The 71,915-nt window shown below is 46.5% G+C and overlaps 1 protein-coding gene and 1 non-coding gene across 2 annotated transcripts; one reads left to right on the forward strand and one right to left on the reverse strand.

The window, feature by feature from the left end:
- Positions 1-6,810: 6,810 nt before the first annotated feature.
- Positions 6,811-18,765, reverse strand: CHRNB4 (cholinergic receptor nicotinic beta 4 subunit). Its single transcript, XM_035112188.2, has 6 exons — positions 18,572-18,765; positions 15,523-15,668; positions 12,629-12,673; positions 11,867-11,976; positions 8,578-9,556; positions 6,811-7,006 (listed from the first exon to the last, which is right to left on the reverse strand). The coding sequence occupies exons 1-6, from the start codon at positions 18,624-18,626 to the stop codon at positions 6,866-6,868; spliced, it is 1,476 nt and encodes a 491-aa protein (XP_034968079.2). The 5' UTR covers positions 18,627-18,765; the 3' UTR covers positions 6,811-6,865.
- Positions 18,766-25,153: 6,388 nt separating this feature from the next.
- Positions 25,154-25,227, forward strand: TRNAE-CUC (transfer RNA glutamic acid (anticodon CUC)). The gene has a single exon. It is a non-coding gene; the product is annotated as a tRNA-Glu (tRNA).
- The last annotated feature ends 46,688 nt before the right edge of the window (positions 25,228-71,915 follow it).

Below are 71,915 nucleotides of genomic sequence, written 5' to 3' on the forward strand. Positions count from 1 at the left end.
AATGAGTGGCACTGCTGTGGCTCCCTCCCCTTCACCTGGCTGGTACTTAGAATGTGGGGTGTGTAAGCTTGGCAACAGAAGACACAAAGCCGGAGAGACAGAGCCATGCTTGATGACAAAGCTGGGACCGTGGGAGAAGTTTTTAAATAAATCATATATCCGAAAGACACCACAGTCTCTACTGATCCTCATTCCAAGGAACCTAAATGATTCCTAGCATGAAATTTGCCTGTTTCAAAGCAGTTATGTCCTGGGCCAGCCTCTTCAGTGTGTCCCTAAGGTCTCATTTCTGGTCGGTTGCTGCCAGCTCAGACCCCATCAGCTCATACATGGGAAGTTAAGACCTTTTTGCCCCAATTTGTATCAACTTACACTTCCTTACAGTGAACAGCACCTGCCATTTCAATGTCCAGTTAGCCTGTTTGACGATATCCTTTTTTACATTTGAATAATTGTTGTCAACAAGATTGGACAACTCACTGCTCATTCTAGAACAAATTATAAAGCACTGGCTTTTGGGTGCCAGTGTTTCTTCATATATCCCCAATCTTGAGAATTGTCCATTTTTTTCCTACTCTCTGCTTCCTGTTAAAGGTAATGGGGCCCCTGACTATTAGGTCCAGCCATGACCGACTCTGGGGTTGTGGCGCTCATCTCGCATTATTGGCCAAGGGAGCCGGTGTACAGCTTCCAGGTCATGTGGCCAGCATGACTAAGCCACTTCTGGCGAACCAGAGCAGCACACGGAAACGCCGTTTACCTTCCCGCCGGAGTGGCACCTATTTATCTACTTGCACTTTGACATGCTTTCGAACTGCTAGGTTGGCAGGAGCGGGGACCGAGCAATGGGAGCTCACCCCGTCGTGGGGATTCGAACTGCCAACCTTCTGATCAGCAAGCCCTAGGCTCTGTGGTTTAACCCACAGCGCCACCTGTGTCCCCTGCTTCCTGTTATGGATCCATAATAGGACTTTCAACCCATAAGCTTTCTCAGACGCCTTTGGTGAGATTTTATCAAAAGCTTTTTGAAAATCACTTTATGTAAACCACTTATGATTAGGTATATAAGTTTGACTGCTATACACATTTTGTGTTCATTTGTGTGTGTTTTTATCCAAATGCACAATGTCCACCAGTTCACCCTTGTCTACATGCTTGTTGCCACTTTCAAAAAGCTCTAAAACCTTAGTGAGACAGAACTTGTAGAACCCGTGCTGATTCTTACTAAGCAAGACTTCTTGTTCTATATCAGGGCTGGATAACCTACATCCCTCAGGGCCATTCAGCACTGCCAAGAGTTTGTGGAGATGGCTCCAACGGTTAGAGATGGTGGGAGTTACAGTCTAACAGCACATGGAAGGCCTCAGATTCCTCATCCCTATTGTAGATGGTTACATTTTGTTTAATAGCCAGAGATGTCTCTTTAATGGGGGTTGTCTAGAGCAGGCACCCCCAAACTGTGGCCCTCCAGATGTTTTGGCCTACAACTCCCATGATCCCTAGCTAACAGGACCAGTGGTCAGGGAAGATGGGAGCTGTAGTCCAAAACATCTGGAGGGCCGAAGTTTGGGGATGCCTGGTCTAGAGGATGTTTCAAGGGAACACTGATGGCTGGTGGCTACTAGCTAACTGCTCCGGTGGGATGCTGAGAAACAATTTGAGAGTTGGAATGTAGTCAACAAAAGAGACAGATGTCTGGATTTGCTGGCAAGAAACAGCCTTGTGAGGCTCCAAAGAGATGGTGTTGATTATGGAGGAACTGGTGCTGCTTTCAAGACCCTAACCAGTCCCCCTTCTGCACATCACCTGAGATCATCTGAGGAGCTCCTCCCATGCCCTTTTCTCTCCCATTGCGCTCGACAGGATGTTTTGTGATGTAGCTAGTAGTGCTGCCACTGAAACGTTTCTCCACGTTGATAAGTCAGAAGTGTGGAACAGGATCAGGATGATGTCTGTGTGATATCTATGTACATTGTTATTTTCACCCCACTTCTCTTTTCATAAACATCTTATTCATTTTTCTCATATTGCTGTATCCAGTATACATGGGTGGGGAATGTAAATGTAAAACACCATAACAAATAAAGGATATACCGTAATGAAACAAGATCTTAGGCCTATTTCCTTCACCAAATAATCAATTAAACCACACATACTACCTTTCTATCCAGAGTAGCTCACCCTACTTTTCTGACTGATCAGAGGCTGATTTGGTGTTTTGTAATGTCTGAACGTCAATGGAGGCATATAGCTTAAACAGCAGGCACCCAAAGTCCATTGCTCTCACTTCGGATCTGTGGAGAAAGCCAGCACCCAAGATGCTCACTGAAGCCCAACTCCGATCTCTGTCCCGCTGGCTTCATTTGCTGTTACATAGCTAACAGTTACGGTGAAGGTGCCAACTCTGGCAGCTTTGATTCTTCCCACTCTTACTGGGAGGAAACAAACCATAAGCCAATGCTTTCAGTTTGCTTTGCTCCCAATGAACCCTGTTCTGTAGCCAAGGTTTGTATGGTTTGTTGGTGTGAAACAAACCATGATCCCTCGTTGGCTAAGCCAGGAACTGTGGCTTGTTTCCTTTGGCCACAACAACTCAGAAAGGTGTGTTCATGTACTTTACCCATAGCTGTCAAGTCTCCCGTTTTCCCCAGGAAATCCCCGTTTTTCCAGCTGTTCCTAGCTGAAAAAACTGATTTTTTGTTTTCTCCTGGTTTATTCTGGCGCGACGGCCATTTTGGAACTGGGTGGAGCATGCTCAGAAGCGACTTTTGATGCTGCTCTGCCCAGTTCCAAAATAGCTGCAGTGCAACTTCTGGCGCGGCGACCATTTTGGAACTGGGCAAAGCAGCATCAAAAGTCACTTCTGAGCATGCTCCGCCCAGTTCCAAAATGGCGGCAGCGCTACTTCCAGTCTGCTATTTCCGGCCCGGTCCCTTATTTCTCTGACAGCAACTTGGCAGGTATGACTTTACCCTGACATGGAAAATAGACTGCTGTGCTTCTGATCTTTGAACAGTTTGTTTGCAGGTTGGTTATATAATGTGCACTCATATTGTATCCATCCTCATTTGCTCTTGGGGTGTTTACGAGTGTTCCCCTTAAACATTTGTTCATCTTATCCTTTTCCATGCATTTCCCCTGTCACTTTCCAAACTGCAAAATGCCAGCTGTTTTTTAAGTGAATTTGTTACACATGGGCAACAGAACTCTTCAACCCGAATCCAAGCCTAAATTTTTCACTCCTGCAAAACAGTGGCCACCTGGAGATGCCCTGTATCAGTTTCACTGCTGCTGCAATGTATTGTTCTTCTTATGTAGAGACACCTTGCTTTCCCCCAACCAATCCTGATGGGTCATCTCCACAGACAATCAACTAGCTCTTAACTCTCATAAAGGGTAGAGACATATGACTGGGACATATGTCCTCAGGAAGCCCAAACTGATAGCAATCAGTTAGGAAACCCATAACAATATGTTTGTGTATTCCTTTGTGTTAGTCCAGTGATGGCGAATCCATGACACGTGTGTCAGACGTGACACGTAGAGCCCTCACAGCTGGCACACGCCCCATCGGCCCATCTGCGCTGTTGTTGTTTTTGTTGTTGTTGTTGTGCCCCCCCATTTGTTCTCCCGCTCCTCCCCCACTAGAGCTTGTCTCTGCTGTTACAGAGATTGGTTTTTAACCCTTTCTGTGCTGTTTTTTTTCCTGGCGCTTTGGCAGATTGGGTGTAACAGCGTCCGTTTTTTAACCCGTTCTGTGCTGTTTTTTTTGTGCTTTGACAGACTATGTCGGTGCTGAGTGTTAGTTCCAGTGAAGGTATTATTCGTCATTTATTTCTGTTCTCTTCCCCCCCCCCAAAAAAGCGCAGCAGCTTTGGGGCATCCCCCCCAAAGCAAAGCAACAACTTTTGCACACACACCCCAACAACCTCTCAAAACTTTGGTCAGCAACTCCCCCCAAAAAGCTCAACAACTCTGGGCACTTTGTGATAAATAAGGAGTTTTTGGTTTGGTTAAATAATTGGTTTTTGGTTTATTAAATAGTTATATATTACAATTATACATTTTTGTTATTTAAACTATAAATATCGCAAAATTATGATTATTTTCTCGAAGTGACACACCACCCGAGTTATGCTCTGTTTTTTGACAAATTTTGGCACACCAAGCTCAAAAGGTTGCCCATCACTGTGTTAGTCTGTTGTCTTCGAACAATCACCGTTTTGGCTGAAACAGGAAAGGACTATATGTCAGGTGTGGTGCATTTTGTGGAAACAAGTATCAGAGCGACAGAGCACCCTGTGAAATAAAGAGGACTCCCACTCCGAAAGCGTTTTAAGTAAAATACTATTTTAATAGACTGTCTTTGTGCCTACAGAGAAAAATCTGCAAGTTCCAAACATACCTCCTTCCCATTTCTATAAAAGACCAAAATAAAGTATTTTGCATTCAATTCAGTTTTTTCAGACCTGGATCCCACCTTTAACCACAGACTGTTGCATGGAGTCCACTTGATATGTTTTTTAATTATTATTTTCACTACATATGCCTGCACCTGTCTGATTCTTTCTGTCCCTGCCTTCCACTTTTTCCTTATTTCCCTCCATGCTATGGACTACGCTGCCACCCCCATTGCCTTAAGACTTTGACCTAGGAGCATCCAGGCATTTCTTCTAACACCCGGGTCCCATGATGTCTGAAAGAGCCTTTGGTTCAATCTGCACATGACGTAAATCAGGGCTTGGAAATCTGGGCCTGCAACTCCCATCAACTCTGGCCATTGGCTATGCTGGCGTAGACTGACGGGCGATGGAATCCAATGACATCTTGGGGGGTGCCACTTAGCCAGCCCTGTGCTAACTGTGGTCAGTGCCAGCTCGGCATTTTGCTGTCTGAGGTGAAGGGCAAGAGTATACCCTGCCATCTGAAGACAACTGGACCAGCAGTTGAATCTTACTTCTGCACTGGTGAGTGGGCAGCATCCTCCATCACACCTGAGGGTTGCAGGGTGGCTTAGGGGGCGCAGGGCAGGCTGCATACAGCGCTCCAGCCTCTTAGCCTCAGTGTCTCATCTGCTGCCTGTGGCAAACACCCCCCTCTGCCTAATGGTATGGCTGAGTACAAGGATGATCTGCAGAGGGCTGGTCCACTGTCCCTCAGACCTTGTGGGGGGCCAGGCTATTTTTTTTGGGGGGGGGGTGAACAAGGGATGTTGAGCGGCATGCAAAAGGGCTCCGGAGAGGGGCTGATTTAAATGGCGGCCGCTCGAGGGGCGCTCAGCCAACTGCTGCTCCTGTGTATTGCAAGCGGCAGGGGCTGGTGGCGGCGGAGGGACAATGAGCAGCACATGAAAGGGCTCCGGACAGGGGCTGGCACCAACAAAGCCCAGCCCACTTCCTCCTCTAGGCAGGGCGGGGAGAAGCCAGGAGGAGGGAGGGAGGGAGGGAGGAGGCGTCACCGCCGCCGCCGAGGGAGGTAGAGGGAAAGAACATGAGTGCTGGCGATCCATGCGGTGATTCCTGGACCACCTGCGGGCTGGATTTAGAAGGCAATTGGGCCTGATCCAGCCCGTGGGCCTTAGTTTGCCGACCCATGATCTGCAGTGAGCCTTCGGTTCTCGTGCTCCCCATTCCCCACTCCTCCAGCACAGCCATAACGGGACGTCTGATCTCTAAACTGAGCTTAACTTCAGTTCATGCAAACAATATAGCTTCTTAAACTATGGTTTGAAGTATTTCTGATACCAGCAGCAGTCTGCCAGGTGCAGACAACATGGCAAGCTGTAGTGAATCTGAAACGGAAGCCAGTGCTTCCAATCGTCTCCTCTCAACCCCGAGAGGAAGGGCAGCACACGAGGCCAAGACTTGCCTAGGCTCATGTTTGCAACACTAAGCTTTGCTTTAGCATTATATGTGCACCCAGTGCACACTTCTTACTGAAGAAGGTTGCCAAACGACACAGACAAAGCCTGAGCTTGTTCCTAGGCTCCTACTGTGGGGGAGAGAAATTGTGCTGAAAAAGATATAAATGTATGTGCATAGGTTCTTTGAGATGTGGTGTCAAATACAGTTTGTGGAAGGTGGGACTAACGCCACCAAGCCCATCCATCTGTAAACTTTCAGAGTCCTGTCTGTGCTCTTCTCCTTCCCTTTAAAAACTAGTTTTAAAAGATAAAACTGTGGTTGTGCCCCTGATATAACCCACTTTTAGGCTAGCCCATGACCCAGCTTTGGATCCCAACCAACCAGCTGAAAACAAGTGTTTTTTTACAGAATTATAGAATTGTAGAGTTGAAAGGGATCCCAAAGGTCATCTAGTCCAACCCCCAACAATACAGGAATCACAGCTAAAGAGTCCTTAGCAGATGGGCACCCAATCTCTGTTTAAATGAACTTAATGAAGAGATAACACTGAAGATGGAGTATTTTGCTGAAAAGTCCAAAGAAATGAAACTGTTCCAACTTTAAAGGATGCCTAGAGGAGTGATCTCTCAATACCTGCTGACCTGGAGGCACACCGGAGCCCTAGCTGGATTGTATTTTGGAAGCCATGTAAGGGCAGGCATTTGGGGACTGGGGTTAAATGTACAATTACTGAATTTACCATTGTTTCCTAGTTGTTTTTGCCTGTTTTCATCAACACCTCACTCAGCGCAAGCACCCAGGCTAAAGTGTCACGTGGGATATAAGCCCACCTTAAAGAAGTTGATTAAATCAACTGATGATTTTATGTTATCCCCACCCTAGTAAAAATAAATAAATAAATATGATCAAATGACTGGACTTTGACATTACACTTGTGGAACTCAAAACAGAGTCCAGCCCGGTCAGTGAATAAGCAATCCTAGGTCTTGGATTCGCCCAGTTTAAGGGCTCACGCCAACTGAGTGGTTTTGAAACAGCGGCTGCAGGAATAATCCAACAGTCCCCACCACACAAACAAAGATAAATATCCAGAGAAACAGTCTGTCCACTACCATGGCAACATATTTCCAGTCTTCAACAACCTAGAAGAGAAAAACTCAATTAAATAATTTAATGACTTATCCATTGCATAAACTGCCCAAGTGCTTGTCCCACTGTGGCTCCCTTGCATGGCGTTTATGGAATTTACATCCGATCATTTCATACTGATGAATTTTAAATACCAGCTAAGAAGGAATCTGGGAATCAGTGTGAGGCTTCAGAAGATTTGAAGGTCAAAAAGGCACACTGCTTAATTCAACCTCAAGCCCAGAAGCACCTCCTTATGAGGGTGATGGGGGGCCAATGTCATGCGTGTGACATCAGGACATTGGGAGGAGCTGGGGTGGGACTGAATACAGCAGCTGCACGGCTTCAATGGCTGGTGGCTCCTCCTCCTCCTCCAGGTGGGAGGCTGTTTTGACCCTCCATCCCCCTCTCATCAAGCAGTTGTTGTTGGATTACACGCCCCATCATTCCTGGCCATTGGCTAAGAGGGCTGGGATGATGGGAGTTGTAATCCAATAACACCTGGGGATGCAACATTGAAGAAGGCTGGCCTAATCCTTATGCTACAACCAGGGGTGCCAACTTGAATAAAATATTGTGGGGGCCCAGGTAAGCCCTGCCCCACATAATCAATCACATGGCACAGTGCACCCACACCATTTGAATGGGAATACCCTATAACTTTGTGGGGGCTTGGGCACCTCAAATATTTCATTGTGGGGGCTGAAGCCCCCAGGGCTCCTAGGAGTTGGCTCCTATGGCTACAACCATCTTTGTTTAAAATGGGCAGTTCCACAAAACCAATAAAAAAGCTTTGTTGAATTAGGTCAATAAAGCCATTGGGGCCAAATTTTTACCACCTCATGGACCACTTGAGAATTGCTTGTGAGTCCAGCTCTGACTCCCAACATATATATATATTTTCTGCCTGTTGTAGCCATTGCAATGCAGTGTGCTAGATGAGGTATACTTTTTTACTGAACAAAATTAAAGTTATTAATTCTAGCTCTAGCCCACTGGGTCCCAAAGAAGAGCCTGGATGCCCCCATGTTGGAGAAAGCAACAGCCACTCCTTGATAGGAGAACGTAAGAAGAACCTGCAGGATCAGGCCCATGGCCCATCTAGTCCAGCATCCTGTTCTCACAGTAGCCAATCAGATGCTCCAATGGGAAACCCGCAAGCGGGATCCAAGCACAAGAGTCCTCTCCCTTCCTGTGCTTTCCAGCGTCTGGCACTCAAAAGCATTTACTGCCTCCAACTGTGGAAGCAGAGGATAGGCTTTGTGGCCAGTAACCCTCTACAGCCCTCTGCCCCATGAATTGGTCCAATCCTCTTTTAAAGCCATCTAAATTGGTGCCCATCACTGCCTCCTGGGGGAGGGAGTTCCATAGTTTAACTCTGTGCTGTGTCTGTCCTGAATCTGTCCAAGGGGAGTGGGATTACTTATGGGGGCACCAAGAGGCAAGAGGACCGCCATGAACACAAACCATCATGAACATACAATAAGACAGAGGGCCTCAAATTGCCTGAAATTTCTAGAGAAGAAGGTGGGAGACTGGGGGACCAAGCGTGGTGGGGAAATGAAAGGTTCCTTGTGCTACTTACAGTCTCATTGTTGTCCTCACTTCTCATGTGGTCTGCTATGAAACTGACTCCCTCAATAGCTTCCTGGACCTCAGGGGAAAACTTTGCTGATGATCGTAGCCTGACATCCTGATGGCTGCCAATGTGATCAGGGTTTTCCGCCAGTTTCAGGTCGTATTTTTTGGCAGAGGCCGTGTTCACAAAGTAAGTGGAGGAGCCCTTGTACAGGTCCGACGGGCTGCTGCAAAACAGGTCTGCTTTGCTCCTCTTGCTGCTACCGGACAGCCTTTGCCTCATGGAGTTATTCTCTGGGCGCTTCATGAACAGGAAGCTGGGCAGCCTCTTGAGGAAGACCACCTTCACCCAGGGAGGCATGGCATGGGTGCTGGGAGACCTGTGGTGCACATTCAGCACGCAGACACTGGTCACAATGGAGAAGGTCACCAGGACCATTGTGAACATCAGGTACTTCCCAATCAATGGGACATCCAGCGATGTTGGGGGGACGATTTTGGAGATCAGGAGCAAGAACACAGTCAAAGCGAGCAAGACGGAGATGCAGAGCGTCATCTTTTCTCCGCAGTCTGACGGCAGGTAGAAGACGAGGATGGCCAAGGATGTTATGAGCACACAAGGGATGATGAGGTTGATGGTGTAAAAAAGAGGCTTCCGTCTAATGATGAAGTCGTATGTGACATCCACGTAGTTTGGGTCCAAGGGGTTCTCAGTTCGCCGCCCCGGGAGTGCCACAATGTCCCATTCACCACTGGGGGTGAAGTCATCCATGCTGGCCGAGCCGGTTTTAAGGATCATGTCGATTTCAGTGTGATCGTAAGTCCATGACCGGAACTTCAAGGTGCAGTTTTGTTGGTCAAAGGGGAAATGCTTCACTTCGATTTTGCAGGCGCTCTTGTAGATGGCTGGAGGCAGCCACAACATGCTCCCATTATTTTTCACGATCACGTTGGTGTAAACAGAGACTTCATATGTTCCATCGGCACTAAAGGAGTCAAGAAAAAGGTAACTGTAGAAAAGGACTTGTGGGTTTCAAAGCACTGCAAAGGCTTTTGTGACCTGAACCAGCCTGGACAGCTCAGTTGGTTAGAGCATGGTGCTGATAAACCAATTTGCAGGTTCGATCCCAATAAGGGCCAGCTGCATATTCCTGTATCTCAGGGGGTTGGACTAGATGATCCTCAGGGTGTCTTCCAACTCTACAATTCTATGAGTCTATTATTCAAAACTAATTCTGATAATAAAATATTGGGGCTTTTTGACAATGAAAGACCATGAAAGAGTCCATAAATAGTTGGTGTTTCTGCTTATCCAGATTCAGTACCAATACATTACAATGATATCTCATCCCTACAGTCATGAGGCAAGAAGAAGAAGAGTTTGGATTTGATATCCCGCTTTATCACTACCCGAAGGAGTCTCAAAGCGGCTAACATTCTCCTTTCCCTTCATCCCCCACAACAGACACTCTGTGAGGTGAGTGGGGCTGAGAGACTGCTCAGCGCCTGGAGGCCCCAGTCCTGCCACTCACCACCTGGCCCAGGGCGGGGCCAAGGCCTATAAGAACTGCTGTTGCTGCTGCTATCAGCCAGGAGGACTCCCCTGCTCAGAGCCTGGAGGCCCCAGTCCTGCCACTTACCACCTGGCCCAGGGCGGGGTCTGATGGGCTTTATAAAGGACTGTTGCCGCCGCCGCTGCTGGGCAGAGAGGGCTCCATTTTGTTTTGTTTTTTTGTTTAAATTCCTGTTATTTTTTACCTATGTTATTTTAAACTGTATTAAGGATGTATTCTTAGTTTTAGATTTTGATTCATGTCGAAATTGGTTTCTATTCAGTTGTGTATTTTTTGATGTGGCTTATGTATTGTTTGTGACTTTTGTAATTGTGCTCTTGTTGTATTGTTTTGATATCTGACTGGAAGCCGCCCAGAGTGGCTGGGGAGACTCAGCCAGATGGGCGGGGTACAAATAAAAAATTATTATTATTATTATTATTATTATTATTATTATTATTATTATTATTAAAGAAGTGTGACTAGCCCAAGGTCACCCAGCAGCTGCATGTGGAGGAGCGGAGGCGGGAACCCGGTTCCCCAGATTAGGAGTCTACCGCTCTTAACCACTTCACCACACTGGCTCTCACACTGGCAAGGAAGATAGCCAATAATAATAATAATAATAATAATAATAATAATAATAATAAGTTGGCAATGCAAAGTGACTTACAATATTTTAAGTAGAAAACAAACACAACTGTAGATTAAAACCAGCATTAAAAGAAAAATTTAAAAGACAATTTTCTTCTTCTTTTCAAAACTAGATTGAAACATTTCACCCATCATGCAAAAAAATAATACTCCATGGATAGATGTCTTGCCTGGCACCTAAAGGTATGTAACAATGGTGCCAGGAAAGCCTCTCTGGGGAGAGCATTCTATAAGTAGGGAGCCACCATAAAGGGCCTTGTTCTCATGCTGTTGTCCCTGGTAGGCGGGGCGCTGCGCGGCAAAGCCGCACGGAAACCATGCTGTGCCCTGCGAGGGCGGGGGCGCTGGAGCGATCTCCGCCCCTCAGTGCCAGGGCGCCCGACCTGCTTGAGACTGCCCTGCTGGTCTCCTCCTGCAGGATGATTTTGAGCAGTGGGTGGGACGACCAACTCAACCAACTTCCTTCCACAGCCGTTCCAGGGCACCTGTAGTGCAAGGCTCTCCCCAAGCTGCAAGCCTGGGACTAACAAAGCTGACTTCTGCAGGGATCGGCTGCATGATCCGTGAGGATCCACAGGTTACGTATCTGATCTGACAGGATTTTACTCAACACCATTCAGCTGAGAGTGAGTGACGGGCCCACAGTCACACCCAGGGAGAGCTTCATGGAGGAGTGGGGATTCGAACCCTGGTCTCTCCCAGGTCACAGTCCAGCACTCCCAACACTACACCACACTGGCTCTCCGGCCTGCAGGCAGGAGCCTTCCCACCCCTGACTTAGCTGAACATGCAACATCGGAAGTTGCCTTATACTGTACTGAGTCAGACCAGTGGTCCATCTAGTTCAGTATTGTTGACACTGACTGGCAGCAAAGGCTCTCCAGGATTCCTGCGCCATGGCCCTCCCCCAAGCCACCAGGGTCCCACCATGGTCTCAATCAGAATTGCAGTCGGGGGGGGGGCAGGTGTCAGAGGAGGCTCATGCTTTCTCTTCACCACGACAGTCAGGAAGGCTTCTTTTTTTAAAAGGGATTGAATCTGGTCCTAAGTTAGACCTTTCATTCATAGCGCTGAGTCGTACAAACTTACTTGTTGTATAGAACAATGTCTGGTAGCCAGACTTTCTTAGCTGGTATTCTCAGCTTATTGATGCCTTCGTACTCCGAGGGTTCCCAAGCTAAGCGGTAGTCCGTCCATTCCTAGAAGCAGGGCACAACCCACACTTTGAGTCGCTGTTCCCATTGCACAACAGACTTGCACAGTTAATTGTTTGGCAGCCTTTTGTACAGAATGCAATTAGAATCACACACACACACACACACACTTCAGCTGCTGCAACAACATCATGTATTTAGTTAATTTTACAAGATTGGGAAAACTGGATTGTAATAAAACCAGTTTACAAAAGAATAAAACAATAAAATTGCCATTTTTATTTTTATTTAAAAAATTATTAAGTGCTGCCACACTAAAATACTGATTTATTACAAATGTGGGGCCAGTTCCACAGGTGTAAGTGGCTGAGTAGGCATATAAGTACATTAGACTTATAAGTGCATAAGTCACACTCTCTCACCCCCAAACGTACAAAAATACTGTGAAGGAAAAAGTGCAGGATTCGCTGTGATTCCTCAGAGCACCGTCCCATCACAACTATTCAAAGTGCACTCAGTTGAGCTGGAATAGTTACGTATGATAAATGGCTATAGGCAAATGGTTAAGGACTGCAGCCTTCAAAAATAAAGCAAGCTGGATGTCATAGCAACCTTCCAAATTCTCAGTTACCAATATAATGAGAGGATGGGTTTGTAAATTAATAGAGCAGAAATTATGTATCCACGGGATACTTACTTGATTGAGCCAGACGTTGGTAGTCATGATCTGTTCACGCTCATTCTGAAGAGAAAGAGAGAGACACAGAAAATCTATGTGGTAAAGAGCAGCAGCCTATCTTAATTGGATCCATTCATTAGGCTTGAATACCCTTCCCTCCATCCACTCTCCTGAACCTAGAAGGGCACTCAGGTAGAAAGCACCAAGGCCGGCAGTCTTCCAGTTCCTTGGAAACTTCAGAAGGCCAACAAGCTTTGATGAACCACTCTGGCCACTTCATCTGAGGCAGAATTGCATTTTTGCATCCCGTCCATGAAAGTTAATGCTAAAATAAAGGTTTCCTTTTAAGGCAGGCCTTCATAGCCTGGCGTGTTGGTCCAGATGTTTTGAACTACAACTCTGGGGTTGATGGGCATCATAGTCCAAAATATCTGTAAGGCACCAGGGTGCCCAGGCGACGCTAAATCTTCTAGAAGCAGACATGATTCTATTTGGAGTTAATTCAGATTATTACAAAATAAATGTGGCAGTAAGCCTTGGTACATCTGGAAGAGGCTAAGTGGTTGGAGGTGGAAATAAACCACAGAGGAGAAATTGGATTAGAGAGCTTTCTGATGAACCAGGCTCCAGGCTCTTTTGCTAGGCAGATTTCTTAAATGAGAACAAGGCCCATGGAAACACAGAAATGGGAAAATTAATGGACAAGTCACAACCTAAAAGGGAATGGCTTTGGCAGTTGCTGTGCTGCTACAAGCTACTCTTGTACCTCTCCTGGGACAGGAGGGGAAGGGAAATCCAGGACAAAAGGAAGGAGGATTGGGTGGATTCTGCTAGGGTGGGAGCCTAGGAGCACAAGAAGAGTCCTACAGAACAGGAACACATGAAGCTGCTTTATTCTGAATCAGACTCATGGCTCCATCGAGCTCAGTATTGCCTATGTTGAGGGCAGGGCCTCTCCAGGGTTTCAGAATCCTAGAGATGCCATTGTAGGTTGAGCCTTCTGCTCTTCCGCTGAGCTGAAGCTCTTCTGAATAAAAGAAAACCCTCAAGCACCAAAGCCCATCTAGTTCAGCAGCCTCTTTCTCGCCAGGGCCAGTCAGATGCCCCCAAGGGAAATCCACAGCAGGACCTCAACGCAGCAGAGCTCTCCCCACTTGTGATGTGCAGCAGAAGGAAAACATAGCCATGGGGGTTAGCAGCCATTAATAGCCCGGTCTGCCATGAATTTGTCCAATCCATCTTTTAAAGCCACCCAACTTGATGTCCACCACTGCATCTTGTGGGAGCAAAAGCCATCATTTTCCTACAATGCTGCAGGAAGACGTTTGTCTGTCCTGAACCTTCTAATATTTATTTAGGGAGTATTCAGGGTCCTAGATGCTGCAGGACTTGGCGTTCAAGCAGATTAGTCATTTCACTAAAGTTGATTAAAGTCTCTCTCCTTTCTGTCACTCACTTCCAATAAAATGTTTTCAAGATGAATTTATACAAGCACATATACATGTACACCACACATGAATTATGTTATTTAATACACAGAGGAACTGATCTTTTTCCACGCAGCACTGCCATTCAACTGGTCAAGAGCTGGGGCCCTCCCAGAACCCCAATTTGCAACATGAGGCCCATTCCAAAAGCCCAGGCGGCCATAAAGCACAGAGGGGGTGGGACCCAGCACTAAAGCAGGTGGCTAAAGAGAGGGTAAAAAAAAAAGGAAAACTGCATAGCTTTACTCCGTAAAGTAGGATGTGCTCTTGTCACTCCAAGTCATTGTACCAAGGAAAAGAGAGATCAGCTGCAAAGTTAGCATGCATGGCCTGCCTTCATATGTAGACAATATGACAGGACTGCAGGAAGCTTCCTGAGAATTCAATGAGATTCACTCCTGGCAGTGCTGTAGCTAGTGACTCCCAGGTTGCTGTGTTCAGGATGGCATAGTCTTCTCTGGTTCACAGCAGCTCTCCAGGGACTCAACTTCTTTTCACATGGCTGCTCAACCGCAAGAAGGCTTAAGACAGGACACATAAAAGGATGTTCTTCTTTGCACAGCACATGGTTAAACTACAGAATGAGGATGGTCACCATCTTAGATGGCTTTAAAAGGGGAATAAAAATGTTCCCTTTTAACCAGGCCTTTAGTTCAGATCCTATGCCCTTTTAAAACTGGGGTGTGTGTGTTGTTTTTGTTTTTATTATGTGTTTTTTTGTTTTGTTTTTATAACTTGATTTTATTCTGTGAACCGCCCTGAGACTCCCTTGTATAGGGTGGTATATAAATTCAATAAATAAGAATAAGAATTAGATGAGAGCTGCTAATCAGGATGCCTCTGTGTCTGCGTCCACAACTGGAGGCAGCCCTGCTTCTGAAGACCAGGAAGGGAGAGGGCTCTTGTGCTTGGATCCTGCTGGCTGGTTCCCCACAGGCAACTGTTCAGACACTGTGAGAACAGGATGCTGGGCTAGATGGGCCATGGGCTGGATCCAGCAAGCTCTCCTGATGTTGTCCCCAACCTTTTGGGGTCACTGGTGTCACGAATCCCATGGAGACGCCATGGAGAAGATAGTCCAGTGTGGAAGGCGAGTGAGAGGGACTCACAGAAGAGGCTGACCCAAGGGATTGTGCTAGTGGGACAGGGAATGAGACCCAAGTGGAGTCGAAGAACTCTCTTCTTCAGACAGGTCTCTGAGAATAAGTCCAGCCGTGGCCCGACTTCACTAAACCCCCTACCCTACCCCCACCCCACCCCGTCTCCAGGGTTGTGGAGGCAACAGTGTCCGTGTCTGCAAACCCTGCATGGCCAGCCTTCGTGGAAGAGTTCCCATGCGCTTGCCCAGTCCCAAAGCTCATGATGTGACCTACACAGTTGTAGATTTTGCTAGGAAGGAGCGATGGAAGGGATGCTCAGACTCACCACATTGATAAGCTGGGCCAGGATAACCTGCAATTCTATAACAACCAGCTGCGAGGAGTTGAAGGCAGGGCGGATTAAGTTGTTGTAGCGAGATGTGTTCAGGAGGTGGTTCATCAGCCTCTCCTCAGCATCGGCTGTGTCACTTCCTATAAAAGAGGAAATGGCAACCGGGTCACAAAATGGCAGCACTCTGCCACCATTCCTCTTGCTTGACTTCAGAGAGGATTGGATTGAAAACACATTGGGCAAGAGATTAATGTGACGTTTCTACATCCCGTAGTAACTAGGTTTCTTCCCCAGCACGCTCCATAGGATTCAGTTTCTCAGTTGACTCATTATAGGTCTATTCTATGACTTCTTGAACCCTCTAGGAAGAACAGCCTCAAAAGCAGAATGACTCTAAACAGAAAGCAACCATTTTAAAATTAAGAGCAAGCACATCAAATGGCTGGGCGGTTTCATTCCTTCACAGCCTCTGAGTAGAAAATTTAACCATGGGGGAAGAAACTATAAAATATGCCCCCATCACAGACACACACACCAGCAACATAACCTTGAGGTGGTGGGACAACATTTTGCATGGAAATTCATGTAATGAAAGCTTGATGGGAATAGCAGGCTTGGGAGAGAGCTTTAGAGTCCTGAAGCAGCAAGGGAACTTCCATTCCAAATCCTTCCCCACCTGCTTAGCCCTCTTCCTGCCTACTTCTTTGCTGTTAAAATACCCCCAACCACTGAACCCTCTCCCTGCCTGCCCCGCCAACTGCTTTACCCTTTCCCTGCCTATTTCTTCTCTTTTAAACGTACCAGCCCCTGCTCAGCCCTCTTCCCCACTCCAACTGCACTAATCCAGACAAGGTCCATGTGAGAAAATAATCTAAGAGCCAGACACTTTATAAACTACCAATCCTATTCCACCGCCAAATGCTATTTTCTCCTCCTTTTGTGGCAAATAGGGACATGCCACTAGATGTCAGCAGCATCTTTGGAATACCAGTATATATATTTTATATTGGAGCCTCAGTGGTGCCCAAAATTCATGTTGTTCCTTAAATCAGTGTTAAGGTCCTGCCCCTTACTACTACTACTACTACTACTACTACTACTACTATTAAATTAAGTCCTGGGCACATTATATTCTGAAAGCAAAATAACCCAGTTTATAGACTATTATCGCCATCCCTGTGTCAGATTACAAATTATGGCTAAACCTCTGGTTATTCCCAACACCACAACAGGCTAGCAACTTTTCATTCAACCCATCAACATTGTCACAAGGGGGACCAACTCTGTTCAAGTGGCCTATGAAAATTATTTTAAAAAACACAGCAATCATTTAAAAATCTGAATTAAAACCACTAACTGATACTTAACTGATATGTTTCCCCTACAGCTGGTTTAATTATGCAGCACTTTCAGTTCCACAGAATACATTCTTAGGTATCTAAGGATTCAAAGTGAGTCACTAGGCCTCAGTCAATACAGCAACCACATGCCCACTTTGGAAACAGAATCAATTTCTTTGTTGTGAAGTTGGCAAATGCATTTACAGGCTGTGCAACACAGCAAAAACTACATGCAACTTATTTTCTCTGTCTTCTACTTTGTTGTTGTTGTTGTTTAGTCGTTTAGTCGTGTCCGACTCTTCGTGACCCCATGGATCAATGCCTTGTCGTGGCGAAGGGGCTTGAATAACTCAGAGAAGCTATGAGCTATGCCATGCAGGGCCACCCAAGATGGACAGGTCATAGTGGAGAGTTTTGACTAAACGTGATCCACCTGGAGAAGGAACTGGCAAGCCACTCCAGTATCCCTGCCAAGAAAACTCCATGGACAAAGACAACAGGCATATAAAAGTCTTCTACTTTAGACTGCCTAATGTCACGCTCCCTCACATAATCCAAATGTTTACATGATCAGAATTCCTATTTGCAAAAAGATTTTGCTAGATGTTATGTGATTCCAGATTTTCTTTCTCCTCTTTGTCAGCAAAGTACAGGGAGGAAATGTAAATTTTAAGATGCCTCAATGTCTTTATTGAATGCCATTGTTATTGCTTCTCAGGATGCTCTATTAGAACATGATTTATTCATGTTGCCTAAATGTTGCCTACTGCACTCTAGCAAAATCATGTCAGCATCATGTCCGAGGCAAGATATCTAATGGATCCTCACTTTAAAAACCTAAGTCATTTTTTAAAAAACAAAAACAGAACACACAGAGAAAGATTTGTTTAGGACCTAGGTCAAAAGTCAGCGTTCTTTTTCTCTTTTTGTTTCAGCCTTAACTCTCCCCTCCAGACACACGCCTATGATGTTTTATCGACAAAAAGTGTTTCTGAGTCCCTGTGCATACATTCAGTAAACGAAGCACAACTTGGGTAACGAAACGCCTTCCTTTTTTGGAAGGACAACCAGATCCATCGCCTTGTTAAGTCAGAGTGTGTGAATTCGAGCCAGTTTGCTCCCTTAGAATCCAGAAGAACAAAGAGGGAGGCTGAGGTTATCAAACAACATGGCTAAAGTAATACCATATTGAACGCTCCTCATTGAGATGCTAGGAAGACAAGAGGGATGCAGGAGGGAACACCTAGGCTTGGATTTTCAGCTGGGGGCTTGTTTTTACCACTTTCTCAACGATCAATTGCTTCTTACTTGCTCCAATAAAAGGGTTGCAAGACCTCGAGCGTTTTGCTCCTGTATTTCCCATAAAGTGACAGGAAACTCCCTCCTGACATCTCCCCTCTACTAATAATGCCCAGCAGCCGATGCACATTTATTTGCCGTTCTGCTTTAGCACCGCTTCAGTTAAGCAGGTCTGTACGCACACGCCGGTCTGCCTGATCCAATCGAAATCCTATTCCACGTAAATTGTGCTTCAACTTCCATGCATTTCCCCCCTCCCTTCAAAGAAACAATCCTGCTTGAAAGTTAGAGAAGAACCTTCATTTCCCCAAGAACCGCTTTCCTCCCCCCCCCCTCCCCGCCTTAGAGAAGAGCTCCAAAGGCTCCCTTTGCAGGAACTGCATTGGAAAGAAATTGCAACTCACCGTTGATATAAAAAGAAAGCCCGGCCAGGAGAGAGAGCCAGTTGATCTTCCTCATGGCAGTTACTGTACAGTATAGGAAAGGAGGGGAACAACTGTCCTTAGGGGTGGGGGAAGGTGGACGGAGGTGGGCTCGGCTGTCAGGGCAGCAGGACAGGCAGGGGTGGAAATCCAAGCACAACGGCGGCGCTCCAGAGGCACCCAGAGGAGGGAGGCTGTAGGACCCAGCAGGGCAGGACAGGTCTTCTTCTTCTGCACAGAGGGAGCTGTGATCCCTCCCTCTCCGCAGCTGCTTAAAGAGCAGCAGGAGAGGCGAAAGAGGCAGCATGATGGGCGAATGTGTGGGAGAAGAAAGGGGGGACGCCACGTCGATGGGCCACTGAGCGCACACTTGCCCTGCTGGACAAGCAAATGGTCCATGTGACTCGGTTGCATTACAGGGATGCAATAGAGCAGGGATGAGGGGGTGGGGAGAGGGGACTGGAAACAGAACTATGGGCCAAAGCAGTGCGTGTCCAGGCAGCACTTGCTCTAGCAGACTCCTTAGGACGCCCCCAGCCATAGCTGCCAAGTTATCCCTTTTTTACAGGGATTTCCCCTTATGCTGAATAGGCTTCCTCGCGAGAAAAGTGAAAACTTGGCAGCTATGCCCCCAGCACCACTGCAGGATAAGTGTGGGCATCAGGCCTTCCTCCAGTTCACCCATGTAGCTCACCCACACCATCTCTCAGCTGAAAGGAAAGCAGAGAGAGCGACCTCATGGTTCAGGGATAGGGGGGCACATGCTTGGCACCCAGAAGGTGCCAGGTTCAATCCCTGGCACCTCTAAGTAGGGATGACTACTAGCCATGATGGCTATGCCGTGCCTCTCCAGCTGAAGACCAGTTGTTGGAGGGGAGAGCGCTGCTTTTGTGCAGGATGCCTGACTAGCTGGGTCCTTGGCCTGATCCAGCAGCCTTCTCTTATCTTTTTGTAAGAACCCCCTGCCTGAAACCCTGGATAGTTTGCTGCCAGTCAGTGCAGACCAGGAATGGGACATATGTGACCCTGCAGATGCCTTTGGACTCCTGGCTGCCATCAGCTAGGGCCAGTAGAGTTGTAATCCAGCAACAACTGGAGGGCCAGAGATTCCCCAACCTTGGGGCCAGTGGTCTGAACCAGTAGGCTTCCTGTGCTCCACCAACTTCAGTCTGTAAGCTGGACAGAAGGGTGCCTTTGACCATGTGCAGAGGGCTTCTCCCCTTCTCATATTGCCATCATCTGTTTGCCAGTGGAACTGTTGAGCAAGGACCAATAAATGAGGTTCGTAGATGAGCATTCAGGGAAATATATATCAGAGGGGTGGGTTTCAAAAAAGAGCTGTGTTTTGGTTTGCATATTGTTTTGGAAAGTGTGAATTTGGTAGATTTGGCTTTAAATTCCAAATCTTTAAATGACTTGAATTTCTTCTCCATCCCTTGCTCTGCTACCCTTCTGGACCCTTTTTATGGTCCATATTTTCTCCTGCTTACCCTTCTCTCTGAATCTTATGCTACTTTGCACTTTCTCTCACTGTGTGTCTTTGTTAAGTTCCTTTGTGCATTGTCTGACTCAGGCTTACTGCAAGCATCTGGCTTACAAATCAAAGTTTCTCATCGCAGGAGGAGCTAACTCAGCCTTGTGTCCCTGGGACAGGATCTTATTCTTCCCTCTGTCAGCAGCAGACTGCAAACACTTTGGAGAGCCAGGCGCCATCCAAAGCCAGGGGAGGGCCATTTTCCCTGCAAGAGTCCTCACCACCACCCAGCAAGCGAACTCCAGTATTATCCTACCACAAATCTGGGCAATTTGCAAGACGATTGAAAATTCTCTCTCTCTCTCTCTCTGTGTGTGTGTGTGTGTGTGTGTGTGTGTGTGTGTGTGTGTGCGCGCTGTTGCTGCTCAGCTGTTGGTAGCCCTTGTTTTGTTTCGCTTTTTAAAAGGACTTTATTAATTTATTTAGATTTAGACAGATTTATAAGCTTTCTAAGAGGAGAGCTTATAATAAAATGATCAATAAAATAAAATAAACTCATATCGTAAAGTATTGTATATGTTACCTTTGTTAACCAAAGACTAAGTTATTTACAAAAACCAAGGACTAAGTTATTTACAAAAATAAACAGACAAAAAACACAGCTAAAACCCACCAAACCATTAGAAAGCGAAAATACCCAAGGGAACCATATCCCCCCCCCAAAAAAAACTGTTAAAATATGCAGATAGGTTAGAACAAACATTGATGACTAAGGTGATCAGTCCTGCATTCAGGCTCAGTGTTGTCTAATGCTGGCTGTGAGTCTGGGATCCAGTGGATTTCAGGCTGGATCAGCCTCCTTCCTGCCCTTAGAACGCCCCAATTTGGGGGGGGGGTTGCACTGAACTCCACTGGTGGGGATACCACCAGCAGCCCCCCCCCAGGCAGAAGGAGCAGGCCAGCACCCATGGAGTGATGCTTATTCGCTTCCACCAGCAGAGGCCAGTGGGAGGCTAGCTCAGCCAGGAGCGGGGAGGGGAGGGACACCTGGCGTAACATTCACCCTAGAGCCATCTTCCCGTTTGCGGGAGTGAGCATTTATATACTGAGCATTTATATAAGTGGTGGTGAACCTCAGGCCCTGTGGACCTCTCTGTCTGGCCCTTGGAATGCTCCCCAAGGCACACCTTTGTACTAGAGTGTTTTTGCCTGGCTGGAATTTGTCCTTGGACTCTGATAATGTCCCTTGCTTGCCTTTCTGGAGGATTCTGCTATTGCATTCTGCACCATAGATCCTGCATTGCGGAGGTGGTGGGCTGGATGACCTCCAAAGTCCATCAAATTCATCAATTCCAATTCTCTCACAGTCTAGAAGTGGAGCCCTGATCAGAATTCTGGAGCTGGCTGGGGGTACAGATGTAAGGAGGCAGCAATCCCCATCCCCATCTTGTGTTCATCGCAATCAGGACTGTTTCTGTTCTGCTGCAGTTTGGCTTCTGCTAAAACCTTTGTTCATCTCACTATCTGATGCCCAAGACGAACATAATTTATTGCATGGTTTATTTTGACATATTTCAATATAAGGGAAACAACAAAAAATGCAAAAGAAGAAATAATTTTATTTACCGTATGTATTGTGCACTAAAATTTATTTACATTTGTGGTCTTTAAAAACCCTACTCATACTGCAGACAAACATGTGAATTGCAGCAATTTTTACTTTCATTTGCATTTCCAGTGGAATTTGCGGATATTAGTCCAACAGTATCTGCAGGTTCTCCATCCCTGATTAAAGTGTTGCTGGACCACTTGAGAGACGCTACCTCCCTCTCTTTGTTATTCAACATAGACACTTGCCTAGGAAGCCTTGCATGGTTACATTTCATTTCAAAAGGGTAAAATTTCTATTTTTCTAAAATAATGCAAGGATTTGATAAAAAGAAGATGAAGGGGAAGATCAAGTGGGATGAATCCCTCAGGAAGCCTGGATGGTATTTAGAAGCACCCTGAGTTGCAGAAACAATCTGACAGGTTTACCATCCAGAATCTGTGAAAATCGGGAACAAAAAGAAATGGAATTTGTATATTGGTTTAGATGCTAAATGAGGCAGTAAACATAACTTGTTTCTTTATTTCATAAAATTTATACACCACTTGGTAGTAAAAAAAACCACCAACCCTCAAATGATAAAACAGTAAAATCAAGCAAAACTCACAACCTTACTTTAAAACATATAAAAATTAAAATGCTAAAACAGATTAAAATTACCCCAACTTTCAAAGCATCTGGGTAGGCTTGTCTAAACAAGGATGTGTTTTAGCAGGCATGTAAGAGAGTGAACTCAACAGTCAGGGGAAAAGTAAGTAAACTCGTGGGACTTTTGCATAAGAGAAGAAAATGGGAAAGTGCAGAAACTCAGCAAAACAAGAACACCTTGATGACAAAGCCCTCAATCTGCATTTTCCAGCTCTTTTACTCAATGCAGATCAGAGAGGCCTTGTCTGCTGTTAAAACCGCACGTCTGTGGCTCTTTTTCACCTATCTCAATAATACTTCCATTTGGGAATGAGTACTCTCTACCTAGGGGACACGGGTGGCGCTGTGGGTTAAACCACAGAGCCTAGGGCTTGCCGATCAAGGTTGACGGTTTGAATCCCTGCGATGGGGTGAGCTCCCGTTGCTTGGTCCCAGCTCCTGCCAACCTAGCAGTTCGAAAGCACGTCAGAGTGCAAGTAGATAAATAGGTACTGCTACAGCGGGAAGGTAAATGGAGTTTCCGTGTGCTGCTCTGGTTCGCCAGAAGTGGCTTTGTCATGCTGGCCACATGACCTGGAAGGTGTATCCCGGCTCCATCGGCCAATAGAATGAGATGAGCGCCGCAACCCCAGAGTCGGTCACGACTGGACCTGATGGTCAGGGGCCTTTTTACCTTTACCTTTACTCTCTAGCTGCCAAAGACTTTCCAGGAAAGGAGAATAAGGCACATGTCACTCTTATTTTTCCTCTTTCCCAAGTGTCCTTTAAAACCTCTACTTGGCTACCTAGTTTTGCAAATCGGCTGAAATTTCCAACTTCCTTTGGGCATTAAAGGTAATTTTCAGACTTTTGATTAGGGTTGGAACATAAATATTTCTGGATGTGGGAGTTAATTTCAGTTCACGTTTTAAAGGCAAACTTACATAAGCCACACTTTCTAAAATAACCTGTGAACTGAAACACATCTATGCTTCAAAATCTAGACTTCAGTGAATTTTACAATGCAGTTTTCCAACTAAAATGCATATACAGTACCAAGGGAAATTGTGCACATAAGTACCTTTGTTACTGAAAATAATTTTAAGAAATCCCCCCCTAAAAAATTGTGTTATATTGTGACTCCAGCCAGCGGTAGTATAGTAACATCTTTATTCATGGCAGCAAGCAAGTAAAAAGACACACAGAAACCCCGGCCCTGCTGCTAAATATATAGGCACTTGGGCTAGTCTACCCAACCCAGGTGAAGCTAATTAAAAGCAGTCACTACCTCCCTTAACTAGTTCCTGGCTGCTCTGCTACTGTGCTGTGCCTACAAATTCAATACACAACAATTTGGGTGAATTTGCTTTGCAAAAAATGTGTATTATAGCAGGTATTTGCACTAAAATGCTGATGAATTTGCACAAGGACATTGTAAGTAAAATATGCAAGCTGATGTGGAAATTGAACTTACAACTGGAAAAACGAGAAATTGAGAGACAGCAAAATTGCCAGATTTGCAAACTGACCCAGAAAAGTGGCAAACATAACATTGGGGATGTAATGGTCGGTGGCTCTCACTTGCCTGACCCAGCCAATCTCCTGGCTCTTGCAACGTGTGGGAAACACACAACTCGGCACTTCTCTTGTGAGCCGTAGTCAAAACAATTTCCCGGTAGTTCGCTGCCACCACCCTTTCTCACTTGCACCTGGCCAGAGAGCCCAAAAGGGAAAGCTTCTCCGCCTTGTTCAAGGTTGCAAGCCTCTGACTACTCTTAATAAAGCAGGCAGAAATTCAACTGGTTTGGTTTCTTTACTCAAACCCAGGCACACTCACTTGTGCAGCCCAACACTCAGTATGCGACCAAAGGGTCAAGGGACCGGACTAGTTGCCCCACCCTGAACAATACTCAAGGTCCAAACCAAAATATACCTTTTCAAGGCTTTATTAAAAAGTGTAAAACATACAACTTAAAAATAGCAGTGCACATTTCTTGTGAGGTTACAGAGATCGCAAATAATAAACATAAGCATTCAAGTTGCTCTAACTAAAGGATACATACGGTTATGAAGATATAACTTGTTGCAAAGCTTTCAGAAGGCGCAGCCCGCAGGCCCCCCTTCTCCTCTCACAGCTTCATACTCGCAGAAGCTCTGGCAAAATTGCAAGTGGCAAAATGCAAAGTTCTAATGCTAGAACTCCCAAGTTATGGGGAAAGGGTCAGGTGGGGTTCCGTTTTCCCACCAATGGAAATGAGGCTCCAATTAGCAGTTTACCAATGATTTCAGGTGTTGCCCATTTGTCTTCACCTGTCTTACTTCACACTCTGATGTAATACTAGCAGATAGTAAGGCAGTTCTCTCATTCCCTCCCAACTCATCAGGGTCAAGCCGACCCCAGGTGGACAGGATAGAGTGATTAAACCCCCTCCCATCCGTACCATAAGGAAATAGGGAACACTGATGTTTCTTCTCCAGCCAAAGGCAATTACCACATTCCTTCGCAGGCAGCTAATTGGGGCTAGCAGAGAGGGACTTAGCAAGTTTTGTTAAAGGCCCAGCCTGCTCTTGCTGTCTCTCCCAGCATCCATTGCTCTTGACCAAGGATTCAGAGTTGTGCATACTATAACTCCCATGCCATATCCATGACAGGGGAAATAGGTGATTTGGTTTCCTGGTTTGGGCAAACTTACCTGATGGACACTCAATACCCTGGATCAGGATGCAGTGATGCTTCAGATCTCACACTTCTCTAAATACAATTCTTGGCTCCCAAAACACAAAACTGCAGGGTTGAAATGTCTATTTGGTGGTCAAACGTGCAGACTGATGCAAAGATGGGACAGAATAATAGACCTGGGATAGCTCAGTTGGTAAAGCATGAGACTCTCAATCTCAGGGTCGTTGTTTCGAGCCCCACTTTGGGCAAAAGATTCCTGTATTGCAGGGAGTTGGACAAGATGACTGTGGCCGTCCCTTCCAAATCTACAGTTCTATGGTTCTAATATATGTAGTACTGAAATTGGTTGATCCTTCCATTTCCTAATTTGTGGAAGGGCTACATTAAGAGGGTGTTACCAAAAACCCAGTTCTGTTAGGCACATAAAATCAACACAATATTTCAGGAAAAACAAGCTACAATAGATACAAATATGTCCTTTGATCACATTTCACGCCCAACCCTTCAATAATTTTTATAACATTTACATGCTGCCTTTTCTCCAAGCAGCCACTTCAGCATGTAGTGAGATCGGTGACATGAGAGGTAGTGAGTCACCCACTGAGCTTCATGGCTGAGTGTGGATTTGAACCTGAGTTCTCCTCAGAGCTTGTTCCTATGCTTGCAGAGTCCCACTGTTACACTGCAATGGCTCTCATTCACAAGCCAACCATCCTATTCCCTATAAGGAAGGATGCAAAAATCCAGGGAGTGTTTAGCCACCAAAATAGCAGAAACACAAATATCAAAATAGCTTTCCTCACCTTATTCCCCAAAAAGTAGGAAAGAGAAGAAGAAGCAAGGAGAAGCAGCAGCATCACACCCTCAACCTTACAAACACAAAACCACCTGTGGAAAGCTTTCTTTGCAAACTAATGGCATTATTAATCTCAAAATAGCTGGAGGAATCTCTGCCAATCTTGCTGAAATGCAGAGTCCTCTGTCGCAAATCCTGCCTATGCAATGGACAGCTGCTCTTGGCGCCGGCGAGGTCCTCCGGGTTGGATCTCGGCCTGCATCTGATTTGGCAAGAGATTCTGCTTAGGGTGCACTGGAGCCCAGCCCATTCCTGGCATGTTGAGGCTGGCTCAGTTGGACGGATGTTGGAGTTGTGGTTCAGGGGGAGGAGGGGGCTTCTTTCATCTCCTCCAGAGCCAGGGTCAGTCCTGTCTTTCTGGAACAATGTGTTGGGGCAGAATTGCATGGCCGTAAAAATATGTGCTTTGTTCCGCATCCTCCTCCTGTACTTGTAACACACAGAATGGTGCAGCTCTGGAACTCCTTGCAGGCTGTCTCTCACACGGCTCTTGTTCTGGAGGCAATTAAAGACCTATTTATTTCTGCAGGTCAGAATGTAGGAAAGGTGACATCGCTGGTTAATTTTTATCAACGGCCGTGTTATAATTGAAGTAGCTTCAATAGAGGGTGGTGACACAAAGAACAGGCCTTTTTAGTGGTGGCTCCCCAGCTGCCAGAATGCTCTCTCCACCAGGCTGTTGCCCCTTGTGCCATCAACATTAAGGATTGAAGCTGGGCCCTTCTGCATACAAAGCTGAAGCTACGCCCTTCTCCTGTTTCCTCTTTCGTCCTGCTGTGCCAGAAGTCTAGTTCAGGTCCAGAAACTGAAGTGCACCCAAGATTTAATTGCTTGGCTGCGCAAGAGAAAATAATACAGTACTCTAATATCTTAAATTAGAGGTATTTTAAAAACCCTGAACAGCTTGGCTTAGGTAAACTAAATATTTTGAAATTTAAAAGGGGTCGTGTTTTTTCCTGCCTTTTTGACTTGGCATACCCTTTTGAAAGTATAGGTTTTTAAAATTGCAGCTTAGCTTTTGCATGTAGAAGCTTCCAAGTTTGATCCCTGCTACCTCCTTTTATTTTATTTCATTTTAAATTTTTATATCTCATCTTTTCAAAACCCTCAAGGCAACTAACACAAAAAAAAGTTTAACAGGATTAGAAAAATACTGTATATCACATACCACAGATCTATGGTGCAGCCGCATTTGGAATATTGTGTACAATTCTGATGACCTCACCTCCAAAAGGGTTTTGTAGAACTGGAAAAGGTTCAGTAAAGGGCAGCCAAAATGATCATGGAGATGGAGTGACTCCCTTATTCAGAAAGGTTGCTCTACCTATCTATCTTATGATGAAGGGGGGTATATAAGTAAAAATAACTGTGGCTAAGTGGGGTTTCGATGCCACCTTGAGAACTGTAGAACTGAAGGCATTTCATTTTTGTAACTTTTGTCAAACAGCTCCCCTTTTGCAGGAAGATGTGGATTCTCCTGTCCCGTGAAGACAGAAACAAATTAACTCGGTGACTCTACAGGCCTTGCCGTTTGTCGGGGAACAACCTCATCAGACATACTGTCTGTGGCTTCAGCCTGCCTCAGAGAACTTGCGCTCAAGGCAATGGCCTGTCAACTTGGTAAATCTTCAGCGACTCACAGAACAGCCAGGCAAAACCCTTGTGTTGACTTCTGGGGAAAGCATGGAGAGGAAGACACATTTCTACCGTCTCTCCCCCAAAGGAACGATCTCCATCTGCCATCTGATCATAGCTTAGGGCTGCGACAGCAGTCAGAAGGGAACAGGATTTGGGCCCTTAGAACTATTCTCCTCACCTTCCATGCCCCCTGACAGAAGAATGCAATGTGGCGCTTGCTTGGCAGAATGTATTAGCATTTACAGTGACAGGCGAGAGATATAGGCCTGTGATTCCCAAATCCAAGGTGCTCCTCGGAAGCCCCCTCTAGTATGAGGCCTGGTGGGGGCAGGGAATCACCCAGAAGAATCCAGTGCCGCACATTTGCAGGTGAAGCAAGTGAAAAGAAGCCAAAGAGCAGCCTGGGGGTGAGAAATCAGCCCAGCCTTTTCCATGTCTCCCGGCAAAGCAGGAGCCAGCTGCCAATCGCAAAGAGAATGAGGGATGCACAGCTGAGCTGCAAGATGTCTTCTCCATTAAATGCCTCCTGGGCTTCAGGAAGAAATTGCCAAAGATCCGGAAAGTTGAAAGCTCCAAAAGCAAACCCCTCTCTCACACACACCTGGGATATACGGTAGTATGAAGAGACCTGGGAGACTGCAGTGCAAAGGTCAAGACCAAGACTCGCTCTGGGTGCTTTATTTTATGGGTTGTTGTGCAAATCCTTCATACCAGCCATAGAAATGGGGGAGAAATTCGGTTCAGTTTGAATGGTGAATCTACCTAACTGCACTTTCTGAAAGATTAGGCAAACTGAAACAGATCATTTGGAGAAATTCACAGGAAAACACCGATTAATTTTTATGGGAAAAATTTAAAACTGACGTGGAAATAATAGAATCAAAGAACAGTAGAGTTGGAAGGGACACCTAAAGGTCATCCAGCCCAACCCCCTGCAATGCAGGAATCATGGCTAAATAATCCCTGGTGGATCCAACTTCTGCTTAAAAGCCTCCAAGGAAGGAGAGTCCACCACCTTCTGAAGGAGTCCACTCCACTGTTGAACAGCTCTTACCATCAGAAAATTCTTCCTAATGTTTAGTCAGAATCTCCTTTACCTATTGATTTCAATCCATGGGTCTGGGTCCTCCCCTCTTGAGCAAAGCTCCAAGTGCCAACTGTTGTGTATTGAGTCAAAGGATTTTATCTCTGTATTATTATTGTCTGTATTTGCATTAGGATAAAGTAACTGCCTTTTGGTTCCAGAGGGTACAGCTACTATTGGTTCATTTAAGCTGCTGTATTTGGATCCTCTGTCTTATTGGTTCCCTCCAAAAGGCAGCACTGTGATTGCTTGATATTGTTCCCTCCAAAATGTATCCCTTCCTAGCTAGTCCCCTGTCCCTATAAATGTAGCTTTCCTCTCCTCAGTCTTCAGTCTTGTTCACTTTAATAAAGAGCTGTTACTAGAGAACTGTCTCCAGCATGTTTTGTCAAGAGAGCTGAAATCACAAACCCCACGTCACAACAACTGGCGACGAAGGTGGGATCCGGAATGCTGAGGAGCGGTTAAACACAACCCTGCCTCAGAGTCCGGATTGCAGCTGAGAACAAGACTCACTGGCCAGCTGAGAAGACGACCCTGCCCGCTAGGACAATGGAGAGTCCAAGGGTATTGGAGCCCTTCCAGCCATCAGAGCCCCACACGTGGGAAGACTACGTCGAACGCTTCGAGTTCTTTGCAGTGGCTCAAGGGATCACCGATGCCAGCAAAAGAAGGGCCACATTCCTGAGCTACTGTGGGCCCGAGACCTTCAAGCTGGCCAAGGCATTACTTGCTCCAGCGAAGCTGAGTGAGACATCTCTCAAAGATATTCTTGCCTGCCTAACAAGCCACTTGGCGCCTACTGAGACCAAGATGGCCCGGCGGATGGAGTTCCATAAGAGGCAGCAGCGTGCTGGGGAGTCTGTATCCGCATTTCTGGCTGAACTCCGGAAGCTCGCTCAGCACTGCGGCTTCCAAAATCTGGAAGAGACTCTCCTGGATTGATTTATTGGTGGTCTGAGCAGCAAGAAAGCCAGAAGACGCATCGTGGCTAAAGAAGAGGTTACCCTTGCTTCAGCCTTGAAGGAGGCCACCGCCACAGAGAATTATGAAAGAGAGGAGCTTGATGCCAGTCGCAAGGCCACTAAGCCACATATAGAAGTTGCGCATGCCATGGACGAGCTAGAGGCTACTCCGAGCCAGAGCCCAGTCCGTGGGGTCGAGTCGGTGCGTCAGGCCTGCACAGTGCACAAAGATCGCCGAGGCAGTTGCCCAGGTTGTGGCGGAAACCATGAGCGGAAGAGTTGTCGTTTTAGGGATGCTATGTGCCGGACGTGCGGAAAGACGGGTCACATCGCCAGGGTCTGTAGATCGGCGGTGTCGGGAGCGACAGGAGCACCTAGACTGGAGCATCGCAGACCGCCCACAGCACCTCGTTTTCTAAAGGACTGCCACTACGTAACGGAGATCAACGGGAGGGCCGTGCAGTTTCCAGCGCAAGGCAAGGCACACGTCAAGGTGAAGATTGAGGGTCAGCAGTGCGACATGGAGGTGGACTCCGGATCTGCATTCACCATCGTGTCGGACCAGACCGCGAAGACATTCTTCCCCAGGGGTAAGTTGCCCCCTCTGGAGCCCTTCCCGGCAACCTTGCAGTCGTACTCAGCAGGCCGCATCCATGTTATGGGAATGTGTGCCGTGAGAGTACAGTCCCGGGAAAAACAGGCTGTACTCAAACTGGTGATTGCGAAGGGCAGTCGCCCCAGTTTCCTGGGCACTGACTGGTTCCCCGCCCTGGGACTGAGTATCTCAGGGCTTAATTCAATCCAAACCTGCCCTGAGATGAGCGAGGCATTATGCAAGGAATTTGCTGGTCTCTTTAATGGAAAACTGGGTTGTTATAAAGGGCCCCCAGTTGACTTCGAGTTGGATCCCGGGGTGGCCCCAATCCGACTCAAACCAAGGCGAGTGCCATTTGCACTGCAACCCAAGATCGAGGCAGAGCTGGATAAATTGGTCAAGCAGGGAGTTCTCTCACCCGTGGACTCTGCTAAGTGGGAGACTCCAATCGTCACGCCCCTGAAAGCAAATGGGGAAGTCAGGATATGTGCAGATTACAAATGTACTATCAATAAGGCACTCAGGGGAAACTCGTACCCCATTCCAGTCATATCACATCTGTTGGCTAAACTGGCTGGGGGCAAGGTGTCGCCAAAATTGACCTGGCACAAGCTTACCAACAGCTGCCAGTAACCCCACAATCAGTGGAAGCACAGACTATTGTCACACATAAAGGGGCGTTCAGAGTTAACAGATTACAGTTCGGAGTTTGTGTGGCCCCAGGGATTTTTCAAGGGCTCATGGAACGCCTGTTAAGAGGTCTGCCGGGGGTCTTGCCATTTTTTGATGACGTTTTGATTGCTGGAAAAGACCCACAGGAACTGGTTGCGCGTGTCCGTGCAGTGTTGCTCAAGTTCAAGGAGGTGGGGTTGCAACTGAAAAAAGAAAAATGCAGTTTTGGGGTGCCAACTGTGGATTTCTTGGGGTTTAAAATTGATGCATCAGGCATCCACCCCACAGATGCTAAGATTAAGGCCATCATCGAGGCACCACGACCACAGAACAAGACGGAGTTGCAGTCATTCCTGGGACTTATTAACTTTTATCATTCGTTCTTACCCCAGAAAGCTTCGGTAACTGAACCATTACATAGACTTTTGCAGAAAAAGAATGTGTGGCGATGGGGGCGGGAGCAGCAGAAGGCTTTTGACTCCTTGCGAGAAATGCTGAGTAGCAGGAGCGTCCTTGCTCATTATGATGAGTCGAAGCCGCTGGTCCTGGCATGTGATGCCTCTCAATACGGCCTGGGGGCTGTGCTGAGTCATAGGGAACCGGATGGGTCGGAAAAGCCCATCTCTTTCTATTCCCGTACGTTGTCACCCACGGAGCGCAACTATGCTCAAATTGATAAAGAGGCACTAGCAATTGTGTCAGGAATCAAAAGGTTCTATGATTATTTGTACGGTCGCCATTTCTCCATTGAAACGGACCATAAACCACTGTTAGGGTTGTTCAACCCAAACAAACAAACGCCACAAATTCTCTCCCCCAGAATGTTGCGTTGGTCAATATTCCTGAATGGGTTCCAGTACACCTTGACCCATGTGCCGGGGAAACAGTTGTGCCATGCTGATGCGCTGAGTCGATTGCCCCTTCCTGGCGGGAGCAATGAGGATCCTGCTCCGGCGGAGCACATTATGATGCTAGAAACACTTCCGGGGGCTCCTGTAACAGCTACGGATATAGCTGAGAAAACGAGGAAAGATGCTGTTCTCTCCCGTGTGCTCACTTGGGTGGGGAGGGGGTGGCCAGGTGGTCCGCATGAAGAAAAATTCAGGCCTTATGCGACAAGGCAGCACGAATTGTCCATGCATAAGGGTTGTCTCCTATGGGGAGATAGGGTGATCATCCCAGCACCACTGAGAAACAGGGTTCTTGAGACGCTTCACATGGGACACCCGGGAATGGTCAGGATGAAGTCGCTAGCCCGATGTTATGTGTGGTGGCCTGGAATGGACCAGAACATAGAACAATGGGTACGAACATGCAAGGCATGCCAAGAGGTGCGGCCAGAAGTGGCCAGAGCACCAGTCCACTGGTGGGAGCAGTCCAGGACTCCCTGGAGCCGGCTGCACATAGATTTTGCTGGGCCATTCCAAGGAAAGGTCTTTTTGGTTATCGTTGATGCATATTCCAAATGGTTAGAAGTGGCGATGGTCCCTAGCATGGCATCAGCTGCCGTAATCAAGGTGTTGAGGCAGCTGTTTGCAACCCACGGGTTACCTGAGACCATTGTATCAGATAATGGGGCAGCTTTTGCATCCCAAGAATTCAGGGCATTCTTGGCTGATAACTTCATAAGAGGGTCACATCTGCGCCCTTTCACCCATCCTCCAATGGGCAGGCTGAGCGCATGGTAAGAACAGCCAAAGAATCCATTGCGCGCTTAATGGAGGGTAACTGGTCGGCTCGCATTGCGCGAATGTTATTTTTGCAGCATGCGACGCCGTGTACTGCGACGGGCAAGTCGCCAGCCGAGCTGCTCTTAGGTAGAAGACTGGTAACGGTGCTGGATTATGTCCACCCAGATAAAATGCCAAACCGTAATTCAAGAGCAACCCCCCAGGCTGAGACTGACACAACAAGGTATCTCGCCCCTGAAGATCTGGTCTGGGTGAGGAACTATTCACGAGGTCCGCGGTGGGTGGCCGGTGTGATCACCCGGGCTAGTGGACCTGTGTCCTATTATGTGACCTTGGAAAATGGGCAAGTTTGGAAGAGACATATAGATCAGCTGAGGCGCCGGGCGCTCAGCAGGGAGGAGTCAGATAATTCATCCCTGGCTAATGACGCACAGCTGCAAGACCAGAGTGAAGATGGCCCAGAGGTGCAGTCACCAGGGGCTTCAGCAAATGAACCAGGGTCTGCTAGTCCTCAGGATGACGAGGTACAGGTAGGGGACCCTGAGATGTCTGGGACTCCATCTGTTCCTGACGAAACCCCTATAGCAGCCCCTCCACCACAGGTAACACCCAATCCAGAACCTGCAACACCTGTTGTCAGGAGATCAAGTAGAAGTTGTAGGACCCCACAGTACCTGAGGGATTACGTCTGCTGTGCTCACTAGGGGGGGAGGGGTGTTGTGTATTGAGTCAAAGGATTTTATATCTGTATTATTATTGTCTGTATTTGCATTAGGATAAAGTAACTGCCTTTTGGTTCCAGAGGGTACAGCTACTATTGGTTCATTTAAGCTGCTGTATTTGGATCCTCTGTCTTATTGGTTCCCTCCAAAAGGCAGCACTGTGATTGCTTGATATTGTTCCCTCCAAAATGTATCCCTTTCTAGCTAGTTCCCTGTCCCTATAAATGTAGCCTTCCTGCCCTCACAGTCAGTCTTGTTCACTTTAATAAAGAGCTGTTACTAGAGAACTGTCTCCAGCATATTATGTCAAGAGAGCTGAAATCACAAACCCCACGTCACAACACCAACCCTTCAGTTATTTGGCTATCCTATCTCATCTCCTCTTCGACAGGCTAAACATACCCAGTTTCCTCACCGGAAATATGAAGAACTGAATTTAAGACAGCAAAAAAATGAGAAACAGAGAGAAATAAAAACAGACAGATTCTCCAGTATTTGCTGACTGAGGATGGCAGTTTGTTACGCTTGCCACTGTTCTGAGGTTCTAATTGTTTCCACGGCATGTTTTACTCTGCAGGCAGCACAGTGATCAGGCCACAGAATGATGTCACAAAATACAATCTGAATCAAATCCCTTATGAATACACAGTGGAAGTGAGGAACAGGTTTAAGGATTTAGATTTGGTGGACAGAGTGCCTGAAGAACTATGGATGGAGGCTCGTAACATTATACAGGAGGCAGCAACGAAAACCATCCCAAGGAAAAGGAAATGCAAGAAAGCAAAATGGCTGTCCAACGAGGCCTTACAAATAGCGGAGGAGAGGAGGGAAGCAAAATGCAAGGGAGATAGCGAAAGATACAGGAAACTGAATGCAGATTTCCAAAAAACAGCAAGGAGAGACAAGAGGGTCTTCTTAAATGAGCAATGCAAAGAAACAGAGGAAAACAATAGAATGGGGAAAACCAGAGATCTGTTCAAGAAAATTGGAGATATGAAAGGAACATTTCGTACAAAGATTACCATAATCAAGGACAAAAGTGGTAAGGACCTAACAGAAGCAGATGACATCAAGAAGAGGTGGCAAGAATACACAGAGGAATTATACCAGAAAGATATGGAGGTCTCGTACACCCCAGGTAGTGTGGTTGCTGACCTTGAGCCAGACATCTTGGAGAGTGAAGTCAAATGGGCCTTAGAAAGCACTGCTAATAACAAGGCCAGTGGAAGTGATGATATTCCAGCTGAACTGTTTAAAATTTTAAAAGATGATGCTGTTAAGGTGCTACACCCAATATGCCAGCAAGTTTGGAAAACTCAGCAATGGCCAGAGGATTGGAGAAGATCAGTCTACATCCCAATTCCAAAGAAGGGCAGTGCCAAAGAATGCTCCAACTACCGCACAATTGCGCTCATTTCACACACTAGCAAGGTTATGCTTAAAATTCTACAAGGCAGGCTTAGGCAGTATGTGGACCGAGAACTCCCAGAAGTGCAAGCTGGATTTCGAAAGGGCAGAGGAACCAGAGACCAAATAGCAAACATGCGCTGGATTATGGAGAAAGATAGAGAGTTCCAGAAAAATGTCTACTTCTGCTTCATTGACTATGCAAAAGCCTTTGACTGTGTCGACCACAGCAAACTATGGCAAGTTCTTAAAGAAATGGGAGTGCCTGATCACCTCATCTGTCTCCTGAGAAATCTCTATGTGGGACAAGAAGCTACAGTTAGAACTGGATATGGAACAAGTGATTGGTTCAAAATTGGGAAAGGAGTACGACAAGGTTGTATATTGTCTCCCTGCTTATTTAACTTATATGCAGAATTCATCATGTGAAAGGCTGGACTAGATGAATCCCAAGCCGGAATTAAGATTGCCGGAAGAAATATCAACAACCTCAGATTTGCAGATGACACAACCTTGATGGCAGAAAGCGAGGAGGAATTAAAGAACCTTTTAATGAGGGTGAAAGAGGAGAGCGCAAAATATGGTCTGAAGCTCAACATCAAAAAAACCAAGATCATGGCCACTGGTCCCATCATCTCCTGGCAAATAGAAGGGGAAGAAATGGAGGCAGTGAGAGATTTTACTTTCTTGGGCTCCTTGATCACTGCAGATGGTGACAGCAGTCACGAAATTAAAAGACGCCTGCTTCTTGGGAGAAAAGCAATGACAAACCTAGACAGCATCTTAAAAAGCAGAGACATCACCTTGCCGACAAAGGTCCGTATAGTTAAAGCTATGGTTTTCCCAGTAGTGATGTATGGAAGTGAGAGCTGGACCATAAAGAAGGCTGATCGCCGAAGAATTGATGCTTTTGAATTATGGTGCTGGAGGAGACTCTTGAGAGTCCCATGGACTGCTAGAAGATCAAACCTATCCATTCTGAAGGAAATCAGCCCTGAGTGCTCACTGGAAGGACAGATCGTGAAGCTGAGGCTCCAATACTTTGGCCACCTCATGAGAAGAGAAGAATCCTTGGGAAAGACCCTGATGTTGGGAAAGATTGAGGGCACTAGGAGAAGGGGACGACAGAGGACAAGATGGTTGGACAGTGTTCTCGAAGCTACGAACATGAGTTTGACCAAACTGCGGGAGGCAGTGCAAGACAGGAGTGCCTGGCGTGCTATGGTCCATGGGGTCACGAAGAGTCGGACACGACTAAACGACTAAACAACAACAACATTCCAATACAGTGGTGCCTCGCTTAACGAATGCCCTACTTAACAAAATTTCCACTTAACGAAAGGATTTTTCGAGCGGAGGTTGCCTCGATAGACGAATTCGTTTTACGAAAAATTCGTCTAGCGAATCGCGGTTTCCCATAGGAATGCATTGAAATTCAATTAATGCGTTCCTATGGGCAAAAAAAATTTCTATGCATTCCTATGGGATTCGCTAGACGAATTTTTCATTATAAGAAAAGACCCGTGGAACGAATTAAATTCGTCTAGCGAAGCACCACTGTAAATAAACTGCCACAGGAGCTGGATAAAACCAGCCAGGGGGGTGGATTAGGCCCCCATAATGGACTTTGGCCATGCCTGGTTTACAGGCTTTTTAGATGGTGTTCCACACTATACACAATTTCACGTATACACACGGTAGCTGGAATGTATCCCCTGTGCAAGATGGGAGACACTTGCTTAGAAGAAGAACAATGACATATTTTTATTTTTTCCTAGAAAGAGTAATTTTAGTTGGTCCAACTGGTCAGATGATCTGAACACAGAAAAGAATTAGTGTTTCACCGGGATATTAAAAGTTCATATTAAATGACACTTGTTCATATGCCTAAAAACAACTAGCTATGTGAACACTGATGCTACATTTGCATAATCTAATATTATGTTCCAAGTTTATGGAGAATCTTTAGATGAAATGACACTCCATTCTTAACATAGCTGAGAATGATTTGTATTCCAAGGCAGGCAATTACAGCTTTATGATGGGGAGGCAGAATAGAAAAGTGTTAAATCAAGAGATACACTGGCCTTGTTCCATGTTTGTCGGCCATGTTTGCAGGCCCACACCCTGAAACTTGAAAGTAGGATAAACCCTGATACTTGAAAGTAGCCCCACCGGTAACTGTGGAATGCCTTAGTGAATGTGCTGAATTTAACTGTTTCTGTTCTCTTTCCTGCACTTTCTACTGTTCTTTCCTTGGCATACCACTCAGATCTCAGTTGTGTTTTAGTGGTGGCAATAGTGACTGACGAAGAACCTAAGGAAAGCCTGCAGAATGAGGCCAGTGGGTCATCTAGTCCAGCAACCAGCCAGCAGTGGTGCACCTTGGGTCTCAAATCTCAGGGGTGCCCTGTGTGACACCAAAATTTGGAGGGCTTCCATTCTACATCATAGTTGCAGCACCCCCTTGGGTGCCCCCAATCTCCATGCCCAGTGTGACTGAACCAGTTATACTTCCTTGAATCCGCCTGTGCAGCCAGAAACCTTTTGGAAGCCTCTTAGCAGGACGTGGGTGCAACTCTCCCCTCTTGCAGTATCCATGGTTAGCACTAACCATGGTTTATTGCCTTAAGCCTGGTTAAGACTGCAAATGTACAGTAGTCATTGATAGCTTTACTTCCAGGAATTCAGCTAATCCACCTTGAAAGACAAACTGAATTTGGATGTCTATATGAAATAATTGCCCATCTTGCCATTTAAATGGCGGCTAACAGATTGAGGTTGAATCCTGACAAGACAGAAGTACTGTTTGTGGGGGACAGGAGGCGGGCAGGTGTGGAGGACTCCCTGGTCCTGAATGGGGTAACTGTGCCCCTGAAGGACCAGGTGCGCAGCCTAGGAGTCATTTTGGACTCACAGCTGTCCATGAAGGCGCAGGTTAATTCTGTATCCAGGGCAGCTGTTTATCAGCTCCATCTGGTACGCAGGCTGAGACCCTACCTGCCTGCAGACTGTCTCGCCAGAGTGCTGCATGCTCTGGTTATCTCCCGCTTGGGCTACTGCAATGCGCTCTATGTGGGGCTACCTTTGAAGGTGACCCGGAAACTACAACTAATCCAGAATGCGGCAGCTAGACTGGTGACTGGGAGCGGCCGCCGAGACCACATAACACCGGTCCTGAGAGATCTACATTGGCTCCCAGTATGTTTCCGAGCACAGTTCAAAGTGTTGGTGCTGACCTTCAAAGCCCTAAATGGCCTCGGTCTAGTATACCTGAAGGAGCATCTCCACCCCTATCATTCTGCCCGGACACTGAGGTCCAACATCGAGGGCCTTCTGGCGGTTCCCTCGTTGCGAGAAGCCAAGTTGCAGGGAACCAGGCAGAGGGCCTTCTCGGTGGTGGCGCCCACCCTGTGGAACGCCCTCCCATCAGATGTCAAAGAGAAAAACAGCTACCAGATTTTTAGAAGACATCTGAAGGCAGCCCTGTTTAGGGAGGTTTATAATGTTTAATAGATTATTTTATTTCATTTTTGTGTTGTAAGCCGCCCAGAGTGGCTGGGGAAACCCAGCCAGATGGGCGGGATATAAATAAATTATTATTATTATTATTATTATTATTATTATTATTATTATTATTAAATGCTAATATGGTTTGAAACGTTCGGCCTGACACCTTGTTGTTGCCGAGCTTTTTGCAGACACTTTATAATTATGGAAGTAGACTTACCAATCATGCTCAGCCTTAGCAAGGCTAGAATGTGCTTCTTGTTGGCCAACCTCCAAAGTGGACCAATCATCAGAAACATTGGACAGAGGAAAGCAAGAGCAAAAACCTCTAAGCCAGTAAGTTCCAATGTTTGTGAAGGGGAAAAAATAGATCATTGGTGGAGGGGCATGATAAAGAGACCAGGAAGCATAACCTGAAAGAAAGAAAGGGGAAATTTGCTGAGTGAAATTTATCTGATTTTCTAAATGCCATTATGAGCTTCTTGTGTTGAGGTGAGAGCTATGTTTCTTGCAATAATTGGCTGAAAGTGGGTAAGGGAGTAGTTGTGCCATGTGCTTCCCAAGGATCAGCTGTAGGCAAGCCTGCTGTTTGCTTCCCTTAATGCTCCATTTGCATGTTTGTAAATAAAGCAAATATGACAAAGACGCTGTAAGTCTCTGGTGCTCTCATCCGAAGAAAACGAAACACTTTAGTGCTGTCCCTGCAATTTCCCTTTGCTTAAGGTAACAGGGAGAATATAATAAGACAAAGAAAGCCAATGCTTTGATCAGGGGCATAGCAAGGGGGCAACGGGGGTGGTCTGCCCCGGCTGCCACCCGGGGGGGGTGACACTCGGCGCGCCCCTCCCTGGCCCACCCCTTGCCCCCACCCACACATGCGCAGTCTGTACAGGCTGCCGCTGGTGTGCGGCGATCTTGCGGGCACAGGCGCCGCCCCCGCTACCAGCTGGGCTAGGAATGCCACTGGCTTTGATTACACCAACGTAAATAAAGACAGTTTCAGGGTGCTACCACATTGTAACCTAACCATGGCTACTTAGATATCAGTCCCATTTAATTCAGTGCTAAGTGAGGTTAGAATTGCAACCACTCTCAGTACCTTGATTTCATATTTCTGTATAAACTTGTCATCCTAAATTGTCTTCAGGAAGGGACAGTTTAGTTATAAGTCAAGAGGGGAGGAAAATTAATTTTAAAATGAAGATTTTGGGTGGTCAACAACTGACAGTCAAATGCAGATGGTTACCTCCACTTTGGCCAAAAGGGTAGGACTTTACAAGATGAGCACAGATAAAACTATTTCTTCCAAGTAAAAAGAACAACAATGACCAATAATGGCATTCCATCATATATATATATATATATATATATATATATATATATATATATATATATATATAATCACAATAGGAAACATATTAAGGCTGAAATCCTAACCTCACTTACCTCACTGAATTCAATGGGATTTACTTCTCATCCTAGACATCGTTACAATTTCAGTTTTTGTACGTATAAGATGCTTTGGGCAACAAAAAGACACTGTTTTTAATATTTGGTTGGAAGCCGCCCAGAGTGGCTGGGGAAACCCAGCCAGATGGGCAGGTATAAATAATATATTATTATTATTATTATTATTATTATTATTATTATTATTATTTTCAAAATAAGAAAAGCAAAGAGATACCTGAGAACATCACCTCAGAGGGCTGGTCTAGATGATCTTTGGGTCCCTTCCAACTTCCAAGTTCTATGACTTTCTCACACCTTGGCAGCCAAAAGCAATCACCTTGTGTCCTTCACTTACCTGTCTGCTCTGTTTCAAAGTAAATGGAGCAGATAATAAGGGCCCACCAACTATCCCTCTCCCTGCAGGAGGCCAAACCTTTCTTGAGTTTCATGAGAACAGCGTCAGGAAATGTCAAAGAAAACAAAATGTAAAAAATACAGTAATTACATATACCGTAATCTGTAGGCTTCTAGAGCCCTCTGTGATAATTGGATAGAACTAGCTTCAAGAACAGATAAAAAGAAGTCCGTGGTAACACATATTTAAACGATGGAACTCACTCCCACAGAAGGCAGTGACGGCCACTGGATGGCTTTAAGAGAGGGCTGGAGAGGGCTATGAATGGCTAGGACCCATGATGTATACCAGGCATGGCCAAACGTGGCCCTCCAGCTGTATTGGGACTACAATTCCCATCATCCCTGATCACTGGTCCTGTTAGCTAGCGATGATGGGAGGTGTAGTCCCAAAACAGCTGGAGGGCCAAGTTTGGCCATGCCTGATGTATATGATCTACCACAGCTGGAAACAGCAATGCTTCTGAGTGCCAGTTGCTGGAAAGCAGAGGAAGGGAGAGGACTCTTGTGCTTGGATCCTGCATGCGGGTCTCCTATCTAGTTGGCCACTATGAGAACAGGATGCTGGACTAGATGGGCCACTGGCCGGATCCAGCAAGCTCTTCTTATGTTCTTAAGGATTTCTGTTCCTGGACACAGTGGTGGAGCTTCAAGCTCTGGGGTGGGGGTGGAAAGCAGGCATGAGTGTGGCTGGTGTGCGTGCCAGGCAGGGCCGTCCTTCCCTGGAGGTGCTCGCGCCGGAAGGCCTTGGGGCTTCCCGGAGCCCTCCCGCCGGCAGCGGAGGCCAGATGGGCACGCCATGGAGCCAGCGGGGAGAGCCTCCCTGGCACAGCATTAGGGCCTGGTGTGCCAGGCAGTGGCGGGAGCCTCACGGCGGCACCCGCACCTCACAGTGGGGCCGCGCTGTGCCGGAGGCCGCCCGGCGGCTTCTCACGGCCCTGTCTGTCTCCCGTGGGGCCGGAGATGCCGGATTGAGTGGGGGAGGGGGCGCCGCTGCCCCGTGCGGCCTTCATCCCTTCTCCCAGCGGGCTGGGGTGCCTGGGCGGGCACGGGCCTTCCCAGCCATCTCCCGTGACTCCGGCGCTTGCTGAGTCCACGTGGCCTCCCCCCTTCCGTGGGTGGGCCGCAGGGCCCAGGTGGGTCCGGGCAGTGCCAGGAGGCCTCCTGTCTCTTTCCTTGCACCAACAGGTGACACCATGTGGCGTCACCTCTACCAATGAAATGCAGCACCGGGGTGAGGGATGACCCTGGCGCTGCAGAGCGGAACAGGGTCCTAGTGCCCCTGTTCCCTGCTCTCCCCTGAGCGGCGCGGCTGGCGGGCGTGCAAGACTCAGAGGAGGGAAAAGGAAGGCCGCTGCGCAGCTCCTCCACTTGCTAGGGCGCCCCTCAGCGCCCAGGTGCCCCGCGCCACTAGAGCCAATGGGCGAGCCGGCCCTGGTTCCAGGGGCATGGCATGCTGCCCGCAGGGGCATGATGCACGTCCCGGGGGCATGACGTGCCACTGGCAGGGGCGTGATGCACATCCTGGGAGCGTGGTGCGCCGCCTGCTGGGGTGTGGTGCCCAGCACGGGGGGGGGGGCAGCCACGATGGCACCCCACTGGGATTGTGCCACTGGGGGCGGTGCGCTCCCCCCAACCCCTGTTGCTCCGCCAGTGCCTGGACATATGAATGGAGGGAATTTCCATAGCTATGTCTGATGATAGCAGAACTCTCAGACATTTTTATTGCTAGTGCAAGCACATTGAATAGATTATATGTTCTCTTCTTTAAAAGGTAAGGATTTCCATTATGATTTTTAATATAATTTTTATTGGGTTTTTGATAATTTTATACATATAAAACATTACCATTTCAAACATTAAAATACAAGGTTCTTTTGAACCTTCGGACCTCCTTTCCTCCTTCCATAGGTTCCATGTTTGAGTTTACCGTAAATTTGCTGCATCTTTTACCATTATCCATCTAACAAATCCTGCGGGATTTGTCATCTTTCCGCAGGGCCTGCAAGACAGAGCTGTTCCACCTGGCCTTTGGGCTGGACTTATTCTGTCCCCTGTGTTTTTCCTCCCTCATGGTTTGGATTTATGGACTACTTAAAATGAGGCTGCATTTTAAATTTTAATATTGTATTTTAATCTGTATCTGAAGAAGTGTGCATGCACACGAAAGCTCATACCAAAATATAAACTTAGTTGGTCTTTAAGGTGCTACTGAAGGAATTTTTGTATTTTAATTAATTGCTTTTTATGTTTTATTGTAATTTTATTGGTGTTAGCCGCCCTGAGCCCGGTTTTGACTGGGGAGGGTGGGGTATAAATAAAAATTTATTATTATTATTATTATTATTATTATTATTATTACTACTACCATAATTATCATAAATGATTCCACATTACAAGTGTCATTGCATTCCTGCCAAAGATTTTAACTTTTTACAGTAGTCTTTCAAATAAATTACAAATTTGCTCCAGTCTTTAGAAAATACTTTATATTTATGGTTTTGGATCTCCGCACAATCCATCAGTTTTATCTACCATTCTTCTTTTGTTCATCTACCTTCCTTCCATCTCTGGGCTACCGGTAGTAACATTCTCGCTGCCATTGTTGCATACATGATTTTCTTCTGAGATGTGTTTAAACAGCACTTGTAAAAGATCCTTGAATGACCTAAATATTTATACCGGTAGTTGCTTTGCCTTCCCCATGACATTATTATGAACATTTGTTATTTACAAGTCAAGGAAAGTGGCTTCCTTGATCTTCTGATCTTGTTTTCTCCATTTGTGTTCCTTCAATGCCTCTGGTCTTATCATCTGCGCTGTGTGGGAAACAGTAATTTGTGGTGACATTATCTAAGTGCCCTGCAGGCAAAAAGGGAGAAGAAAAGTTTCACATCAGCAACTTGAAAGAATAAAAAACAAAACAAGGAAAAGAAAAGAGTAATAGTTTAGGACAATGATGGAGTTTAATTCCTGAAGCATCACAGCATCTGAGAATGGAGACATAATCTGCCTCCATTAGAAATGGCAAATGTTGTTTGTTTGTGGGGCTGTAATAAGTTGTGACAGGAAGGGAATTATTATGCAGGTTATTTCAATGTTCATACCCACCCGGCCACATTGTCCTTCACAGCCTCTCTGCCTTGTTGGAAAGAGAAAGGCAAATAGTCACCTGACATTCCATAAACCAGGTGCTCTTGAGTGCCACCTCCCCTTCTGATGTGCAAACCCAAGTTAATGAATTTGAATGGACAAATAATATAGATGAACACAAGTCAAATGGGAGACAGCCCTGCCTGAAACCCCGTCTGCCATGTTCCCTGTCCACAAAGAGCATGGGAACTGTAGTTTATCTAGTGCAGAGCTACAGTTCCCAGCACTCTTAACAACCCACAGTTCCCACTGGATTCTTTGGAGGGAAGCCATGACTGTTAAAGTGATACAAAGGTGTTTGAAATGTATGGTGCAGCAGCAGGTGTGACCTACTCAGGAGTTCTGTTGAACCTGGAGTGACTTACATTTGGTCATGGCCAACAGCTGACCGGCTCCTGGGTTCTGTGTCGAAGTACTCTTATGGCCCACATGGTCTGAGAGGTTGGACCACCCTGACCTAGAAGTGTTAACTCAGGCATCCCCAAATTTCGGCCCTCCAGATGTTTTGGACTACAATTCCCATGTTTCCTGACCACTGGTCCTGTTAGCTAGGGATCATGGGAGTTGTAGGCCAAAACATCTGGAGGGCCGCAGATTGGGGATGCCTGTGTTAACACCTGCATGAACCGGGGGCCTTGGCCCAGTAGACCTGAAGGAGCGTCTCCACCCCCATCGTTCAGCCCAGACACTGAGGTCCAGCTCTGAGGTCCTGGCAGTTCCCTCACTGTGAGAAGTAAGGTTACAGAGAACCAGGCAGAGGGCCTTGGGCCTTCTTGGTAGTGCCGCCCGCCCTGTGGACACCCTCCCACCAGACGTCAAGGAAATTAACAACTATCTGAAGGCAGCCCTGTTTAGGGAAGCTTTTAATGTTTGATCTTTTATGGTGTTTTTAATATCCTGTTGGAAGCTGCCCAGAGTGGCTGGAGAGGCCCAGCCAGATGGGCAGGGTATAAGTAACAAATTATTATTATTATTATTATTATTATTATTATTATTATTATTATTATTATTGCAATTTATGACAAGATGCAATTTATTGCAATTTATTGATGCTTTTGAATTATGGTGCTGGAGGAGACTCTTGAGAGTCCCATGGACTGCAAGAAGATCAAACCTCTCCATTCTGAAGGAAATCAGCCCTGAGTGCTCTCTGGAAGGACAGATCGTGAAGCTGAGGCTCCAATACTTTGGCCACCTCATGAGAAGAGAAGACTCCCTGGAAAAGACCCTGACGTTGGGAAAGATTGAGGGCACTAGGAGAAGGGGACGGCAGAGGACGAGATGGTTGGACAGTGTTCTCGAAGCTATGAACATGAGTTTGACCAAACTGCGGGAGGCAGTGCAAGACAGGAGTGCCTGGCGTGCTATGGTCCATGGGGTCACGAAGAGTCAGACACGACTAAACGACTAAACAACAACAACATGACAAGCTGCAATTGAATGTTCTACACAGTTGTTCCCAATTACTGTAGCTAAGTAATGCAGCCCCGTTTTTCCAAAGCCAAGCCGAGGACCCCCTACTTTTGAAAACTGTGATATCTCTGTGGTAGCTTTTGTTCTGTGAAGAGTGCAACAGACCCCCTGGGTGGGTTATGTGCACCCCCTGGAGTCTGTGGATCACCAGTAGGCAGCCACTGTTCTACACAATGTGATTGCCTTAATGTTAGACTCTCCCAGATAAGCCACTTTGGAAGATGTAGGGAAGTGACCTGGAAGCAAATCACATTGAACACACCTCTGTAATGCACCTAGAGCATTTTAAAAGGTGGACTCAGGGCTGCCCATCACAATACAGAACGTTGCAAGACACTCTGGATAAGTGCTTGCCAGAAGTCGATGGGTGAAAGGAAGCAGAAATCATGTCAGTTTTGAGATTCAGACATGACTTATTCAGGAGCAAAGCGGACATTTGATCTGCAATTTGAAGCTGTGCTGAAAAGGTGCAGTGGGGCACAGAGATGGGGTGGGATGGGAAGGGCCCCAGCACTTCAAGCAAAGACTGCCAACTCTTACCTTGCCACCTTTGGGTCCCAGAAGGATTCACAACTTTCTGGGGATTGCGAGTTGTCTCCTGGGTAGATTTGTCAGGTTGGCCCACTGTACACCTGGTTGTCTATTCAAATGGGGCACTGCTCCCTGCCCCTCCCACAAGTTTTGTCTGCTTTCACCACCCCCCACCTGCCTGCCTTCTTACCTACAACCAATTCAGGGGGCAGCCCTGCCTCTCAGTCTCCTTCTCCTTAGTCTTAGCGTTGGCCCAATACAACCCAGCATGGAAGAGGACCTAGAATGGTTGGTTCTGCCTGTCTTGGCTCCTGCACAACCAGTCACTGGCTCTGGCGCCACCTACTGGTGGCCTCCCTGCCTTTGGCCCACTGCTACTGTACCTCCATTATATAGTGCATGGGTTGTCAACCTTCTTAGGCTTGTGGGCATATTAGGATATTTGAGTGAAGATGTTGGGTGACATCCCTTCCGGTGACTTCTCTTTCGCTCCCTGGATCAGCCCCCGCCCTGGAAAAGGAGAGAATACATGCATACATATTTCCCTTTCCCAAGGAATCAGAGTACTGTACATGTTAGATCCAACAGAATGAACCTGAGCCTTGAAAAGCACATGGAGCTGAAAGAGGAAGTGGGAAGGAGGCCACTCTTCCAACTTCCTCCTTCAGTTTCCAAGGAGGCAGAAGGTAGCCACCCTCACAACCTTATGAGCTAGGAGGCAATGAGTGGGGAGGTTTAACAGCTTTGTGGGTGCTGAGTGAAGGCCTCTAGGACCATGTTCCCCACATCTGCTCCCCTTGGGCAAATGACTAAGATTATGCCCACTTTGCAAATGCAGTACAGTGGTAACTTGGGTTAATTGGTTCCAGATGTCTGTTCTTAACCTGAAGCACCACTTTAGCTAATGGGGTCTCCTGCTGCTGCTGCCGCCGCCACGCAATTTCTGTTCTCATCCTGAAGCAAAGTTCTTAACCCGAGGTACTATTTCTGGGTTAGTGGAGTCTGTAATCCGAAGAGTCTGTAACCTGAAGCGTCTATAACCTGAAGTACCACTGTTAATGCATTCTCTGCTACATTTCAGCTCTCATTGCTGCTGCTCTCTGCAATGGGTTCAGAAGCGTCTTAGCATCTAGTTATCATTATTATTGATTATCTATCCCTCCATCATAAATACTAATAATTCTAATCTCCATGCAGTCAGCTCTGTTGCTTTCATTCAGCCAAACTCACAGAAGAGTAGGAACAGCAGTCTTGGGAAATTTCATGATTTGCAGAACTCCAAGAACTCTTTAGGAGAGGAAACCCTCAAGTGGGGGGGGGGGCTGCCAAATGCAGCCAAATGTGCACTGAACAAGCTTAGCGGCCACAGAATGTTGACGGAGGGAGAAGGAATGGAATGGAGTTTCCTGGAGGAGGATTGTGACCAATCCATGCTGCAACATTATGTTGAAGGTCCCTCTGGTCAGTCTACACACACACACACACACACACACACACACACACACACACACACACACCATTTATTGCTTTGACTCCAGCTTAGCTTTTCCAGAAACTAGAATCTAATTAATGCAATGTAATTAAGTAACTCCAGCTCCTTTCCATTTCTATTGTGGCTCTGCAGAGCTGGCTGGTGAAAGACCACGCAGCAAAGCTGAGCCAACATCAATTCCCTCTACCTCACAGCCTTGTGTGATTCCAATGTTCATTTTCAGCATTTTAAACATCCATTTCTATACATACAGATATGCTCTCACTTGTTCCATGATCCAGCATTCTTGCACGTGAGTGATTGGAATTTGGAGGGCCTTAACAGTGCAATGCATCTTTCTGCATTAACAAATTACGTAAGACCTGCTCTCTTGATTACTTCCAAATAAGAGCGCTTTCCAGATTCCCTAGCTGGAGAATATTCCCAGTGCTGAGCTGACCAGAGACTTTGGGCTGCCACCTGCTGGTCCAGCTGGAGAATTTCTCACAATTTTCTGAGAACTTCTCCGGTAATGTTCTTCTTTTGCCGGAGATGGATATATGGGGCCCCTCTCCAAACCAGTTTCAGGTCAAGGATTGGGTGGTCCTCTGGGCGAGACACCCTCCATGGGGGCCCCTCCCTCCATCACTTTGCTGCCTACACTAAGTCCAGGCTGGAGGACCCAAATGCCCTTTTCCGTGCTGGAATTAAGAGGGAGAAGGGGTCTTTTGCACCTGCCCCCTTAGCTTAGGGTTGCCATATGTCCTCTTTTTCACTAGGTATGTAAAATGAGAGCCATCATAGTGATCCACAGTTAAAAGTAGAAGTCAACAAATGTGTCCTCTTTTTTGCTCTTCAAAGTATGGCAACCCTACCTCAGCTACTTGTTTTCAGAAGATTACAGGAGGAGGCATGATCTAGTTAAAATTGAGGCAAATCAGTAACACACACACACACAAGAAAATTAGAAGAGCTTGCTAAACCATGCATGCCAAAGGGGGCCCTTCCTTCAGAGGTTTTTTTTTTTTTACAAAAGGCTATTTTAAACATTTTTTCAACTCTTTATATATCATTTCCCAAAATTCTGCTACTACTACTAGTACCTTACATTTCCACCACATATGATAAAAGGGCCTTCTTTTTCCTTACATTTCCAGCATACATTTGACCCTGTTTTATACATTTTTGCTAATTTGCTTGGAGTTAAATACCAATGTAACACATTTACATATAGTTTTCTTTCAATGTGTAACATGCTGTGAATTTTAAATCCCAATTCCATAACTTCTCCCATGCTGTAAGTTGTATATTATACCCAAAATCTCTCGCCCAGTGTATCATGATTTGAGAAATTCTTATATATTTTAGCTTTATCATGCAGCAAGATTCTCCTGAGGAGGGGGAGGGGGAGATTTTCCTATTTTGTGTTCCCAGCTCCTGCCCTGAAGTATCATCTGAATGGTTGATAGGTTTGTATTTACTGTCTGCACAGAGAAGGATGGAGCCACTGCTGAACCCTAGAGAAAGTCATCCACTGCTTTCTCAGATTTTTCTAGTCCTAAGCACCTGCTGCTGTGCTTTTTATTGATTTCTCTCTTCCCTGTTTGATTGTCTTCTTCTGGGTGCATTCTGCCATGCTGGATTCATCAAACTAAACCTAAAATCTAGTGTTCCTCCTCCTCCTCCTCCTCCTCCTCCTCCTCCTCCTCCTCCTCCTCTTAAAAGCCTTCCTGGCTTTGCAGGGGGTTGGACTAGATGACCCTTGGAATCCCTTCCAACTCTACAATTCTATTATTCCTTTCTGGGGTAGCATCCACACTAGCTGTTGTTTCCTGGAAACACAAACTTTTGTTCTTTCACTTTTTCTGCAGAAGAATCCAGATCTGCTCATAAAACAACCTATCAATCCGGATCCAGCCTTGACCCTCTTGGCTATTTAAAGAGGAGGCTGGAATGCCTAGATACAGAAAAGCTTTGGGCACCAAATGCCTTGCGGCTGCACTGCACATATTGAAATCACTAAAAAAATGGGAAAGGGGCAACAGTGTTTATTCTGGCAAAACCGGTACAAAGATTATGGCAACTAGCTTTGGAAGACAAACTTCCTCTGGCACTTAATATGTTAATATTGTATGTGGCATCCCTTCATTTGCTATGCAACTGAAAGTCACCAAGATTGCAGGCCTTTGTCTTCATCATTTTGGAGGGATGTATTTTCTTACAAGTCTGATCTGGATCGCTCTCTCTCTCTCTCTCTCTCTCTCTCTCTCTCTCTCTCTCTCTCTCTCTCTCTCTCTCTCTCCTATCCAAGTGGTGAGAAACACCAGTGGTTCTAGGCTTTCCCAGAGTTCAGTTTTCTTGGAATGACGCTCAGCAGACACTGTGGTTCCTTTAGGATAGATAGTTTTACTTAAGCACATATGCACAGCCTGAACATAATATGCAGGAGCCCCAACAGATCTTCCTCCTCCATTCATCACAAGTTTGGATCCAGCACAGAGGAAGCAGGTCTCTGTGTCTCCAGCTTTCCATTCCGCTTTTCAGCTCACTCTCACACACAGCTCCTACCTAGCAGCTGGGTGAAGGGGCTGGAGGAAAGGCCCACCCATTAGCCTGGAGGGCCTCGTCCCATAGTTGTAGCTCTTGCAGTTGGCTCCTTCTTTTGGAGGAGGACACTTACAGTAAGCGGCCAACTCAGCTCACTGTCTTATGAATAAATTTGTCTGACAAGCTCAGCAATAGAATCCTTTATGAGATCCTAACTCTCACGGGGTATAAAACCCCAAGAATGAGAAAAGAGACTCGGGGCATCATCCCAACTGCCCCCCCAAACATACAACAGTATAGAGTATGAAATACTTAATAATAGTAGTAGTAACAAATAATATAACACCATAAAACATATTATAGGGCAGATGAGATGAAAATGCCTGGGAAGCCCCCTGACTCATGTATAATAGAGGGAGACATCAATATCCTTCTGGCTTTTAGGTGCATAATAACACTGAGCTGAAAATTGGTGGTGGGGTCAGTTCTCTGGAGTGGGCTGAGAAAGCAAAGCTTCCTAATGTGAGGAATTATCAATTTTTAAATACTGATGGCTTTCCTCTCTCAGCATAGCTGAAAGACATGCTGTTAGAGATTCCATTGTCCCAAAGGCCTCCAAATAAAAACTCCTGCTCCATTCATCTGATTTGATCAGGTTTTTATTACACCTTTGCCGTTTGGTTTCCCTGTCTGTCTTGCCTATCTGTCCCTGGGTGCTTCCAGGCTGCCACACATGGGCGTAGCCAGAATTTATGTTGGGGGGAGGCAGAGCCCCTGTTAGTTATCTATTTCTATTGATTTACTTGATGGGAAGCAGCTGCTCCCCTGGCTACATCGATGTTGCCACAAAGAAGAGCATTTCAGGTCACACAATTGTCGTTGGTTGGGGAAGTCTTGCACGACAAACCTAGTTTGTCTCCCCCACCCCCCAAAAAATCAGGCTTTTTTGGGATAAGGAAAGGGAAGGGGAAAGTAAAGTCATCTGACCCTTCTGCAAACCATTCAAAATGAATGCATCATCTCAGCGGCAGAGCTTCATGCTTCGCCCCCAGTGACGTGGCACATGTTCTGGGGGCGGGGCGTGTGCAATGATGTGGCGCATGTTTTGGGATGGGGGCGCTGTGCACAGTGACGTGGCGTGCATTTTGGGGCAGGGTGTGCTACATTTTGGGGCGGGGCATGCCTTTTGGGCGGGGTGGGCCACGTTTTGGGGGTGGGTGCGCCTTTTGGGGGTGGGGTGGGCAGCGGTGATGGCGCCCTGGGATCGCGTCACTCGGGGCGATCTGCCCCCCTATTTTCCTACGCCCCTGCACCATCTAATCTCCCTGCAAACAAATCAGGATGAATGCTGAAAGAACCCTCTGTGAAAAGCATGAGGGGATGGGGGTCCCCCCCTCCCAAAAACCCTCCCTTTGGTGATCCACATGGCTCTCTAGCAGCTTGCCTTTAGGAAGGTAGTAGTTGCTCTTAATAAATGTATTTATATCCCAGCTTTCTCCCAAGCTGGGATTCGAGGCGGCTTCCAATATTTAAAAACACAATTGTAAAGTAAAAAGGTAAAGGACCCCTGACAGTTACCCTAAGTCCAGTCGTGAACGACTCTGGGGTTGCGGTGCTCATCTCGCTTTACTGGCTGAGGGAGCTGATGTTTGTCTGCAGACAGTTTTTCCGGGTCGTGTAGCCAGCATGACAAAGCTACTTCTGGCGAACCAGAGCAGCACATGGAAACACTGTTTACCTTCCGCCAGAGTGGTACCTATTCATCTACTTCCACTTTTGATGTGCTTTCAAACTGCTAGGTTGGCAGGAGCAGGGACAGAGCAACGGGAGCTCACCCTGTGCGGGGATTCGAACAGCCGACCTTCTTATCGGCAAGCCCTAGGCTCTGTGGTTTAGACCACAGCGCCACCCGCGTCCCAAATTGTAAAGTACAAAGCAATAAAAACAATAATTGAAATATACCAAAAGAAAAATGAGAACCAGCCCTTAATATCCCATGAATGCCCTGATGGCAACCCGCTAGTCAGCACTGCCTGCGCCTTCATTGCCATAATCCTGCCAGATACTGTATAGGATAACAAAGAAGGAGCCAATCTAACCTCTCTTGGGGGGGAAATTCCACAATATAGGAGAAGACACAGAAAAGTCTCCCTCTCGGGTCACCACAAACTGTGCTTCTGGTTTTTGATGGGACATGGGACAGTTAAAGCACAGTTGGAGTGTGTTCTTCAAGCACTGCATTTAGTCTTAATGTAACTCTCTTTGAAGCTTGGCTGTCACAGATATGAAACTCTATCCTTATAGACAAACTGAAAGCTTTGCAACGAGAGCACCCTACTGGAAAATACCCCACAAACCTTTATGAACATGGTGTCCTTGAATACACACAAACTATTGAGCCTGGCTTCCATCCACCAGCATCACATGGGACAGGGTGGAATGGCATTTTCATCTGACTGCTGTACATCCAATGAACCATATTTTTCTTGCGATGGCTCTGTACACCAACTTGCTGTGGCTAATATTGTTCTCTCTTTTTCTTTTTCTTTTGTTGGTTTTTTAATATCTATTTCAGCTATAACTGAAGAATTACGGTAAATATAAATGAGAAAAAAGAGAAAAGCTACACTTGTCAAATTTCACACTGCTGTGATGCAGCCAATTTAAAAGCACAGGAGGCTCTACAGGAAGCTATTGGTTCTAATATTATGAAAGACATCATTTTTAAAATGCATCCCTTCTCCGGCAATTCTCCCCACCCATAATTACTTTCTAAATGCTATTAGGCTGCTTAATTCGATGCTCCCATTAGGAAGCAGAGACGTGATCCACTTTGCAGTTAGGCCAGGGTGAGCACCTGCAGAAGCTGATGGCCAATAATGGCCAGATAACAGCTGTCAAATTTCCTTTGCTGCATTTCCTCCTTATCTGGTTATTTCTTTCTCTTGGCTGCCCCAGCCCACACATTGTGGTAGAACACAATGCCCCGGGAGGAAGAAACCCAAGCTTCCTTAAAATCTGAGAAAATTGTCTCCTTTTCAGCAAGGGGAAAGGATGCCAGATCTCTAGCCTTGAATCCTGGGAGAATCAGGGTCTGGGTCTGCTAAGGAGAAAAGGAACTTTGTGGCCTCAGCCTCTTTTCCACACCACAAGAGCAAGTCCAGATGGCAGTGTTTTTATCAATGGGTTTTTTTGATCCCATTTGCTGGAGGAAGAGGAGAAAACACTGCTTCCATTTGTGGCCCTCTGTCAGGTGTAGGAAGCCTGACATTCTAGGCTTTGCAACAAGCCTGCATGGTCCAATGGCATTGCCATGCTAGCCAGTTGATAGGCTCCCAGCTGATCAACGTGCTGAATTATCCTAACCATTTTAAATTGTGACTGTAAACTTAGCTGGGACAAATTGCTAATAGCAACTTCCTCACCAAAGATTCGGTCTTTCTGATGCCCCTGTTCATTTCTCTCACATGTGCTCGACTGGATACAAAAGTTACACCTGCTCGATGCAGTCACTTATTGGGCTGATAAACCAACGTGTAGGTTCCATGGCTGCCACTGAAGGCTGACTAGCCACTAGCAAATACAAACAGAGCCTTCTTTGTGTTGACACTGTGAAATGGCTTCCCCAAAGACAGCGGGTGGATCCTATCTTTCAGACAGTAAAGTAAAGCACTTTCATTTGCCTGGGCCTTTGGTGAGCAGCAATTAACTAATCAAGCACTTAGAATCATAGAATCTTAGAACTATTGAGTTGGAATGAACCCCAAAGGTCATTTAGTCCAACCCCCTGCAATGCAGGAATATCTGATAAAGCATCCAACCTCTGCCTAAGAACCTCCAAGGAAGGAGAGTCCACAACCTCCCGAGGGAGACCATTCCACTGAATAGCTCTTACTGTCAAAACATTTTCCCTGATATTTAGTCAGAATCTCCTTTCTTGTAACTTAAAGCCATTGATTCAAGTCCTAGCCATAGCTGCCAAGTTTTCCCTTTTCTCACGAGGTAGCCTATTCAGCATAAGGGAATTTCCCTTAAAAAAAGGGATAACTTGGCAGCTATGGTCCTAGCCTCCAGAGCAGCAGAAAGCAAGCTTGCTCCATTTTCCATGGGGCAGCCCTTGAGATACTTGACAATGGCTATCATATTTCCTCCCAGCCTTCTCTTTTCAGGTTAAACATACCCAGCTCCATCAACCGTTCCTCAGAAGGCTTGGTTTCCAGACCCTTGATCACCTCGGTCGCTCTCCTCTACACATCTTCCAGCTTGTCAACATCCTTCATAAATTGTGCTGCCCAGAACTGGACACAGTATTCCAGGTGTGGTCTGATCAAGGCAAAATTGTGGGACTATGACCTCCCTTGATCTGGACACTATATGTCTGTTGATGTAGCCTTCACTTTCTGACAGTTTGGGGATGCCCGATCTAGATGCTATACTCCTATTGATGCAGCCCAGAATTGCATTGGCTTTTTTAGCTCCTACATCACACTGTTGACTCATGTTAAGCTTGTGGTCCACCAAGACCCCAAGATCCTTTTCACGTGTATTGCTCTCAAGCCAGGTGTCACCCATCTTATATTTTCATGCTTAACCTTGCTAAGTTTTGATGCAAACTCATCTAGTCTCCCTGCAAATTAATCGGGATGAATCTACAATATACTGTATTTTGGAAAGTGGTTCGTCTGTTTCTCCATTTGTTCGCAATGCATTCAGGTACCTCTCAAGATATCATTGCCAAACTTGGCCCAAGCGTCCCTGAGGTCGGAGCAGTGGTTGTCATTGGCATTTGGATGCAGACACCATTTTGATTCACAATGGCAGACCAAAATGTGAATTTAGCATGACTTCACCCATTTTTTGGCAATAGGTTCATCCGCCTCTTGAGATATTGTCCCAAAACTTGGCACGAACTTCCAAAGCTTTATTACTGTTTGGTCACTGCATCAAGACCAAAACATGACTTTGCCCATTTTATAGCATAAGTTCATCTGTTTCTCAAGATACTGTTACCAAATTTGACACGAGGGTTCACAAGGTGAAGGCAGTGGACACAAATGCCAACAGTGCCCTTCAGCTCTCTACATTGGACAAACAGGCCAAACCCTACACCAAAGGATAAATGGACATAAATCTGACATCAGGAACCACAAGACAGAGAAACCAGTAGGAGAACACTTCAATCTCCCACGACATTCTATACAAGATCTCAAAGCAGCTGTTTTATTACAGAAAAAATTCAGGAACAGACTGGAAAGAGAAGTTGTTGAATTGGAACTCATTACCAAGCTTAAAACCATGGAGCCACCTGGGATGAACAAAGACATAGGATTCTTATCTCATTATGCATGATCAAGCTTTCTTTAGCGCCTCAGCCCTTGCTTTTTCCCCACAGGACCAATTGCAGTCATCAGCAGTCGTTAACAGCCATCTACAGGTTTACCACTCCCATCAGCCCATCACCCATTCCCACCACCACCACCACCCTCTGTATATACATAAGGGTCTGACTCTTCTGTTTCAAGTGTATCTGAAGAAGTGTGCATGCAGACGAAAGCTCATACCAAAATATAAACTTAGTTGGTCTTTAAGGTGCTACTGAAGGAATTTTTTTATTTGGCAGTAGACTCTGTCACCATTTGGACTCTGGGCACCATTTTGAAAAAAGATGTAGACTAAATATGACTTTGGCATGATTTCACCCAATTTTTGTTGTGACATTACACTGTCCATTCAAAAATCACTTTTTTTTTCAAAAAATTCCTGGCTTGCTTCTGGAATTCCTGATGCTCTAAGAACTGGGGTGAGCATAACAGCACCTGTCCATTTGTGGACACTCATTTGTGGACACTTGCTGACAAGTTGCTGGAGCCAGTTTAACTCTGTGCAGTGCCAGTAATAAGAGCTGACAACGTGTGAAGTGTCAGAATTTGTGCCAGGCTAAGTGCTGGGCAGGAGGCAGAGGGCCAAGTATTAAAGCCCAGAGGTAAGAGGAAAAGCACCATTGTCAGGAATATGGAATGCCAAAATGCCATTTAAGCACAGGGTTGTGACTAACTAAGAGGAAGAACTCAGATTTGTATTTCAGAACCAAGTACTGATTTAGGAAGGTGGAGAGAGAGAAAAGGGATGCTGTGGACCTAGCTAAGCATGTTCCTCTGCAGTTGTTTCTTCTCCAGGCTGAACCTACCTAGCATCTTGAACATTTTCTCATAGATTTTGTTTTCCATAGCGCTGACCATCTTTGTTGTCCTCCTCAAAATTCATTCCAATTTGCCCTTGTGGTTTTTAGAACTGTGACACTCTCAACTGGACATAAGTAACTCCAGCTCCTTTCCAGAGGGTCAGAGTGTCCTGGATTACGAGACGGGGGATGCGTTGGTGCGAATTCCTGCCAGCAGTGAAGGCAGGGGCTGCATCACAGGGCCCTCCTGATATTTTGGTGGTGCAGCTTGGTGAAAACGATTTGGCTTATCGTAATGGCCAGGATCTGAAGTGGACTATTTTTATGGACTGTGATGAACTGTTGGCTGCCTTCCCCAAAGTGACCATCTTTTGGTCTTCGCTGCTTGAAAGGCGTGTTTGGTGTGATTGCTTTTCACCTGCTGCTATAAACAAAGCAAGGAAGTTTCTGGATATTTCTGTGGCCAAAAGGGTCTTGGATTTGAATGGACATGCTATACCGCACCCTGCTATTAAGTTCAATGAGGCGTCTTTATACCGTGCTGATGGCGTGCATCTTTCAAACGATGGGAACAACGTGTGGCTTGCTGACATTCTAGGCGCTATTAGGTATTGGTTGCGGCTGTAGAGGTATTGGCGGCGAGCCCCTCTCTGAAGGGCTCGATTGGATTATCTCGTGAAGGTACAGGTGCGGGGGGGGGGGTTAGCATAGCTGCCAAGTTTTCCCTTTTCTCGCGAGGAAGCCTATTCAGCATAAGGGAAAATCCCTTTAAAAAAGGGATAACTTGGCAGCTATGGGGGGGAGGTTGCTGCCATCACCTCCCCCGAAATGCGGAAGGGTACTCCCTTAAGGAGGCCGGGGCGTTGCCAAGTCCGAAGACGTGGTAGGTGAGGGCCCGAGGGCACGCCCCAATGGTGGCCCCAGGATGAGTTCCTAGTTGATGTGCATCGCAGGACTCATCCAACAGTGGTTAACCCTCACGGACTGCCAGCAGAGTGGGCTGGAGTCAGATATAGTCGGTTAGATCCAATGCCTAAGCCAATACCTCTCTACATTCGTAATCAATAAAGTTGTGGCCTTTTATGCCCATTAACCTTATGCAATGTGTGCTGTGTCTTGATATTGCTGCGGACATTGTTGGTTGTCGTTAAGGGACCTGGTAGGAATTTTCCCACTTGGCAAATTGGCTCTGGCTTGGTGGTTTTCGCCTACCGTGTAGCAAATTGTCACAACTTGGGGTTTGGCGGTAGGCATTGGATTATCTCGTGAAGCCAATACCTCTCTACATCCGTAATCAATAAAGTTGTGGTCTTTTATGCCCATTAACCTTATGCAATGTGTGCTGTGTCTTTATTTCTACCAGGGAGGGCTCGGGGTATCGCCACACAACTGATTTTTATGTGGTATATTTAGCTTAACACTAAATTGTCCAGATCAATAAATAATGCAGAAATGTGGATAGACAGCTTTGCTGCTATTCATTTATCTTTACAATCCCCCTCAACCCAGCTTCTACCTGGGCTCCCATTAGTTGTAAGGTCTCTTTTGCATTTTCCTCCTTGCAGCTACCCAAAGGTTTGCACCAACAGCAATTCCACTCTCTCTCTCTCTCTCTCTCTCTCTCTCTCTCTCTCTCTCTCTCTCTCTCTCTCTCTCTCTCTCTCTCTCTGCTCAAGGGCAGCCCCAGCAACCTGGCACATAATAAATGAAGGCTGTCGTTCCTCATCAGTGCAGCAAGCCTGGAAAGTGCATTTTGGGGGAAATCTTTGCAGGCTTTCTGCATCTGGGCTGCAGAGCTGTACTATTTTGGAGCTGCAGCCCTGCGTGAGCTGTAGAAGTAAAGGAACTCTTCATGCTTGTGATTGCATGGGAAGTGGGGAGAAGGCTTTAAAAACAGGAATGAATTCAATCCAGCTTGCATTTAAAGGGAAACCTACACAATTCATGGTGTTGTGTATTGAGTCAAAGGATTTTATATCTGTATTATTATTGTCTGTATTTGCATTAGGATAAAGTAACTGCCTTTTGGTTCCAGAGGGTACAGCTACTATTGGTTCATTTAAGCTGCTGTATTTGGATCCTCTGTCTTATTGGTTTCCTCCAAAAGGCAGCACTGGGATTGCTTGATATTGTTCCCTCCAAAATGTATCCCTTCCTAGCTAGTCCCCTGTCCCTATAAATGTAGCTTTCCTCTCCTCAGTCTTCAGTCTTGTTCACTTTAATAAAGAGCTGTTACTAGAGAACTGTCTCCAGCATGTTTTGTCAAGAGAGCTGAAATCACAAACCCCACGTCACAACAACTGGCGACGAAGGTGGGATCCGGAATGCTGAGGAGCGGTTAAACACAACCCTGCCTCAGAGTCCGGATTGCAGCTGAGAACAAGACTCACTGGCCAGCTGAGAAGACGACCCTGCCCGCTAGGACAATGGAGAGTCCAAGGGTATTGGAGCCCTTCCAGCCATCAGAGCCCCACACATGGGAAGACTACGTCGAACGCTTCGAGTTCTTTGCAGTGGCTCAAGGGATCACCGATGCCAGCAAAAGAAGGGCCACATTCCTGAGCTACTGTGGGCCCGAGACCTTCAAGCTGGCCAAGGCATTGCTTGCTCCAGCGAAGCTGAGTGAAACATCTCTCAAAGATATTCTTGCCTGCCTAACGAGCCACTTGGCGCCTACTGAGACCAAGATGGCCCGGCGGATGGAGTTCCATAAGAGGCAGCAGCGTGCTGGGGAGTCTGTATCCACATTTCTGGCTGAGCTCCGGAAGCTCGCTCAGCACTGCGGCTTCCAAAATCTGGAAGAGACTCTCCTGGATCGGTTTATTGGGGGTCTGAGCAGCAAGAAAGCCAGAAGACGCATAGTGGCTAAAGAAGATGTTACCCTTGCTTCAGCCTTGAAGGAGGCCACCGCCACGGAGAATTATGAAAGAGAGGAGCTTGATGCCAGTCGCAAGGCCACTAAGCCACAGATAGAAGTTGCGCATGCCATGGACGAGCTAGAGGCTACTCCGAGCCAGAGCCCAGTCCGTGGGGTCGAGTCGGTGCGTCAGGCCTGCACAGTGCACAAAGATCGCCGAGGCAGTTGCCCAGGTTGTGGCGGAAACCATGAGCGGAAGAGTTGTCGTTTCAGGGATGCTATGTGTCGGATGTGCGGGAAGACTGGTCACATCGCCAGGGTCTGTAGATCGGTGGCGTCGGGAGCAACAGGAGCACCTAGACTGGAGCACCGCAGACCGCCCACAGCAACTTGTTTTCTAAAGGACTGCCACTACGTAACGGAGATCAACGGGAGGGCCGTGCAGTTTCCAGCGCAAGGCAAGGCACACGTCAAGGTGAAGATTGAGGGTCAGCAGTGCGACATGGAGGTGGACTCCGGATCTGCATTCACCATCGTGTCGGACCAGACCGCGAAGACATTCTTCCCCAGGGGTAAGTTGCCCCCTCTGGAGCCCTTCCCGGCAACCTTGCAGTCATACTCAGCGGGCCGCATCCATGTTATGGGAATGTGTGCCGTGAGAGTACAGTTCCGGGACAAACAGGCTGTACTCAAACTGGTGATTGCGAAGGGCGAAGGACAGTCGCCCCAGTCTCCTGGGCACTGACTGGTTCCCCGCCCTGGGACTGAGTATCTCAGGGCTTAATTCAATCCAAACCTGCCCTGAGATGAGCGAGGCATTATGCAAGGAATTTGCTGGTCTCTTTAATGGAAAACTGGGTTGTTATAAAGGGCCCCCAGTTGACTTCGAGTTGGACCCCGGGGTGGCCCCAATCCGACTCAAACCAAGGCGAGTGCCATTTGCACTGCAACCCAAGATCGAGGCAGAGCTGGATAAATTGGTCAAGCAGGGAGTTCTCTCACCCGTGGACTCTGCTAAGTGGGAGACTCCAATCGTCACGCCCCTTAAAGCAAATGGGGAAGTCAGGATCTGTGCAGATTACAAATGTACTATCAATAAGGCACTCAGGGGAAACTCATACCCCATTCCGGTCGTATCACATCTTGGCTAAACTGGCTGGGGGCAAGGTGTTTGCCAAAATTGACCTGGCACAAGCTTACCAACAGCTGCCAGTAACCCCACAATCAGCGGAAGCACAGACTATTGTCACACATAAAGGGGCGTTCAGAGTTAACAGATTACAGTTCGGAGTTTGTGTGGCCCCAGGGATTTTTCAAGGGCTCATGGAACGCCTGTTAAGAGGTCTGCCGGGGGTCTTGCCATTTTTTGATGACGTTTTGATTACTGGAAAAGACCCACAGGAACTGGTTGCGCGTGTCCGTGCAGTGTTGCTCAAGTTCAAGGAGGTGGGGTTGCAACTGAAAAAGGAAAAATGCAGTTTTGGGGTGCCAACGGTGGATTTCTTGGGGTTTAAAATTGATGCATCAGGCATCCACCCCACAGATGCTAAGATTAAGGCCATCATCGAGGCACCACGACCACAGAACAAGACGGAGTTGCAGTCATTCCTGGGACTTATTAACTTTTATCATTCGTTCTTACCCCAGAAAGCTTCGGTAGCTGAACCATTACATAGACTATTGCAGAAAAAGAATGTGTGGCGATGGGGGCGGGAGCAGCAGAAGGCTTTTGACTCCTTGCGAGGAATGCTGAGTAGCAGGAGCGTCCTTGCTCATTATGATGAGTCGAAGCCGCTGGTCCTGGCATGTGATGCCTCTCAATACGGCCTGGGGGCTGTGCTGAGTCATAGGGAACCGGATGGGTCGGAAAAGCCCATCTCTTTCTATTCCCGTACGTTGTCGCCCACGGAGCGCAACTATGCTCAAATTGATAAAGAGGCACTGGCTATTGTGTCCGGAATCAAAAGGTTCTATGATTATTTGTACGGTCGCCATTTCTCCATTGAAACGGACCACAAACCACTGTTAGGGTTGTTCAACCCAAACAAACAAACACCACAAATTCTCTCCCCCAGAATGTTGTGTTGGTCAATATTCCTGAATGGGTTCCAGTACACCTTGACCCATGTGCCGGGGAAACAGTTGTGCCATGCTGATGCGCTGAGTCGATTGCCCCTTCCTGGCGGGAGCAATGAGGATCCTGCTCCGGCGGAGCACATTATGATGCTAGAAACACTTCCGGGGGCTCCTGTAACAGCTACGGATATAGCTGAGAAAACGAGGAAAGATGCTGTTCTCTCCCGTGTGCTCACTTGGGTGGGGAGGGGGTGGCCAGGTGGTCCGCATGAAGAAAAATTCAGGCCTTATGCGACAAGGCAGCACGAATTGTCCATGCATAAGGGTTGTCTCCTATGGGGAGATAGGGTGATCATCCCAGCACCACTGAGAAACAGGGTTCTTGAGACGCTTCACATGGGACACCCGGGAATGGTCAAGATGAAGTCACTAGCCCGATGTTATGTGTGGTGGCCTGGAATGGACCAGAACATAGAACAATGGGTACGAACATGCAAGGCATGCCAAGAGGTGCGGCCAGAAGTGGCCAGAGCACCAGTCCACTGGTGGGAGCAGTCCAGGACTCCCTGGAGCCGGCTGCACATAGATTTTGCTGGGCCATTCCAAGGGAAGGTTTTTTTGGTTATCGTTGATGCATATTCCAAATGGTTAGAAGTGGCGATGGTCCCTAGCATGGCATCAGCTGCCGTAATCAAGGTGTTGAGGCAGCTGTTTGCTACCCACGGGTTACCTGAGACCATTGTATCAGATAATGGGGCAGCTTTTGTATCCCAAGAATTCAGGGCATTCTTGGCTGATAACTTCATAAGAGGGGTCACATCCGCGCCCTTTCACCCATCCTCCAATGGGCAGGCTGAGCGCATGGTAAGAACAGCCAAAGAATCCATTGCGCGCTTAATGGAGGGTAACTGGTCGGCTCGCATTGCGCGAATGTTATTTTTGCAGCATGCGACGCCGTGTACTGCGACGGGCAAGTCGCCAGCCGAGCTGCTCTTAGGTAGAAGACTGGTAACGGTGTTGGATTATGTCCACCCAGATAAAATGCCAAACCGTAATTCAAGAGCAACCCCCCAGGCTGAGACTGACACAACAAGGTATCTCGCCCCTGAAGATCTGGTCTGGGTGAGGAACTATTCACGAGGTCCGCGGTGGGTGGCCGGTGTGATCACCCGGGCTAGTGGACCTGTGTCCTATTATGTGACCTTGGAAAATGGGCAAGTTTGGAAGAGACATATAGATCAGCTGAGGCGCCGGGCGCTCAGCAGGGAGGAGTCAGATAATTCATCCCTGGCTAATGACGCACAGCTGCGAGACCAGAGTGAAAATGGTCCAGAGGTGCAGTCACCAGGGGCTTCAGCAAATGAACCAGGGTCTGCTAGTCCTCATGATGACGAGGTACAGGTCGGGGACCCTGAGATGTCTGGGACTCCATCTGTTCCTGATGAAACCCCTATAGCAGCCCCTCCACCACAGGTAACACCCAATCCAGAACCTGCAACACCTGTTGTCAGGAGATCAGGTAGAAGTTGTAGGACCCCACAGTACCTGAGGGATTACGTCTGCTGTGCTCACTAGGGGGGGAGGGGTGTTGTGTATTGAGTCAAAGGATTTTATATCTGTATTATTATTGTCTGTATTTGCATTAGGATAAAGTAACTGCCTTTTGGTTCCAGAGGGTACAGCTACTATTGGTTCATTTAAGCTGCTGTATTTGGATCCTCTGTCTTATTGGTTTCCTCCAAAAGGCAGCACTGGGATTGCTTGATATTGTTCCCTCCAAAATGTATCCCTTCCTAGCTAGTCCCCTGTCCCTATAAATGTAGCCTTCCTGCCCTCACAGTCAGTCTTGTTCACTTTAATAAAGAGCTGTTACTAGAGAACTGTCTCCAGCATGTTTTGTCAAGAGAGCTGAAATCACAAACCCCACGTCACAACACATACCTTTCAAAACAATGACAGAAATGAAAGGCACCCATCTTTCAAAATGTGATATAGTTCTCCAAGTGGGTAATGTGTGCAAAAATGCATTTAAAAACTGACATTAAAATGTGGGAAATTGTGTTTAAGAATTCTGTCTCTTTTTCTGCTTTTTTCAATTAAAACATTTTTCAATAAAAACATAAGAACACCACCTGGATCAGGTCATTGGCCCATGTAGGCCAGTTTTCACAGTGGCCAGATGCCCCAGGACCAGGGGTTGGCAAGGTTTACCTCACCTGGGCCGGTTCACTCCAGTGGCGATCCCTCTGTGGGCCGGATCGTGCACATGCGTGAGTGCACACCCCCGCGATTTCCGGTGTCTGCGTCTGCACAGATGTGATTTCCGGCGTCTGCGAAGACGCGGTGTTCAGTGCCACGGAAGCGAGTCCCCACACCGCACTGCGCCAATTTAGCACAGCGCGTGGGGACTTGCCAAGTGGGCAGCTTGGTTGCGGAGGCAACTCATGGGCCAGTTAAACAACCCCTGTGGGCCACTTGGTTGCCAACCCCTGCCCAGGACTTCCGCCTTCCGTAGTTCCCAGCGTTTCTGAAAGCATTTCTGCCTCCAACTGTGGAGGCAGAGTAGAGCCCCTGTGGCCAGTAGAGAGGCAGCACTTCTGAAATGTGGGGAACGTGATCCTCCATGTGGTCAGAGCCCCGATGCTTCCAGTAATTGTGTACGTTTTGATCAAGAAACAAGCCGCAACAAAGAGAAGCTGCCTATTTTAGTTCAAAGGAAATAACTTAAAGGGCCGAAACGTGTTTTTAGGCAGGGGAGGGAGCAGTATCAGAAAGAATTTCTGCTCCACAGAAGCTGCTACCGGTAAGTAGAAGCCTTGTTGTGCAGTGACCCCAAGAGGCAGCAGGCTTTGCGCTAGAAGCTGCTTTTAACCTCCCTGGCCCAGAGTCGATGGCTTCAGAGAGCTCAGGCGTCAAAAGGAATTTAAGCAACCCAGAAATCCAGGCAGGTTTGAAACAAACCCTTAAAATGTAACAAACCTGCCTTTTGTTTTTATTCTGCAAATGAAAAATGACATCCTCCCTCTCCTCCCTCTGGTGTCCTAGATGACCAGCTGGTTAATCACATGGGATTAATGAAAACCAAGGATTTCTTAACATGCTCAGCTATTGACACCAAATCCTCAGAACTTCTGCTTGAAATATTTAGAATACATGAGTTGTTGACAATGGAAATTAATGAACCTAAGCTGGTCATGTTCAATTACAGTGGACTCTCGGGTTGCAAATGTGATCCATGCAGGAGGCACATTTGCAACCCGCAGCGCCGCCTCTGCACATGCACAGTTTGCGATTCGGTGTTTCTGCACATGCGCAAAGTGCGATTTATCACTTCTGCACATGCACGAGCACCGAAACCCAGAAGTAACCCATTCCGGTACTTCCGGGTTTTGCGCGGTGCACAACCCGAAAACACGCAACCTGAAGGGCTTAGATTTGTGTGACTCCCCAGGCTTGTGTGTGTGTTTGTTTCTGGCCGGTGACTTTGCAGGTGACCTTGGAAGTGTGCTCTCCCTGAGCACATGGTCTGAGGGGGTGGGGCTTCTGTGGAGTCAGGTGACTAGCTGTGGGTGGAGCTAGTCAGTGCCTGGAGTTCAGCAGTTTGACCCATCTTTTAGATTTAGGGGAGCTAGTTTTAAACGTTTATTGGGGGAGACCTAGGCGGCTTCTTCTTCTTCTTCTTCTTCTTCTTCTTCTTCTTCTTCTTCTTCTTCTTCTTCTTCTTCTTCTTCTTCTTCTTCTTCCCTGACTTCAAGCTTTTCAAGATGGAGGATAAGGGAACAACTGCAGTCATCTGCAATTCCTGCGCAATGTTTGTATTCTTGCCAAAGGATGTAGGCAGCTACACCTGCAGCAATTGCAAGTTGATTGCCCTACTAGAAGACAAGGTCCAGCAACTTCAGGCCCGTGTATCTACGCTCCAGAGAATTAAAGAGCTGGAGCTTTTCTTGGATCCAGCAGAGCACACTGTCCGCACCAAGGAGGAGACAGGGGACATCCCTGAGGAGGAGGTCAGTTCCCCAGCACAGGAGCCAGATGTATGGAGGAACGTGACTCATAGAAGTAGAAGGCCCAGGGATCGCTCTGAGGGTTTAGAACTACACAATCGATTTGAAGTACTCTCCCTTAACATGGAAAACGAAGAACAGACTCCATCTGAAAATCTCTCCTTCATCATAGTTGATCAGAAATAGGAGTCTACCAAGTGCTGAAGATGATCATCCAAATGTCATAGCATCATAGAATCATAGAATTGGAAGAGACCACAAGGGCCATCCAGTCCAACCCCCTGCTAAGCGGGAAACACCATTAAGCATTCCTGATAGATGGCTGTCAAGCCTCTGCTTAAAGACCTCCAAAGAAGAAGACTCCACCACACTCCTTGGCAGCAAATTCCACTGTCAAACAGCTCTTACTGTCAGGAAGTTCTTCCTAATGTTTAGGTGAAATATTCGTTCTTGCAGTTAGAATCCATTGCTCTGTGTCTGCTTCTCTGGAACAGCAGAAAAGAACCTTTCTCCCTCCTCTATATGAAATCCTTTAATATATTTGAACATGGCTATCATATCTCCCCTTAACCTTCTCTTCTCCAGGCTAAACATGCCCAGCTCCCTAAGCTGTTCCAAAAAAAGCATCGTTTCCAGGCCTTTGACCATTTTGGTTGCCCTCCTCTGGACACGTTCCAGCTTGTCAGTATCCTTCTTGAACTGTGGTGCCCAGAACTAGACACAGTATTCCAGGTGAGGTCTGACCAGATACCATATACAGCGGTACTATTACTTCCCTTGATCTAGATACTATACTCAATGCAGCCCAGAATTGCATTGGCTTTTTTAGCTGCTGCATCACACTGTTGACTCATGTCAAGTTTGTGGTCTACCAAGACTCCTAGATCCTTTTCACATATACTGCTCCCAAGCCAGGTGTCACCCATCCTGTATTCGTGCCTTTCATTTTTTTTTTGCCCAAGTGTAGTACTTTACATTTCTCCCTGTTAAAATTCATCTTGTTTGCTTTGGCCCAGTTGTCTAATCTGTTAAGGTCATTTTGAAGTGTGTTCCTGTTCTCTGGGGTATTAGCCACCCCTCCCAATTTGGTGTCATCTGCAAACTTGAGCAGGATACACTCAAGCCCATCATCCAAGTCATTGATAAAGATATTGAATAAGACTGGGCCCAAGACAGAACCCTGTAGCACCCCACTAGTCACTTCTCTCCAGGATGAAGAGGAGCCATTGATGAGCACCCTTTGGGTTCGGTCAGTCAGCCAGTTACAAATCCACTGAATGGTACCATTGTCTAGCCCGTATTTTACCAGCTTCTTTACAAGAATATCATGGGCACCTTGTCAAAGGCCTTGCTGAAATCAAGATATGCTACAGTCACAGCATTCCCTTCATCTACCAGGCTTGTAATTCTGTCAAAAAATGAGATCAGATTAGTCTGACATGACTTATTTTTCAGAAACCCATGCTGACTTTTAGTGATCACAGTGTTTCTTTCTAGGTGCTCACAGACCGTTTGCTTAATGATCTGCTCTAGTATCTTTCCTGGTATTGATGTCAGGCTGACTGGGCGGTAATTGTTTGGGTCTTCTCTTTCCCCCTTTTTGAAAATAGGGACAACATTTGCCCTCCTCCAGTCTGCTTCGCCTGTTCTCCAGGAATTCTCAAAGATTATTGCCAGTGGTTCTGAAATCACCTCTGCCAGTTCTTTTAATACTCTTGGATGTAGTTCATCTGGCCCTGGAGACTTGAATACATCTAAATTAGCCAAGTATTCTTGTACTACCTCCTTACTTATTCTGGGCTGTGTTTCCCCTGCTGAATCATCTGCTCCATATTCTTCAGGTCGGGCGTTGTTTTCTTTCTTGGAGAAGACTGAGGCAAAGAAGGCATTGAGGAGTTCTGCCCTTTCTCTGTCCCCTGTTTGCATTTCACCATCTTCTCCTCTGAGTGACCCCACTGTTTCCTTGTTCTTCCTTTTGCTACGGACATACCCATAAAAGCCCGTTTTGTTGCTTTTAACCTCCCTAGCAAGCCTGAGTTCATTCTGTCCTTTAGCTTTTCTGACTTTGTCTCTACACGTGCTGGCTATATGTTTGAATTCCTCTCTGGTGACTTCCCCCTTTTTCCATTTTTTGTACATATCCCTTTTAAATCTTAACTCAGTTAAAAGTTCTTTAGATAGCCACCTTGGCTTCTTTAGGCACCTTCCATGTTTCCGTCATGTGGGTATTGCCTGAAGTTGTGCTTTTAATATCTCCCTTTTAACAAACTCCCAACCATCATGAAGTCCCTTCCCTTTTAGTATTACTGTCCATGGGATCTCATCCAGCGTTTCCCTAAGTTTTCTGAAGTCGGCTTTCTTAAAGTCTAGAATTTGAGTCATAGTATGCTTCCTGACCGTAAGAGCTGTTCAACAGTGGAATTTGCTGCCAAGGATGTGGAGGTCTTTAAGCGGAGGCTTCACAGCCATCTGTCAGGAATGCTTTGATGGGGTTTTCTGCTTGGCAGGGGGTTGGACTGGATGGCCCTTGTGCTCTCTTCCAACTCTATGATTCTATGATGCGTCTGTAACCCGAGGTATGGCTGGATTTCAATGGGTCTCCTCTGAGTAGGACTAGCATTACAACAAGCATTGAATGTAACACTATGATTCTTTGATGGGGAGAGTAACAGGAAACATATTGTGTAGAGCTGGTGTAGCCCAAACCAGGTTGGCTACCTCTGCTCTATGTACACAGTTCAATGATGCTGTTTTGCTACCAACACCTTTGTGGAACCTGTATTAGCAGTTAAGGTTCAGCAGACAACATAACCAACGTAAAACGTATCAGGAGAGACTGAAGCCACAGAAAGCCAGCATCAAGGGATCTAATGTCCAACATTTCAGTGATTCTTTAGCTGTGATTCCTGCATTGCAAGGGGTTGGACTAGATGACCCTTGGGTCCCTTCCAGCTCTGTGATTCCAGGATTCTATTATTCTTTGAACACATACTGAGCATGCACAAAAGCTAATGAGAGATGGGGCAGCCAGCCAACACCTTCTCGGGTTGGGCTTGAGCCGTTGTTATGTGCTTTCTAAGCACGAGAAAATGTGTTCTTCATCAGTCCAATCTAGAGAGCAAAGAGGAGGAGGTCATGCTGGTAAATAAAACCCTGATGCAGTCAAGAGCTCAATATGCACCAGAGAATTCAATTTACAGAGCAAAGACTATCAGTCTTGGGCTATCAGGAGGGCTTGGGCACAGCACACTAAAGCAGGCCCTGACAGCCTGAATTAAGCCAAGCGCTAGCCAGATGTCAGCTTCTTCCAACAGATAATTCAATTCAGTCCTATCAAAATCAGGCCCTCGGGGTCTGGTATTTATGTTTGTCTTTGGAACTCATTTGGAAAACTTCAAGACAAAGAGGTCTTAAAATCCAGTGCTGCTCAGACCTGTGAATTTACCTTCTGGCTCTGATGCATAAAAAAGAGCCTTCACAGTTTTTCAAATGATGTGACTTTGATAAAGCATGTCCTCTCTAAAAGAGGGCACGTGATGCGGTGAGACCTGGAGACTGACCTCCTGGTTGTGGGTGGGTCTATTAGATAGCCACAACACCTGATTGGTAGGTCCCTCATTGCTAGGTTTAATCTGGCCAATGGGGTGCAGTCTAAACGGATTGAGGGACCTATATATACCCATGCACGTGACCCAGGACTTCCTCTTTCAGCTTGTGCATCGGAACACCCGCCCACCTCTCCCCACTTTTAGGGCATTTTCCGATTGACCTTGCTATGCCGTCGTGTTTCGCCTGTTGTTGGGACAGGGTCATGGCAGGAATTTTCCCTACTTGGCTGATTTGCTGTTGCTATTTGGGTTTCGCTTGCCGCGTAGCAAATCGTCACAACTTGTAAGGTTGCGGATAGGCTCTGGTTCATGTGATAGGGATGGGAGAACGGTCTCGCCATCCCTATGTGAAGGGTATTCCGTTAAAGGAATCCAGGGACTCAGCTTGGTTTGGTCTTTTCACCTACCTCAGGTGTTTACTCTTGGCTGACCTATGATGGAGCGCTGAAGTTGTGCTTTTAATATCTCCCTTTTAACAAACTCCCAACCATCATGAACTCCCTTCCCTTTTAGTATTACTGTCCATGGGATCTCATCCAGCGTTTCCCTAAGTTTTCTGAAGTCGGCTTTCTTAAAGTCTAGATTAGAATTTGAGTCTTAGTATGCTTGATTGCTCCTTTTCGCTGTATAATAAACTCCAGAAGAGCATGATTACTCCCACCTAATGATCCTGCCACTTCTACCCCACTAACCAGGTCATCACTATTGGTTAGGACCAGATCTAAAATGGCTGATCCTCCTGTCCCACTTTCTGGACAATGAAATTGTCTGCAAGGCCAGTGAGGAATCTGTTCGACCCTATGCTCTTGGCTGAGTTTGACATCCAGCAAATATCAGGATAGTTGAAATCCCCCATTACTACTATCTCACTTCCTTTTGAATGCTTGGCCATCAGTTCCAGGAAGGCATCATCTGTGTCCTCACTTTGGCTTGGGGATCTATTGTAAACTCCCACAATGAGATCACTGTTTTTCCCCTCTCCTTTAATTTTGACCCAGATACTTTCAATTTGGCTTTGAAGTTTTAAATCCTGGATCTCTTCACAGGTATACACATCCCTGACGTATAACGCCACTCCTCCTCCTTTCCTGTTTGGTCTATTTCTCTGAAATAGATTGTATCCCTCTATTACTACATTCCAATCATGAGACTCATCCCACCAGGTTTCAGTGATGCCTATGATGTCGTATTTAGTTTGCTGTACCAAGAGCTCAAGTTCATCTTGTTTATTTCCCATGCTCTGTGCATTAGTATACAGACATTGAAGACCATTGATCATCCCCCAGCCTCTTATTTAAGGATTTTTTCCTCCCACCACTAGGTTTGCATGCTGTTTGCTCCATTTGGTCCCCCACATAAGTCAGTTTAAAGCCCTCCTGATGAGGTTTTTGAGATTCTTGGCAAAAAAACATTCCTCCCAACCCTTGTGAGGTGCAGCCCATCACTTGCCAGAAGTCCATCTTCAAGAAACTGCAGACTGTGATCTAAGAATCCAAACCGTTCCTGCTTGCACCATTTGTGAAGCCAGTTGTTCACTTCCCCTATTTTTCCCTCTCTACCTGGATTTCAGTTTGGTAACTTTAAATATGATCTTTGAGGAGAGATTCCCACCTTTAAAACTTGCTTCCAGCATCTTAAACCAGGGATGGGCAACCTTTTTCAGCCAGAGGGTTGCATTCCGTTTTGGAATGCCAATGGTGGATGGGGCCAGAGGCAAATGTGAACAAAGCAGTTATGTTTAACAAAATGGGTATACTACTTGATTGCAGGAAAACCACTAACTGGTTTACAAAGGTAGGCTAGGTTCCACACTCCTCTGCATTCGTCATCCAGACAAGAATAGGTATTGTCAGAGATCAATGACACCTAGCTAGGCAAAAACAGTCTCGGAGGGTATTAAACATTAGGCAGTCTAAAGTTGTATTTTAACACATTTGGCTTGGCTCAGATTTTGTGGGTGCCCCCATGTTTGGCAAGAAAGATCAGCTGGGCAATTGGAGAAAGCAATAACCACTTCTTGATAGGAGAACATAAGAAGAACCTGCAGGATCAGGCCCATGGCCCATCTAGTCCAGCATCCTGTTCTCACAGTAGCCAATCAGATGCTCCAATGGGAAACCTGCAAGCAGGATCCAAGCACAAGAGTCCTCTCCCTTCCTTTGCTTTCCAGCCACTGGCACTTAGAAGCATTTACTGCCTCCAACTGTGGAAGCAGAGCATAGCCACCGTGGCTTCCACCTTCAATAGCCCTCCTCCATCCATTTGTCTAATTCTTCTTCCAAGCCGTTTCGGCTGGTGGCTATCACTGCTCCCTGTGGGACCAACGAGCAGATAGTAGTTTGAAAACCCCTGTTTTCCTGAGCAACCATCAGAAGCCTATTTGGGGAACGGCAGAAGCTTCTTGCCAAAGATAAATATGAAGAGGGAAATTCCTGTCATTTCATATTAGCTGACATCAGGAGAGTGTGGGCACCCAGAAGAAATGCTGTGTGTTGTGTGGCCTTGAAAGAGGCAGCAAAAGCCCTTCAGATTGTTTAGACTTGAAAATAGCCTTGCATCCTCATGGTTTTAGAGTGTTGGGTGGATTTCAAACTAAACAACCACTAGACTAGACAATGTTCTGGTCATTTGCTGTGCCCTGCTGCTCCCACCTGACTCAGGTGAACCACCTGCCCCTATTTACTGGGGACAACCACTGTTTCCTGCTTCCTGTCCTAGGAAAATGACAGTCCCTATATTAGTTTTGAGGGGATGTCACATTACTTTTTTTGCCAGTGTGAGTTTTTATTCATTTATTTCTTAAAATTCATATGCCACTTGATTGTAAAGGGGAAAAAATCCAAAGTGGTTTACAAAAAGAATAAAACAATAAAATTATTGGTAAAAAGAATTAAAACAGCCATTAAAAATATTCAAAAAATTAAAACTAGCAATAAACTTAGAACACATCGCCATTCTAGATATCTGGGTAGGCTTGTCTAAGCAAAAATATTTTTAGCAGACACCTAAAAGAGTTCAAGTGATCCCTGGATTTTTTAGGACTTTACCTGGGCCTGTGGACCTAGAGTACACACAGAGAGAGGAGACCCTCTTGCTACAAGTCTGTTTATCCCGCAAACAGCTGCTGTGTTGGGTCAAGTTCCAATATTAGCCATCTATAGCCTTGGGCAAGAAGGGGCCCCGTTAGCCATCTGTTAGGCTCATCCTCTGCTCAAGTCCGTAAACCTCTTCCACTAAGTTAGTATTTACATTAAAAGCCTTGTGGACTTGGATAGGAGGTCTGTGTGCACGTGGAAGAGTAGTTAGTAAGTTGATAATTATTATTTGCATAGGTAACATTTGCTATTTATAGAAATGCATGGTAAGGATTTAATCTGCCACCTAAAGGGTAGATCTGCAGCTGGCAAATGCTGATCAAGCAATATTCCTGTGTTGTGTGAAGAATACAGTGCCCTAAGGGAGGGGGTCAGGTGAAGAGTGACCACAAGCCTGTCTGGAATTATTTTGGGGCGCAAGTGCACACATGGAGACTGGCTGGCTTATCTCAGCTGATTAGATGAAAAGCACTAAATTGCTTAAGTGACTAGAACATGATTAAATCAGGAAACCAAGCCTGTTAAGCTCTGATTGTGCTGATTATATACATGTCCATCAATCAGAGGGAACTGACAGGTGGGACATTGTTGTAGAACAGTATAAAATGTGTCTTCTATTTCTAACAGGCACTCAGGCGGGATCTACATGGATCTAAAAAAAAACGCTAAGAAAAAACTGTTATATAGCTTTCAATGCAAATTTCCATTGACTGCTGTACAGCTCCCCCTAGTGTCATAATTTTATAACACATTTTTAACATTATAATTGACCTGTGTAGCTCAGTCTTTGCAAAGAGATCCCACTGAGTCATCTTGATATTGCAACATCAAAATAAACTGCCTTTTCACTTCCTTACTTCCTTCCTTCCTTCCTTCCTTGCTTGCTTGCTTTTGCCTTCTCATTAATGGCTAAAGGGGAGTGAGGGTACAGTGG

The sequence above is a fragment of the Zootoca vivipara genome, chromosome 9, assembly GCF_963506605.1.
Source record: "Zootoca vivipara chromosome 9, rZooViv1.1, whole genome shotgun sequence".
In the NCBI taxonomy this organism is placed as follows: domain Eukaryota; kingdom Metazoa; phylum Chordata; class Lepidosauria; order Squamata; family Lacertidae; genus Zootoca; species Zootoca vivipara.

Excerpts from the sequence above, each read along its gene's own strand:
- CHRNB4 (XM_035112188.2), bottom strand. The coding sequence starts at position 18,626 with ATGAGGAAGATCAACTGGCTCTCTCTCCTGGCCGGGCTTTCTTTTTAT. Across the intron at positions 11,977-12,628 it reads CCAACGTCTGGCTCAATCAA|GAATGGACGGACTACCGCTT; the intron begins GTAAGTATCCCG and ends CCCTGCTTCTAG. Across the intron at positions 7,007-8,577 it reads GTGAGGACAACAATGAGACT|GTTGTTGAAGACTGGAAATA; the intron begins GTAAGTAGCACA and ends TTTCTCTTCTAG.